At 46.8% G+C, this 72,089-nt stretch overlaps 1 long non-coding RNA gene across 1 annotated transcript; it reads right to left on the reverse strand.

The window, feature by feature from the left end:
- Window positions 1-33,425: 33,425 nt before the first annotated feature.
- Window positions 33,426-37,842, reverse strand: LOC136610595 (uncharacterized). The gene is made up of 4 exons (XR_010790118.1): window positions 37,792-37,842; window positions 35,071-35,118; window positions 34,959-34,983; window positions 33,426-33,751 (listed from the first exon to the last, which is right to left on the reverse strand). It is a non-coding gene; the product is annotated as an uncharacterized lncRNA (long non-coding RNA).
- Between the last annotated feature and the right edge of the window lie 34,247 nt (window positions 37,843-72,089).

Consider the following 72,089-nt stretch of genomic DNA (forward strand, 5'->3'; position numbering starts at 1 on the left):
TAGCCGATCGCACGACCGTCCTCCGTGACGCCTCTGCCCCCTACAACTACTGGGTGTCGAAGCTGGACACGTGGCCTGAACTCGCGCTCTATGCCCTGGAGGTGCTTGCTTGTCCTGCGGCTAGCGTCTTGTCAGAGAGGGTGTTTAGTGCGGCTGGGGGAATCATCACAGATAAGCGTACCCGCCTGTCAACCGACAGTGCCGACAGGCTTACACTCATCAAGATGAACAAAGCCTGGATTTCCCCAGACTTCTCTTCTCCACCAGCGGACAGCAGCGATACCTAAGCAATACATAGGCTGCACCCGCGGATGGAAGCATCGTTCTCTATCCCCATCAAAAACGGGGACCTTTTTGCTTCATCAATCTGTGTATAATATTCCTCGTCCTCCTCCTGCTCCTCCTCCTGAAACCTCGCATAATCACGCCGAACAGGCAATTTTTCTTAGGCCCACAAGGCTCAGTCATATAATTTTTGTAAAGAATTTTTATACGTTTCAATGCTCATTAAAGTGTTGAAACTTTCACCTCAACCAATTTTTATTTTAACTGGGCTGCCTCCAGGCCTAGTTACCAATTAAGCCACATTAACCAAAGCGATTAATGGATTTCACCTGCCCTCTTGGTTGGTCATGGGCAAATTTTCTGAGGTACATTAGTACTGTTGGTACACCAATTTTTGGGGGCCCTCGCCTACAGTGTAATCAAATTAATTTTTAGCCCACCTGCATTACAGCTGACGTTACATCAGCTGTGTTGGGCACTGCAATGGGATATATTTATGTACCGCCGGTGGGTTCCAGGGAGCCACCCATGCCGTGGGTCCACAGGGAGTTGTAACTGCATGTGTCCACTTCTAAAGAACCCCAGTCTGACTGGGGCATGCAGTGTGGGCCGAAGCCCACCTGCATTAAGCACGACATTACCTCAGCTGTGATGGGCAATGCAATGGGATATATTTATGTACCGCCGGTGGCTTCCTGGCACCCACCCATGCTGTCGGTCCACAGGGACTTCACAATAGGGAGTTGTACCTGCCTGTGTCTATGAATTAAAAACCCCGGTCAGGTTGGGGCATGCAGTGTGGGCCGAAGTCCACCTGCATTTAATCGGACGTTACCTCAGCTGTGATGGGCACTGCAATGGGATACGTTTATGTACAGCCGGTGGGTTCCAGGGAGCCACCCATGCTGTGGGTGCACACGGAATTCCCATTGAGGAGTTGTACCTGCCTGTGACTATTTATAAAAAACCGCGGTCTGACTGGGGCATGCAGACACCTTGACAGAATGAATAGTATGTGGCACATAGGTTCCCCATTGCTATGCCCACGTGTGCAGCTCCAGATGGAGGTGGCACAGGATTGGATTTCTCATTGCTTCTGTACAGCATTGTGGACTATCGCCCCGCCCCTTTTAAAGAGGGTCGCTGCCTAGCCGTGCCAACCCTCTGCAGTGTGTGCCTGCTTTTCCTCTGGCAGACGCACTTATAAATAGACATGAGGGTGGCGTGGCATGAGGACAGCTGAAGGCTGGGCAGGGACAGTTTGGTGTGCGCTGTGGACACTGGGTCGTGGGGGGGGGGGGGGCAGCATGTAACCCAGAGAAGTGGCAGCGGAGTGTCATGCAGGCAGTGATTGTGCTTTGTTGGAGGTAGTGTGGTGCTTAGCTATGGTATGCATTGCTAATGAGGGCTTTTCAGAAGTCAAAGTTGTTGGGAGGGGGGGGGGGCCCACTATTGCCGCTATTGTGTCTTAATAGTGGGACCAGGGAACTTGAGATGCAGCCCAACATGTAGCCCCTCGCCTGCCCTATCCGTTTCTGTGTCGTTCCCATCACTTTCTTGAATTGCCCAGATTTTCACAAATGAAAACCTTAGCGAGCATCGGCGATATACAAAAATGCTCGGGTCGCCCATTGACTTCAATGGGGTTCGTTACTCGGAACGAACCCTCGAGCATCGCGAAAAGTTCGTCCCGAGTAACGAGCACCCAAACATTTTGGTGCTCGCTCATCTCTAGTAATTAAGGTTAGAGTGAGTGTATAAGGTGATAGAGCTGAAAACGCTCCCCTTACAGTCAGTCCTGTGTAGAGCAGCCATTGGCAGGTCACTATGAGAGAAGGGACATCCTGCCTTCCCCCTTGGGAATGTTCCAGGCACCTCAAGCATCCTATATATAAGAAAATGTAGCTGTGTCACTGTGGAGAGCAAACCAGTGAATAGCAGAGTAGTAGCAGTATGCGGTGTAGCCATGTGCCTTAAAGAGACAGCCACAAAGGACATGACAGTGCTGGCTGGGTATGACATGCAGTGTGAGTGTACTGTTCACATGCTGGAGAGCAATGCAGGTGAGACAAGGACAGTCCCTGATGGCCAAGGGTAAAGAAGAGTGCCAAAAAGGCCCAATGACTAGGGTTGAATATGTCAAGCCACGTGAAAGAAGAGGGAGTCTCCCTTCCCTCATGGGACTTGGTCCCCAAAGAAAATACTGATATTGCCATAGATCTGGGGTAAGGACAGAGCAAGGACACATGAGACCAGTCCAAAAAAACATTAGTGTGAACAGTAGGGAATATGATGGATGAGTATTGACTAGAGGAGTATCTCTCTGAAAGGACTGTAGTTAATTGGGAAGTGTGACAATGTATTCTGATAGTTTAACGGTCATATGATGTGTAAAACGATGTGACAGGGGACAAGGCTTTTTTCAGTAGCTGTGTTTTCTACAGCTAAAAGTGTAAATGAGAGAGAAGTATACTGGAGATTACGTTTTTCCCCTCCAATGCATTGAGTCTAGAGATGAGCGAGCGCACTCGTCCGAGCTTGATGCTCGTTCGAGCATTAGGGTGTTCGAGATGCTCGTTACTCAAGACGAGCACCACATGGCACTCGACTCAATTACATTTCCTTCCCTGAGAAATTTGCGCCCTTTTCTGGCAATAGAAACACAGGGAAGGCATTACAACTTCCTCCTGTGACGTTCCAGCCCTATCCCACCCCCCTGCAGTGAGTGGCTGGCGAGATCAAGTGATCCCCTAGTATTTAAATCTGCCCCGCCCATGGCTCGCCACAAACACACGCTGAGAGAGATCAGGGACAGTGCTGTTGCTGCTGTTGCAGATATAGGGACAGTGTTAGCGTCTTCAAGAACCACAACGGTCCTTTTTAGGGCCACAGCTCACCTAGTGCATTACTGTTGTGGCTGCTGTGAGCAGTTTTGCACAAATTTTTTTTTTAATGTATATCGGGCGTGCAGGCTGTAGCGTTCTCAGGCTACAGTCTGTACTTGAGTATAGGGGCAGTATTGGTCAGGCAGGGACAGTGGTAGTGTAGAATCCTTTCTACAAGTACCCCAACGGTTCTTCTCAGGGCAACCTGTGACCGTGTGCATTTAACTCCGTGGTTGCTGGGAGTTGTAGTACCTGTAGTGGCTGCTGTGAGCACTTTTACACAATTTTTTTTAATGTATATCGGGCGTGCAGGCTGTAGTGTTCTCAGGCTGCAGTCTGTACTTGAGTATAGGGGCAGTATTGGTCAGGCAGGGACAGTGGTAGTGTAGAATCCTGTCTACAAGTACCCCAACGGTTCTTCTTAGGGCAACCTGTGACCGTGTGCATTTAACTCCGTGGTTGCTGGGAGTTGTAGTACCTCTGTATTGCACAGCCTAGCCTGCGTGCAGCCTTTATTTAAACATTTTTCTGTCCGCACTTTGCGTCGCCTCAGTTCACTCTGCCTCTAAGTGTACGCCAAGAAACTACACATTTTCTACAACGCTCTGTTATACGTGTGCTGTCTCAGAAGTTCACGGTCTGCCCGACGCCCATAGATTGAAAGTGCAATACACACTGCCTAGCCTCAGCCTGCATTGCATAGTAAAATAAGGAGATTTAAAAAAATTTTCTTTTTACAGCTACCGGTGACCCAGTGCATTTGCCTGCGTGGCCTGTGGGACTTCACGCCCATCCAAACTGCATAGTTCACAGCTAGGCCTGCGTGCAGCCTTCATTTAAACATTTTTCTGTCCGCACTTTGCGTCGCCTCAGTTCACTCTGCCTCTAAGTGTACGCCAAGAAAACACACATTTTCGACAACGCTCTGTGTTATACGTGTGCTGTCTCAGAAGTTCACGGTCTGCCCGACGCCCATAGATTGAAAGTGCAATATACACTGCCTAGCCTCAGCCTGCATTGCAGAGTAAAATAAGGAGATTTTTTTTAAAATTCCTTTTTTCGGCTACCGGTGACCCAGTGCATTTGCCTGCGTGGCCTGTGGGACTTCACGTCCATCCAAACTGCATAGTTCACAGCCTAGCCTGCGTGCAGCCTTCATTATAATTTATCTCTGGCTTCATTTAGCGTTATATTACCGCTGGCAGCCACCAACTGCGTGGCAATAATTCACAAACATTTTTACACAGCTCTGTCTCTGCTTGATTCTGAATCCAGCATGCTGAGGGGTAGGGGTAGGGGCAGAGGACGTGGACGCGGTCGCGGACGCGGAGTCCCAAGTGAGCGTGTGGGCATAGGACGAGTTTGTGGTCCAGGTGAATCGCAGCCGGCTGCTGCGGGAGTAGGAGAGAGGACAGTTTCTGGGGTTCCCAGCTTCATATCGCAATTTTTGGGTCCACGTCGTAGACCTTTATTAAAAAATGAGCAGTGTGAGCAGGTCCTGTCGTGGATGGCAGAAAGTGCGTCCAGCAATCTATCGACCACCCAGTCTTCTACGCCGTCCACTGCTGCAACTCTGAATCCTCTGGCTGCTGCTCCTCCTTCCTCCCAGCCTCCTCACTCCATGAAAATGACACATTCTGAGGAGCAGGCAGACTCCCAGGAACTGTTCTCCGGCCCCTGCCTAAATTGGGCAGCAATGGTTCCTCTCCCACCGGAGTTTGTCGTGACCGATGCCCAACCTTTGGAAAGTTCCCGGGGTCCGGGGGATGAGGCTGGGGACTTCCGGCAACTGTCTCAAGAGCTTTCAGTGGGTGAGGAGGACGATGACGATGAGACACAGTTGTCTATCAGTGAGGTAGTAGTAAGGGCAGTAAGTCCGAGGGAGGAGCGCACAGAGGATTCGGAGGAAGAGCCGCTGGACGATGAGGTGACTGACCCCACCTGGTGTGATAAGCCAACTGAGGACAGGTCTTCAGAGGGGGAGCCAATTGCAGCCACAGGACAGGTTGGAAGAGGCAGTGGGGTGGCCAGGGGTAGAGGCAGGGCAAGAGCGAATAATCCACCAGCTGTTTCCCAAAGCACCACCTCGCGCCAAGCCACCGTGCAGAGGCCAAGGTGCTCTAAGGTGTGGCAGTTTTTCACTGAGACAGCGGACAACCGACGAACAGTGGTGTGCAACCTTTGTCGCGCCAAGATCAGCCGGGGAGCTAAGAGAATCGTTGGAGCGAAAGCGCAAATACGCCGCCATGCACCCGCACGCTTAAGCTTTAAATGTCCACATAGCTAAATTGATCAGCCTGGAGATGCTCCCCTACAGGCTGGTGGAATCTCAGGCGTTCAAAAACATGATGGCGGCGGCAGCCCCGCGCTACTCTGTCCCAAGTCGCCACTATTTTTCATGGTGTGCCGTCCCAGCCCTGCACGACCACGTCTCACGCAACATCGTACGTGCCCTCACCGACTCGGTTACTGCCAAGGGCCACTTAACAACGGACACGTGGACAAACACAGGTGGGCAGGACCACTATATCTCCCCGACGGCACATGAATTTAGTGGAGGCTGGGACCGAGTCAGAGCCTGGGACCGCTCATTTACTACCCACCCCCAGAATTGCGGGCCCCAGATCGGTTCTGGTATCTGCGGCGGTGTATGCCACCTCCACTAAACCACCCTTCTCCTCCTCTTCCAACGCAACCTCTACCTCGCAATCAAGACTTCTCACCAGCAGCACGTCGCCAGCAGTCGGTGTCGCGCGGTGCAGCAGCACAGCGGTGGGCAAGCGTCAGCAGGCCGTGCTGAAGCTACTCAACTTAGGAGAGAAGAGGCACACGGCCCACAAACTGCTGCAGGGTCTGACAGAGCAGACCGACCACTGGCTTTCGCCGCTGAGCCTCCAACCGGGCATGGTCGTGTGTAACAACGGCCGTAACCTGGTAGCGGCTCTGCAGCTCGGCAGCCTCACGCACGTGCCATGCCTGGCCCATGTCTTTAATTTGGTGGTTCAGCGGTTTCTGAAAGGCTACCCAAACTTGTCAGACCGCAAGTCCAACACGGACGCTGCCACCCTGCGCACCTTGCAACATCGGTTTAATCTGCCAGTGCACCAACTGCTTTGCGACGTGCCCACACGGTGGAACTCTACGCTTCACATGTTGTCCCGGCTGTATGAGCAGCGTAGAGCTATAGTGGAATACCAACTCCAACATGGGCGGCGAAGTAGACTCAGCCTCCTCAATTCTTTACAGAGGAGTGGGCCTGGATGGCAGATATCTGCCAGGTCCTTGGAAACTTTGAGGAGTCCACCCTGATGGTGAGAGGCGATGCTGCAATCATTAGCGTCACCATTCCCCTGCTATGCCTCTTGAGAAGTTCCCTGCAAAGCATGAAGGTTGATGCTTTGCGGGTGGAAACGGAGGCGGGGGAAGACAGTATGTCGCTGGATAGTCAGAGCACCCTCATGTCTATATCTCAGCGCGTGGAGGAGGAGGAGGAGGAGGGGGAGGAGCCTGAGGAGGAAGAGACAGCTGGGCCCACTGCAGAGGGTACCCATGCTGCTTGCCTCTCATCCATTCAGCGTGTATGGCCTGAGGAAGAGGAGGAGGAGGAGGAGGAGGATATTCAAAGTGATCTTCCTAGTGAGGACAGCCATATGTTGCGTACAGGTACCCTGGCACACATGGCTGATTTTATGTTAGCATTTCTCGTGTCCCTCGTGTTAGTCGCATTCTGGCCACTATGGATTACTGGGTGTACACACTGCTTGACCCACGCTATAAGGAGAACCTTTCCACTCTCATTTCCGAAGAGGAAAGGGGTTTGTGAGTGATGCAATACCACAGGGCCCTGGTGGACCAACTGATGGTAAACTTCCCATCTGACAGCGCTAGTGGCAGAAGGCGCAGTTCCGAGGGCCAAGTAGCAGTGGAGGTGCGGAGATCAGGCAGCATGTTCAGCGCAGGCAGGGGAACACTCTCCAAGGCCTTTGCCAGCTTTATGGCTCCCCAGCAAGACTGTCTCTCACCTCCCCAGTCCAGGCTGAGTCGGAGGGAGCACTGTAAGAAGATGGTGAGGGAGTACGCAGCCGATCGTACCACCGTCCTACGTGATGCCTCTGCTCCGTACAACTACTGGGTGTCAAAACTGGACATGTGGCCTGAACTCGCGCTGTATGCCCTGGAGGTATTGGCGTGCCCTGCGGCTAGCGTCTTGTCAGAGAGGGTGTTTAGTGCAGCTGGGGGAATCATCACGGACAAGCGTACCCACCTGTCAACTCACAGCGCCGACAGGCTTACACTCATAAAGATGAACAAAGCCTGGATTTCCCCAGATTTCTCTTCTCCACTAGCGGACAGCAGGGCTACCTAAAGACCTTTGTCAATCTGTGTATGATATTCTGATATTCGTCCTCCTCCTCCGGCTCCTCGTCCTGAAACCTCTCGTAATCTCCGCGAATGGGCAATTTTTCTGTGGGCCAAAAGGCTCATATAACTTTTCTAAATAATATTTATCTGTTTCAATTCTCATTAAAGCATTGAAACTTCCACCTGAACCAATTGTTTTTTAGACTGGGCTGCTTCCAGGCCTAGTTAAAAAGTAAGCCACAGTACGCTAGGCGATTAATGGGTTTCACCTGCCCTCTGGGTTGGGCATGGGCAATTTTTTTGGGGTACATTTCTACTATCAGTACAACAATTTTTCGGGCCCTCGCCTACAATGTAATCCAAGTAATTTTTATGGGCTTCGCCTGCACTCATGGTACACCACTGTGTCTGGGGTTGGCCTACACTTTTGCTACAGAAATGTAACTCTGTTCTGCCTACCTATACTTCTGCCACAGTAATGCTACATGGGTCTGACTATACTTCAGCAACAGAAATGTTACTTTGGTCTGCCGATACTTGTGCTCCTGAAATGTTACCTTGGTTGGTGTATACTGTTACTACTGTAATTTTACTAATACTGGGCTCTGCCCATAATGCTTCAACGGAAATGTTACTGGGTCATGTCTAAACTGCTATAACAGAAATGTAACTAATAGTGGGCTCTGCCCATACTGCTTCTACGTTAATGTTACTGGGGCCTGTCTATACTGCTACTACTGAAATCTTACCAATACTATGCTCTCCCTACACTGATGCCAGGGAAATGTTTATCTGCTGCTTTGCTCATACTGCTTCAACGTAACTGTTACTGGGGTCTGACAATACTGCTACTACTGAAATGTTACAAATACTATGCTCTCCCTACACTGCTGCCAGGGAAATGTGAATCTGCTGCTTTGCCCATACTGCTTCAACGTTACTGTTACTGGGGTCTGTCTGCACTGCTGGAACTGAAATGTGATACTACTGAAATGTTACTGGGGTCTGTCAATACTGCTGGAACTATGCTGCTATGTATTAAAAACCCCGGTCAGGTTGGGGCATGCAGTGTGGGCCGAAGCCCACCTGTATTTAATCTGACGTTACCTCAGCTGTGATGGGCAATGCAATGGGATACGTTTATGTACCGCCGGTGGCTTCCTGGGACCCACCTATGCTGTCGGTCCACACGGAGTTGTAACTGCATGTGTCCACTTATAAAGAACCCCAGTCTGACTGGGGCTTGCAGTGTGGGCCGAATCCCACCTGCATTTAATCTGTCATTAGCTCTGCTGTCCAGGGCACTGCAATGGGATCTATTTATGTACCGCCGGTGGGTTCCAGGGAGCCACCCATGCTGTGGGTCCACAGGGACTTCACATAGGGGATTTGTACCTGCCTGTGTCTATGTATTAAAAACCCCGGTCAGGCTGGGGCATACAGTGTGGGCCGAAACCCACCTGCATTTAATCTGATGTTACCTCTGCTGTGCTGGGCAATGCAATGGGATATATTTATGTACCGCCGGTGGCTTCCTGGGACCCACCCATGCTGTCAGTCCTCACGGACTTCACATTAGGGAGATGTACCTGCCTGTGTATACTCATAAAAAACTCTAGTCTGACTGGGGCATGCAGTGTGGGCCGAATCCAACCTGCATTTAATCTGTCATTAGCTCTGCTGTCCAGGGCACTGCAATGGGATCTATTTATGTACCGCCGGTGGGTTCCAGGGAGCCACCCATGCTGTGGGTCCACAGGGACTTCACATAGGGGATTTGTACCTGCCTGTGCCTATGTATTAAAAACCCCGGTCAGGTTGGGGCATGCAGTGTGGGCCGAAGCCCACCTGCATTTAATCTGATGTTACCTCAGCTGTGCTGGGCAATGCAATGGGATTTATTTATGTACCGCCGATGGCTTCCTGGGACCCACCCATGCTGTCAGTCCACACAGAGTTGTACCTGCCTGTGTCTACTTATAAAGAACCCCAGTCTGACTGGGGCATGCAGTGTGGGCTGAAGCCTACCTGTATTTAATCTGACGTTAGCTCTGCTGTCCAGGGCACTGCAATGGGATATATTTATGTACCGCCAGTGGGTTCCAGGGAGCCACCCATGCTGTGGGTCCACAGGGACTTCACAATAGGGAGTTGTACCTGCCTGTGTCTATGAATTAAAAACCCCAGTCAGGTTGGGGCATGCAGTGTGGGCCGAAGCCCACCTGCATTTAATCTGACGTTAGCTCTGCTGTCCAGGGCACTGCAATGGGATACATTTATGTACAGCCGGTGGGTTCCAGGTAGCCACCCATGCTGTGGGTTCACACGGAATTCCCATTGCGGAGTTGTACCTGCCTGTGACTATTTATAAAAAACCCCGGTCTGACTGGGGCATGCAGTGTGGGCCGAAGCCCACCTGTATTTTATCTGATGTTAGCTCTACTATCCGGGGCACTGCATTGGGACAAACTACAGGAGCAATACAGCGCTAATGAGACGTGCACAGCTACGCTAGCATAGGAGTCCGCTGTAGGCCCGCGATTGCTGAGGGTTTGTGCAGAGGCCTATGTCCTGGGTGCAGTGAAAGTCCGCTTCCTGCTTAGGATTGCTGAAGCTGTGGGTCGAGGCCTATGTCGTGGGCACGGTGCAAATCTGCCATGTTTGGCCAGTCAGATCAATTTTTTGTTCATGTCTTGGGTTTCCTAGGACCCACCTATGCTGTTGGTGCAAACTTAGTTCCCATTGCGGTGTTTAACCTGTCTGGCACAAAGGCACTGACTGACTTGGGTAGGGGGCAGAGCGCTGACGTCTTTCCCCTTGCAGTGTGGATTGAGCTATGCGACACCTTGACAGAATGAATACTGTGTGGCACATGGATTCCCCATTGCTATGCCCACGTTTGCAGCTCCTGACAGAGGTGGCACAGGATTGGATTTCTTATTGCTTCTGTACAGCATTGTGGGCTATCGCCCCGCCCCTTTTAAAGAGGGTCGCTGCCTGGCCCTGCCAACCCTCTGCAGTGTGTGCCTCTGGTTCCTCCTCATGGCAGACGCACTTATAAATAGACATGAGGGTGGTGTGGCTATGCAGCCAGTGTGTGGCATGAGGGCAGCTGAAGGCTGCGCAAGGACACTTTGGTGTGCGCTGTGGACACTGGGTCGTGCGGGGGGGTTGGGCAGCATGTAACCCAGGAGAAGAGGCAGCGGTGTGTCCCGCAGGCAGTGTTTGTGCTTAGTTGGAGGTAGTGTGGTGCTTAGCTAAGGTGTGGCTTACTAACGAGGGTTTGTCCAAAGTAAAAATTGTTAGGGGGGGGCACTCTTGCCGCTATTGTGGCTTAATAGTGGGACCTGGGAACCTGAAATGCAGCCCAACATGTTGCCCCTCGCCTGCCCTATCCGTTTCTGTGTAGTTTCCATCGCTTTTTTTTGGTTTTCCAGATTTTCACTAATGAAAACCTTAGCGGAGCATGGGTGATATACAAAAATGCTCGAGTCGCCCATTGACTTCAATGGGGTTCGTTACTCAAAATGAACCCTCGAGCATCGCGGAAAGTTCAACTCAAGCAACGAGCACCTGAGCATTTTGGTGCTCGCTCATCTCTAATTGAGTCCATTGTGACGCAGGACTCCTAAATTGGTGATGTCCTCTGGCACCTTTGGTGCATGAGGCCGTGGACCTTCAAAGAAATAGTACAACAGTGACTACAGCGTACAACAATGACTATAGAGTACTACGATGACTATAGAGTACAACAATGATTATAGAGTACAACAATGATTATAGAGTACAACAATGACTATAGAGTACAACAATGACTATAGAGTACTACGATGACTATAGAGTACAACAGTGACTATAGAGTACAACAGTGACTATAGAGTACAACAGTGACTATAGAGTACAACAATGATTATAGAGTACAACAATGACTATAGAGTACAACAATGATTATAGAGTACAACAATGACTATAGAGTACAACAGTGACTATAGAGTACAACAATGACTATAGAGTACAACAGTGACTATAGAGTACAACAATGACTATAGAGTACAACAGTGACTATAGAGTACAACAGTGACTATAGAGTACAACAATGACTATAGAGTACAACAGTGACTATAGAGTACAACAATGACTGTAGAGTACTACGATGACTATAGAGTACAACAATGACTATAGAGTACAACAATGACTATAGAATACAACAATGACTATAGAGTACAACAATGATTATAGAGAACAACAGTGACTATAGAGTACAACAATGATTATAGAGTACAACAATGACTATAGAGTACAACAATGACTATAGAGTACAACAATGACTATAGAGTACTACAATGACTATAGAGGACAACAATGACTATAGAGTACAACAGTGACTATAGAGTACAACAATGATTATAGAGTACAACAGTGACTATAGAGTACAACAGTGACTATAGAGTACAACAATGACTACAGAGTACAACAATGACTATAGAGTACAACAATGACTATAGAGTACAACAGTGACTATAGAGTACAACAGTGACTATAGAGTACAACAATGACTATAGAGTACAACAGTGACTATAGAGTACAACAGTGACTATAGAGTACAACAATGACTACAGAGTACAACAATGACTATAGAGTACAACAATGACTATAGAGTACAACAGTGACTATAGAGTACAACAGTGACTATAGAGTACAACAATGACTATAGAGTACAACAGTGACTATAGAGTACAACAGTGACTATAGAGTACAACAATGACTATAGAGTACAACAGTGACTATAGAGTACAACAATGACTATAGAGTACAACAATGACTATAGAGTACAACAATGACTATAGAGTACAACAGTGACTATAGAGGACAACAATGACTATAGAGTACTACAATGACTATAGAGTACTACGATGAAGATGTTTAGTTATGAGAATGTTCAAAGTGTCTTGTCTCACTGAGATTTACCCTATTATGGACACGTGAATACAAATGTTACAAATCTGAATTCCGGTTAATAATTACATAATATTTGAAGTACACATTACCTCCTATGGAGTGAATAGTTAACCCTTACCATTATGTTCAGTAAAGTTATATATATCTGAAGAGTGCTGCCTGCACCTTCATCTGTTATTACCGCGCCATACACAACACCGCCACCTACTTTAAGTGCATGTCAATATACCCGGAAAGACACCTTTTGGTGAAACCCCGGGTCGGGCTGGGTTGTGGCATGATGTCAGCTGCAGCATTTTGCTTTTATTCCTTTTTTTTGTTTGTGCTTGTGAGTATTACCATTAAAGAAGTTTTTAACTGGTTTCAAGTGACATTACACTACTTGAAGTTTTTTTCATGCAGTGATAACACTGCTTAAGAGACTGCGTCATGGGAAATAAACAAATGTTTCTCGGAGGTGGCTATCTGGAAAAGTGGTCAAGAAGACCATTTCATGTATTGTGTGGGATGCATCTCCAATGTGGTTTCTACAGGTGGAATAAGGAGGTGATCCTTGAAGTTGTAGTACCTTCTCTGTTCTATGTTGAGCAGTGAGGTGTAACTTACATATGGAGGTAAAACTAAGTTGACCGACAGGATGTGCCATGTTTGCACTGCTGGGATCGCAGCTAGCGGTAGATACTTGGATGACAGAAAAATATAAGGAAATGAAGGCTCGATTCACCTGTAAGCAATGTGTAAACTATGTGTATGGGCACAAAACATTTGCCAAAATGAATCCATATTCATCCCAAGCAACAGTAGTTTTTTTTTTTTGTTCATTTCTGAAAAATTGATGATTTGAGTGTTGTATTGAAATGAAAGAGAAGGAGCGTGTACAGATGTTACATAGTTTAACTTGACACTTAATGCATTAAGAAAATGTTCTGTGCCACTGTTTATTTGCCATTTCAATAGCTTTTCAGTGGTTTATTGTTTTACGATAACTTGTCGCCGCAAATAATCACAGGTCTGTTAAACTTTGCTATATCTGTATGTCACCTATATACTCCCAGGGTAAAAAAAATATAGCATGTGATATACAATTTATTGCAGAATGCCTTTTATCTAAAAGCACATTAGACTGCGTTATTCCATGCAGCAGAAAAGTAGCATTAATGTGTACCAACCTGATGGAAGCTAAAGGGACACTCTTTTGGTTTCCATCAGGTAAATGGGGCATATGGATATGTTTTACATATGTGCTGGGAGCCTTCTCAACACATATATCAAAAAGCCTACAATCATAGACTCCCTGTTATTATAGTATAATGCTAAAAGTGGAAAATGGGAAAAAGGCTCAAAGCACCCACATGACCATAACTGAAATTCTGACCATTCAACTTCAGCAGGGTAATATTGAAATCACACACCAGGCATCCTCTATGTCTGAAAGAAAGCAGGTTTCATCACCAACATAGAAGGGGGTTCTTTACTGTAAGAGCAGTGAGACTGTGGAGCTCTCTGCCAGAGGACGTGGTGATGGCAAAATCGATAGAAGAGTTTAAGAGGGGACTAGTTTATAGAGCACTATGATATTACAGGATATAGACATTAGGTGGCCAGTGGGGTTGTTTATCTTAAACGATGATCCAGGGATTACTCTGGCTGCATTATGGAGCCAGGAAGGATTTTTTCCCCCCAAATGAGCTAAATTGGCTCGTTGTTTTTTGTTTTTTTTGCCTTCCTCTGGATTAACAAGGGTGGGGGTTGAAACAGGCTGAACTAGATGGCCATTGTCTTCATTCAGCCTAACATACTATGTTACTACGTTAGTTTTACTGCACTTCTGCTGGCATCTGCTTTAATTTCATGTCCCCAATCAAATGAGAATAGAGGGAGGGGATCATGCTACAATCTCTCTGCCTCAGACAATGTCTAATTCATGCAGTGAGAAGGAAAGCGAGCATATAAATGACCCTCTTTTACTCCCCTTCCTCTTGCCTATATGTGTAACAGGGTTATCAGGTAATCAAAAATTGGTGACCTAGCCTTAGGATAGGTCTTCACTATCACGTCAGTAGAAGTCCGACTCTCAGTAGCTGAATAAGACAAAGCTGTAATACCATGTGCAGCTACAATGAATGTGAACTACAGCTACAAACAATGTGAACAATGAAGATGACATGGTGCTCACTGGAGGACTATGGCTGCTTCAAACAGCTGATCGGCAGAGGTGCTCAGAATTGAACCCTGATAATCTGATATTGATTCCTATGCTAGTTTAAAATTACCAGATAACACCATTGAAGATGTTATATGTAGACATGAGCGAGCATACTCAGTAAGGGCATTTACTCGAGCAAGCATCGCTTTTTTCGAGTAACTGCTGTCTCGTCTGTGAAAATTCGGGGGGCCCGTGGGGGTGAGCGGGGGGTTGCGGAGGGGATCGGGGGGAGAGAGAGGGATATCTCGCTCACTCCCCCCCCCCCCCCGCTCCCCTCCGCCGTCCCGCGCCACTCCCTGCGCCCCCTCCCCCCCCCCGAATTTTCATAGACGAGCCAGCGGTTACTCAAAAAAAAGCGATGCTTGCTCAAATAAATGCCCTTACCGAGTATGGTCACTCATCTCTAGTTATATGCCTTTTAAATAAAAAAATAACAAATAAAGAAGTAGTTTCGAGTAAAAGAACTGCCTCTCTTAAAAAAACAATTATTTAAATGGTCTCATTTGCCTTTTTAACTAATTCACTGAAAGTGGTTCTAAAAACGTGTTGGGATTTCTTGAGCGTTAAACACGTAGCAAACCATATTTATAATGCTGGATGGACGAACAGAAAAACACAGAGACTGAATAAGTAATAAAAAAATGCTTTGTTGCAATTAATGTTGCAAAAAGTCCCCAATCATTATTCAGGTTTAAGTCGCAGTTACGTTTTTCCCTTGTTGATTTAAGTCTTATCATAAAAGAATACAATGATAATGAAAAATGAATATGCACTTCAGACAGACAGACTTGGGAGGAAATAAATTAGAAGTTCACAGAATACTGAAATTTTTGCTTCACTAATATTCATTTTTTAATAGGGGGATAAAGAACGCCGGCAATGTCTGTTACTAGTCATAGAATTAACAATACATTTACAAAAAACCTCAGAGAATGCGGGTACTTACCACTGAGCAGCAGCACAAAGACAAAAACGATTTCCATGATTCCTTTTGTGACTGAAGATAACCACTGATTAGGCTACCAATATCTCACATTTATGTGTTTAGCTGATTATAGCACTAATGGGCTCTTATATTTATACAGCCTTTTACTATGCATTACTGTTGTTGAGATAGAAATGCCACACTAGTAGATTATTTCCATCACGCAAAACAAATAACCAAGTATAAGTTCATTATTTACCATTCTGCTTATCCACATTAATAGTCATGGGCCATTTACCACCAATTATAGTCAGGCTATACTTTACTCGGATAGATGAATACCATTTGACGAGGACTTATTATGTTTATCAGGTACTTGCTTCTTACCTTCAGGCCCTTAAACATTGAATGAAGTGGCAGAATGCATGTGGAACTGTTACTTTATTCAAGTTCTTTCTCATAGCGGTAGTGGGGCAAAAGGGAAGGGAGACTTAAGACCTAATGACTGGTGGGGATCCCAGCATTGGGGCCCCCAATAATTATACAATTATCTCCTGTCTTGTGGATACTATAGGTGATTAGTAGAGATGAGCATACCAGACCTATAGAGCCCAAATTCAAGTTGAATTTTGCTAAAAAATTCAGTTCAGCGAGAACTCAAACCTCAGACTGTACATTTCTGCCAAATCGGAGGTTTGTTTAGAAAAACCCTATAAAATAAGTACTGAAAACTTTCGAGAAGCCCTAAGATGATGGTGGTAGCTTTTCAATGGATGTAGCTCAGTGGTTAGCACTGTTGACCTGAAGTGCTTGAGTCCTAGACTCAAATCTGACCAATGACACCATCTGCATGAAGTTTGTATGTTCCCTTTGTGTTTCTCCCCCTCCAGGGAACAAAGGTGTATGATGGCTCAATGGCTAGCACTGTTGCCTTGCAATGCTGGAATTTCAGGTTGAAACCTGACCAAAGACCACATCCTCATGAAGCTTTCCAGTTTCATGCAGATGTTGCAAGCAAGTGCTAACCACTTAGCTATGTCAGTTGAAGAGGCACTACCACATTTTAGGGGTTTTACTGAACTACTGATTTGAACGGAACTTCTTGATAAAACTTGCTGAAACAGCTGAACCAAACTTTTGAAAAGTTCACTCATCTCTAGTGATAAGCAAAATTTGTGACAAAACTCATTCAAAGGAGCTAGCTTCTTTTTGCATGATGCTTCAAATTCAGCTAAGCAAAGAGAATCCTTTCGTGAAGAATGTCATCCCTAGTTAAGAAATTAATGTTTAAAAACTCAATTTTTCATGGCTATATCAGCTTCTTCATCAGGTATAACGCTTATCATTACAATGCCGTGCTGAAGCTGGTTGTCAGTGGGCAATGGAGGGAGCTGTTCCTAATATAATTTTACGTGTTCCAAAATGATTTATTTTCATTACCATTCATTCTCATTGTTTGCCCGAATTATATGTCATTTTCATTTGTTACTTGACATAGATGAATAGAACAGCAGTAACTAGAGATGAGCGAGCACCAAAATGCTCGGGTGCTCGTTACTCGAGTCGAACTTTCCGCGATGCTCGAGGGTTAGTTTCGAGTAACGAACCCCATTGAAGTCAATGGGCGACTCAAGCATTTTTGTATATCGCCGATGCTCGCTAAGGTTTTCATTTGTGAAAATCTGGGAAATTCAAGAAAGTGATGGGAACGACACAGAAACGGATAGGGCAGGTGAGGGGCTACATGTTGGGCTGCATCTCAAGTTCCCAGGCCCCACTATTAAGCCACAATAGCGGCAAGAGTGCCCCCCCTCCCAACAATTTTTACTTCTGAAAAACACTCATTAGCAAGGCATACTTTAGCTAAGCACCACACTACCTCCAACAAAGCACAATCACTGCCTGCATGACACTCCGCTGCCACTTCTCCTGGGTTACATGCTGCCTAACCCCCCTGCACGACCCAGTGTCCACAGCGCACACCAAAGTGTCCCTGCGCAGCCTTCAGCTGCCCTCATGCTACACGCTGGCCTCATACCCACACCACCCTCATGTCTATTTATAAGTGCGTCTGCCATGAGGAGGAACCAGAGGCACACACTGCAGAGGGTTGGCAGGGCCAGGCAGCGACCCTCTTTAAAAGGGGCGGGGCGATAGCCCACAATGCTGTACAGAAGCAATAAGAACTCCAATCCTGTGCCACCTCCATCAGGAGCTGCACACGTGGGCATAGCAATGGGGAATCCATGTGCCACACACTATTTATTCTGTCAAGGTGTCGCATAGCTCAATCGACACTGCAAGGGGTAAGCCGTCAGTGCTCTGCCCCCTACCCAAGTCAGTCAGTGTCTTTGTGCCAGACAGGTCAAACAACACGATGGGAGCTAAGTTTGCACCAACAGCATAGGTGGGTCCTAGGAAACCCAAGACATGAACCAAAAATTGATCTGACTGGCCAAACATGGCAGACTTGCACCGTGCCCACGACATAGGCCTCGGCCCACAGCTTCAGCAATCCTAGGCAGGAAGCGGACTTTCACTGCACCCAGGACATAGGCCACTGCACAAATCCTCAGCAATCGCGGGCCTACAGCGGACTCCTATGCTAGCGTAGCTGTGTACGTCTCATTAGCACTGTATTGCTCCTGTAGTTTGTCCCAATGCAGTGCCCCGGATAGTAGAGCTAACGTCAGATTAAATACAGGTGGGCTTCGGACCACACTGCATGCCCCAGTCAGACCGGGTTTTTTTATAAATAGTCACAGGCAGGTACAACTCTGCAATGGGAATTCCATGTGCACCCACAGCATGGGTGGCTCCCTGAGGTAACGTCAGATTAAATGCAGATGGGCTTCGGCCCACACTGCATGCCCCAGTCAGACTGGGGTTCTTTATAAGTAGACACATGCAGTTACAACTCCGTGTGGACCGACAGCATAGGTGGGTCCCAGGAAGCCACCGGCGGTACATAAATAAATCCCATTGCCTTGCCCAGCACAGCTGAGGCAACCTCAGATTAAATGCAGGTGGGCTTCGGCCCACACTGCATGCCCCAGTCAGACCGGGGTTTTTTATAAATAGTCACAGGCAGGTACAACTCTGCAATGGGAATTCCGTGTGCACCCACAGCATGGGTGGCTCCCTGGAACCCACCGACGGTACATAAATATATCCCATTGCAGTGCCCAGCATAGCTGAGGTAACGTCAGATTAAATGCAGGTGGGATTCGGCCCACACTGCATGCCCCAGTCAGACTGGGGTTTTTTATAAGTTGACACAGGCAGGTACAACTCCCTAATGTGAAGTCCGTGTGGACCCAAAGCATGGGTGGCTCCCTGGAACCCACCGGCGGTCCATAAACAAATCCCATTGCAGTGACCTGCTCAGCAGACCTAACGTCACATACAATACAGGTGGGCTTCGGCCCACAGTGCATGCCCCAGTCAGACTGGGATTCTTTATAAGTAGACACATGCAGTTACAACTCCGTGTGGACCGACAGCATAGGTGGGTCCCAGGAAGCCACCGGCGGTACATAAATAAATCCCATTACATTGCCCAGCACAGCTGAGGTAACGTCAGATTAAATGCAGGTGGGCTTCGGCCCACACTGCATGCCCCAGTCTGACCGGGGTTTTTAATACATAGACACTGGCAGGTACAAATCCCTAATGTGAAGTCCCTGTGGACCCACAGCACGGGTGGCTCCCTGGAACCCATTGGCGGTACATAAATGTATCTCATTGCAGAGCCCTGCTCAGCAGAGCTAACGTCACATACAATACAGGTGTGCTTCGGCCCACAGTGCATGCCCCAGTCAGACTGGTAATATGTACGTTAACAGTAACCGCGTTGGTGGGAAATGGCGTTTCCACACCACAGTGACATACCATTAGCAGCGGTATAGTCAGAGCCCAGAATTAGTAACATCTCAGCGGTAGCATTAGGGCCAGGCCCCAGTAACATATCACTAGCATCAGTATAGGGGGAGCACAGTCTTAGTTCCATTTCAGTAGCAGTAGCAGTCAAGACAGGCCACAGTAACATTCCCGTTGCAGCAGTTTAGGGAGATAACAGTCTCTTTCACATTTCAGTAGTTGCAGTATAGACAAGGCCCCAGTTACATTTATGTAGCAAAAGTGTAGGCCAACCCCACACACCTTGCTGTAGCATGAGTGCAGGCAAAGCCCATAAAAATTACTAGGATTACACTGTAGGCGAGGGCCCAAAAAAATTGCTGTACCAAGAGTACTAATGTATCTCAGAAAAATTGCCCATGCCCAACCAAGAGGGCAGGTGAAACCCATTAATCACTTTGGTTACTGTGGCTTAATTTGTAACTCGGCCTGGAGGCAGTCCAGTTAAAATAAAAATTGGTTCAGGTGCAAGTTTCAACGCTTTAATGAGAATTGAAACATGTAAACATTGTTTACAAAAGTAATATGACTGAGCCTTGTGGGCCTAAGAAAAATTGCCCGTTCGGCGTGATTACGTGAGGTTTTAGGAGGAGGAGAAGGAGGAGGAGGATGAATATAATACACTGATTGATGAAGCTAAAAGGTCCCTGATTTTTATGGTGATAGAGAACGGTGCTTCCATCCGCGGGTGCAGCCTACGTATTGTTTAGGTATCGCTGCTGTCCGCTGGTGGAGAAGAGAAGTCTGGGGAAATCCAGGCTTTGTTCATCTTTATGAGTGTAAGCCTGTCGGCACTGTCAGTTGACAGGCGGGTACGCTTATCCGTGATGATTCCCCCAGCTGCACTAAACACCCTCTCTGACAAGACGCTAGCCGCAGGACAAGCAAGCACCTCCAGGGCATACAGCGCGAGTTCAGGCCACGTGTCCAGCTTCGACACCTAGCAGTTGTAGGGAGCAGAGGCGTCACGGGAGACGGTCGTGCGATTGGCTACGTACTCCCTCACCATCCTTTTACAGTGCTCCCGCCGACTCAGCCTTGACTGGGAAGTGGTGACACAGTCTTGCTGGGGAGCCATAAAGCTGTCAAAAGCCTTGGAGAGTGTTCCCCTGCCTGCACTGTACATGCTGCCTGATCTCCGCGTCTCTCCTGCTACCTGGCCCTCGGAACTGCGCCTTCTGCCACTAGCGCTGTCGGATGGGAATTTTACCATCAGTTTGTCCACCAGGGTCCTGTGGTATAGCATCACTCTTGAACCCCTTTCCTCTTCGGGTATGAGAGTGGAAAGGTTCTCCTTATACCGTGGGTCGAGCAGTGTGTACACCCAGTAATCCGTAGTGGCCAGAATGCGTGTAACGCGAGGGTCACGAGAAAGGCATCCAAACATGAAGTCAGCCATGTGTGCCAGGGTACCTGTACGCAACACATGGCTGTCCTCACTAGGAAGATCACTTTCAGGATCCTCCTCCTCCTCCTCCTCCTCCTCCTCAGGCCATACACGCTGAAAGGATGACAGGCAAGCAGCATGGGTACCCTCAGCAGTGGGCCAAGCTGTCTCTTCCCCCTCCTCCTCATGCTCCTCCCCCTCCTCCTCCTCCCCCTCCTCAACGCACTGAGATATAGACATGAGGGTGCTCTGACTATCCAGTGACATACTGTCTTCCCCCGCCTCCGTTTCCGAGCGCAAAGCATCTGCCTTTATGCTTTGCAGGGAACTTCTCAAGAGGCATAGCAGAGGAATGGTGACGCTAATAATTGCAGCATCACCGCTCACCATCTGGGTAGACTCCTCAAAGTTTCCAAGGACCTGGCAGATGTCTGCCAACTAGGCCCACTCTTCTGTAAAGAATTGAGGAGGCCGACTCCCACTGCGCCGCCCATGTTGGAGTTGGTATTCCACTATAGCTCTACGCTGCTCATAGAGCCTGGCCAACATGTGGAGCGTAGAGGTCCACCGTGTGGGCACGTCGCACAGCAGTCGGTGCACTGACAAATTAAACCGATGTTGCAGGATCCGCAGGGTGGCAGTGTCCGTCTTGGACTTGCGGAAATGTGCGCTGAGCAGCCGCAGCTTTCCGAGCAGGTCTGACAAGCATGGGTAGCTTTTCAGAAAGCGCTGAACCCCCAAATTAAAGATGTGGGCCAGGCATGGCACGTGCGTGAGGCTGCTGAGCTGCAGAGCCGCCACCAGGTTACGGCCTTTGTCACACACGACCATGCCCGGTTGGAGGCTCAGCGGCGAAAGCCAGCGGTCGGTCTGCTCTGTCAGACCCTGCAGCAGTTCGTGGGCTGTGGGCCTCTTCTCTCCTAAGCTGAGTAGTTTCAGCACGGCCTGCTGACGCTTGCCCACCGCTGTGATGCCACACTGCGCGACACCGACTGCTGGCGACGTGCTGCTGCTGACACATCTTGATTGCGAGACAAAGGTTGTGTAGGAGGAGGAGGAGGAGGGTGGTTTAGTGGAGGAAGCATACACCACCGCAGATACCAGCACCGAGCTGGGGCCCACAATTTCTATGGGTGGGTAGGACGTGAGCGGTCCCAGGCTCTGACTCGGTCCCAGCCTCCACTAAATTCACCCAATGTGCCGTCAGGGAGATATAGTGGCCCTGCCCGCCTGTGCTTGTCCACGTGTCCATTGTTAAGTAGACCTTGGCAGTAACCGCGTTGGTGAGGGCGCGTACAATGTTGCGGGAGACGTGGTCGTGTAGGGCTGGGACGGCACATCGGGAAAAGTAGTGGCGACTGTGAACCGAGTAGCGCGGGGCCGCCGCCACGATCATGTTTTTGAAAGCCTCCGTTTCCACAAGCCTATACGGCAGCATCTCCAGGCTGATCAATTTGGCTATGTGCACGTTTAACGCTTGAGCGTGCGGGTGCGTGGTGGCGTACTTGCGCTTGCGCTCAAACAGTTGCACTAGCGACGGCTGGACGCTGCGCTGAGAGACATTGCTGGATGGGGCCGAGGACAGCGGAGGTGAGTGTGTGGGTGCAGGCCGGGAGACGGTAGTGCCTGTGTCCTGAGAGGGGGGTTGGATCTTAGTGGCAGGTTGGGGCACAGGGGGAGAGTCAGTGGTGCAAACCGGAGGCGGTGAATGGCCTTCGTCCCACCTTGTGGGGTGCTTGGCCATCATATGCCTCCGCATGCTGGTGGTGGTGAGGCTGATGGTGGTGGCTCCCCGGCTGATCTTGGCGCGACAAACCTTGGCCACCACAGTTCTTCGGTCGTCTGCACTCTCAGTGAAAAACTGCCACACCTTTGAGCACCTCGGCCTCTGCAGGGTGGCATGGCACGAGGGGGTGCTTTGGGAAACAGTTGGTGGATTATTCGGTCTGGCCCTGCCTCGACCCCTGGCCACCGCACTGCCTCTTCCAACCTGCCCTGCTGCTGCACTTGCCTCCCCCTCTGAAGACCTGTCCTCAGTAGGCTTAGCAAACCAGGTGGGGTCAGTCACCTCATCGTCCAGCTCCTCTTCCTCCGAATCCTCTGTGCGCTCCTCCCTCGGACTTACTGAAATTACTACTACCTCACTGATAGACAACTGTGTCTCATCGTCATCGTCCTCCTCACCCACTGAAAGCTCTTGAGACAGTTGCCGGAAGTCCCCAGCCTCATCCCCCGGACCCCGGGAACTTTCCAAAGGTTGGGCATCAGTCACGCCAAACTCCTCCGGTGGGAGAGGAACCATTGCTGTCCATTCTGGGCAGGAGCCCGAGAACAGTTCCTGGGAGTCTGCTTGCTCCTCAGAATGTGTCATTTTAATGGAGTGAGGAGGCTGGGAGGAAAGGAGGAGCAGCAGCCAGAGGATTCAGAGTTGCAGCAGTGGACGCCGTAGAAGACTGGGTGGTCGATAGATTGCTGGATGCACTTTCTGCCATCCACGACAGGACCTGCTCACACTGCTCAGTTTCTAATAAAGGTCTACCGCGTGGACCCTTTAAGTGTGAGATGAATCTGGGGACACCAGAAACTTGCCTCTCTCCTAATCCCGCAGCAGTCGGCTGCGATACACCTGGACCAGAAGCTCGGCCTGTGCCCACACCCTGACTTGGGCCTCCACGTCCTCTAGGCCTACCCCTACCCCTCAGCATGGTGTATTACGAGCAGAGCAGAAACAGAACGCTGTAATTAAATGTGCCGCTTATTGGCCTGTGGTTAGAGGCTGACTTCACTTACGGAGCGCACAGCAGAGCCAGGAAACAATTATGCGCAAGCCTGTAGTGAGACCTAGGTGCGTATGACTGAGCTACTGTAATTCACAGCGCAGAAGCAGTCAAGTGGCCAAAGGCCAGTGGTAGGCCTTAAGTATTTTGCTTCAATTTTTTTAAAATGGTGAGGTGAAAAAGTAGACAGACACCGTATGCAGCGTATATATGTATACTGTTTCCCTGTGGCGGGATGACGGCGATCATGTAACGGACACAGCAGAGCTAGGAAACAATTATGCGCAAGCCTGTAGTGAGACCTAGGTGCGTATGACTGAGCTACTGGAATTCACAGTGCAGAACCAGTCAAGTGGCCAAAGGGCAGTGGTAGGCCTTAAAGGAGATGTCCCGAGGCAGCAAGTGGGGTTATACACTTCTGTATGGCCATAATAATGCACTTTGTAATATACATTGTGCATTAATTATGAGCCATACAGAAGTTATAAAAAGTTTTATACTTACCTGCTCCGTTGCTGGCGTCCTCGTCTCCATGGTGCCGACTAATTTTCGGCCTCCGATGGCCAAATTAGCCGCGCTTGCGCAGTCCGGGTCTTCTGTAGTCTTCTATGGAGCCGCTCGTGCCAGAGAGCGGCTCCGTGTAGCTCCGCCCCGTCACGTGCCGATTCCAGCCAATCAGGAGGCTGGAATCGGCAGTGGACCGCACAGAAGAGCTGCGGTCCACGAAGACGGAGGATACCGGCGGCCATCTTCAGCAGGTGAGTATGAAGACGCCGGACCGCCGGGATTCAGGTAAGCGCTGTGCGGGTGGGTTTTTTAACCCCTGCATCGGGGTTGTCTCGCGCCGAACGGGGGGGGGGTTTAAAAAAAAAAAAACCCGTTTCGGCGCGGGACATCTCCTTTAAGTATTTTGCTACAATTTTTTAAAATAGTGAGGTGAAAAAGCAGACAGACACCGTATGCAGCGTATATATGTATACTGTTTCCCTCTGGCGGGATGACGGCGATCATGTAACGGACACAGCAGAGGCAGGAAACAATTATGCACAAGCCTGTAGTGAGACCTAGGTGTGTATGACTGAGCTACTGGAATTAACAGCGCAGAACCAGTCAAGTGGCCAAAGGCCAGTGGTAGGCCTTAAGTATTTTGCTTCAATTTTTTAAAATGGTGAGGTGAAAAACCAGACAGACACCGTATGCAGCGTATATTATATATACTGTTTCCCTGTGGCGGGATGACGGCGGTGATTTAACGGACACAGCAGAGCCAGGAAACAATTATGCGCAAGCCTGTAGTGAGACCTAGGTGCGTATGACTGAGCTACTGTAATTCACAGCGCAGAACCAGTCAAGTGGCCAAAGGCCAGTGGTAGGCTTTATGTATTTTGCTACAATTTTTTTAAAATGGTGAGGTGAAAAAGCAGACAGACACCATATGCAGTGTATATATGTATACTGTTTCCCTGTGGCGGGATGATGGCGATCATGTAACAGACACAGCAGAGCCAGGAAACAATTATGCGCAAGCCAGTAGTGAGACCTAGGTGCGTATGACTGAGCTACTGTAATTCACAGCACAGAACCAGTCAAGTGGCCAAAGGGCAGTGGTAGGCCTTAAGTATTTTGCTATAATTTTTTAAAATGGTGAGGTGAAAAAGCAGACAGACACCGTATGCAGCGTATATATGTATACTGTTTCCCTCTGGCGGGATGACGGCGATCATGTAACGGACACAGCAGAGCCTGGAAACAATTATGCGCAAGCCTGCTGTAACGCTTAGCTGGGTATTAATTAGCGACTACTACCCCCAGCAGACACGCAGGAAACTGAAGACGGTCACAGGCTGCCCAAATATAGTATTTTTCCCCAATTTTTTTGAAAAAGCCCACTGCCCATATAGACAGTATATCTCTTTCCCTGTACCACTGTCCCTGCCTCACCAGTACTGCCCCTATACTCTGTAAAATGACTGCAGACTGAGGACGCTATGGTCTACACGCCCGATATACAAAAAAAAAAAAAAAGTTGTGCAACACTGCTAAAAGCAGCCTCAACAGTACTGCACACGGTCAGATGTGGCCCTAAGAAAGACCGTTGGGGTTCTTGAAGACGAATATAACACCTAACACTCTCCCTATAGCAGCTACAGCAAGACAGCACTTTCCCTGATCTCTGTCAGCATGCATCTGTGGTGAGCCACGGGCGGGGCAGATTTTAATACTCAGGTGTCACCTGATCTCCCCAGCCACTCACTGCAGGGGGTGGTATAGCGCTGGAATGTCACAGGAGGAAGTTGTAATGCCTTCCCTGTCTTTCTATTGGCCAGAAAAGCGCGCAAATTTCTCAGGGAAGAAAATGAAAGTGACTCGAACATCGCGTGGTGCTCGTCTCGAGTAATGAGTATCTCGAGTACCCTAATAGTCGAACGAGTATTAAGCTCGGACGAGTACGCTCGCTCATCTCTAGCAGTAACTCATTGGAAAATAAAAACTGAAAAGAATAATAAAGAATATTATAATTTTGTAACACTATAGCCCAGATTTATTGTTAGCTGACATCTCATTTTGGTGTAGATAGTGTTGGATAAAAATTTGTGTCTATAATTGCACAATATTTCATCCTAAATTTGGGGTATTTTCTTACTGCTCCATAAAAGGAAACTTCTAGCATGTGCATTTTTCACAGCTGAAGTTAGGCAGGGAGGGAGAAGCAGATTCTGGATGAGTATTTTTGAAGGTCCTGTCCATATATGATAACCCACCTTTGTACATATACATATGTATCACATTACACACTGCACTCATGTTATGAATATACTGAAAACCAAATACTTACAAACACTTCATCTATACTTCCAACATATATGTGTGTGTGTGTGTATATATATATATATATATATATATATATATATACTACCGTTCAAAAGTTTGGGGTCACATTGAAATGTCCTTATTTTTGAAGGAAAAGCACTGTACTTTTCAATGAAGATAACTTTAAACTAGTCCTAACTTTAAACAAATGCACTCTATACATTGCTAATGTGGTAAATGACTATTCTAGCTGCAAATGCCTGTTTTTTTGTGCAAAATCTACAAAGGTGAATAGAGGCCCATTTCCAGCAACTATCACTCCAGTGTTCTAATGGTACAATGTGTTTGCCCATTGGCTCAGAAGGCTAATTGATGATTAGAAAACCCTTGTGCAATCATGTTCACACATCTGAAAACAGTCTAGCTCGTTACAGAAGCTACAAAACTGACCTTCCTGTGAGCAGATTGAGTTTCTGGAGCATCACATTTGTGGGGTCAATTAAACGCTCAAAATGGCCAGAAAAAGAGAACTTTCATCTGAAACTCGACAGTCTATTCTTGTTCTTAGAAATGAAGGCTATTCCATGCAAGAAATTGCTAAGAAATTGAAGATTTCCTACAACGGTGTGTACTACTCCCTTCAGAGGACAGCACAAACAGGCTCTAACCAGAGTAGAAAAAGAAGTGGGAGGCCGCGTTGCACAACTAAGAAAGAAGATAAGCACATTAGAGTCTCTAGTTTGAGAAACAGACGCCTCACAGGTACCCAACTGGCATCTTCATTAAATAGTACCCGCAAAACACCAGTGTCAACATCTACAGTGAAGAGGCGGCTGCGGGATTTTGGGCTTCAGGGCAGAGTGGCAAAGAAAAAGCCATATCTGAGACTGGCCAATAAAAGAAAAAGATTAAGATGGGCAAAAGAACACAGACATTGGACAGAGGAAGACTGGAAAAAAGTGTTGTGGACGGATGAATCCAAGTTTGAGGTGTTTGGATCACAAAGAAGAACGTTTGTGAGACGCAGAACAAATGAAAAGATGCTGGAAGAATGCCTGACGCCATCTGTTAAGCATGGTGGAGGTAATGTGATGGTCTGGGGTTGCTTTGGTGCTGGTAAGGTGGGAGATTTGTACAGGGTAAAAGGGATTCTGAATAAGGAAGGCTATCACTCCATTTTGCAACGCCATGCCATACCCACTGGACAGCGCTTGATTGGAACCAATTTCATCCTACAACAGGACAATGACCCTAAACACACCTCCAAATTGTGCAAGAACTATTTACAGCAGAAGCAGGCAGCTGGTATTCTATCGGTAATGGAGTGGCCAGCGCAGTCACCAGATCTGAACCCCATTGAGCTGTTGTGGGAGCAGCTTGACCGTATGGTACGCCAGAAGTGCCCATCCAACCAATCCAACTTGTGGGAGATGCTTCTAGAAGCGTGGGGTGCAATTTCACAAGCTTACCTCAACAAATTAACAGCTAGAATGTCAAAGGTGTGCAATGCTGTAATTGCTGCAAAAGGAGGATTCTTTGACGAAAGCAAAGTTTGATGTAAAAACAATGTTATTTCAAATACAAATCCTTATTTCTAACCTTGTCAATGTCTTGACTCTATTTTCTATTCATTTCACAACGCATGGTGGTGAATAAGTGTGACTTTTCATGGAAAACACAAAATTGTTTGGGTGACCCCAAACTTTTGAACGGTAGTGTATATATATAGTAACAGGGTGAGAGGTGTGGTCTGGAGTGGAAGGTATATGTCACAGAGGTTATTAGCCTCTCTGATGTAGTCCGGTCCTCTTTTACTCCAGGCCAGATCTTACAACCAGTCCAGCATGCCATTTAAGGAGACAGGTGGAAGGTAGAGGGGGGGGAGGTGTGCCTGGGAGACTCAGGCTGCAGTTAATCTGTGAATTCCTGTGTAAGCAGAGAGGCGCTGTGGACGAGGCGCTGCGTGGTTCCAGCAGGACTCCTGGGGTACGCCTGCCCTTGGGCTAGAGTCTGAAGATATTGAAGGCATAAGGACCAGCTGCGCTCTGGACATCCACAGGTCTGTGCAACCCTATGGACTTTTACTGTCTCCTCAGCTGAGGATTTACCTGCTTCACCTACGGACTGTGGAGGGTTAAACTTGAAAAGAGACCTTTGTTGTTGCAAACATTTATTATTTCTCTGGAGACCCAGTCGTCTATGTTTCTGTTAAAGACTGTATAAATAAACCAAACAAGAAGAAAAGTGTCCGTTTGGCGTGCTCTTTAACCCCCGCTGTGCTACAATATATAAAATTATACATAGTGCACCTATACTACCAGCATCTATACATACACATCACATCTATACTACCAGTATATATCAGGCCTCCTAACTGTGGGACAGTTGTGGTTTTGGGATGCTTCCCACAGTCCCGAGTGGCAACCGTGCAGTAACCGGGGTACAATGGATGAAGCCTACCTGATTGTATTGCTAATGGGTTCTTATGTTTACAGCATACCCCAGTTTGCCATTATTCCACTTACATTATACTTGTTGAAATAGTAAAACCACACTGGTAGATTATGTCTAATCGCACAAAATAAATAACCAATATGTAAGTTCATTATTTACAATTCAGCTTATCCTGACATATAATCTCTCAATCTTTTCATAGTGCACCATTTATGAATTATATTTGCCTATAATTTTCAAACAACCTAAAATACAACTCATACATTGATATTATGCCAATGTGTAATGCTTCAACAACATATATATATATGTATTCAACAACATATATATACAGATATACCTTCTACCTATGCCACAAATCTATAGAACTAAGTAGAAAGTCACTAAAAGAAGCAGCTTTTGCCATCATATAAAGAACAGAGCCTATAATGTTCCAACCATTAAATACATTAAAGGGGATGCCCAGTTGCTGAACAGCATTGCCCCACTAGCTCCAACAGTGTTAAAAAAACAAAAAGAGCATTCTTTACCCCCTCCCCATTGCTGCGGCCTGCTATGGTGTCAGTGTTTGTAGTTGCTGAGGATGTCATCGGAAATTACCTGTCCGCTGCATCATCATTGTTCTGAACTCCTGGTATCATGGCGCCCAGAATGTGAGCTGTTACTAAAGTAGAACAGATAATGATGCTATAGCCTCTGACTGGCTGCAGCCCAAAGGTGACCTCTGATGACATCATCAGAAAAAACAAACACCATGACCACCACAGGTTGGATTTGGAGAACACAGTGACTCTTGTAATTATATCCCTTAGATTCCTTGATTTACACCAGTTTATAGGTGATAAATGGGTAAATAATTTGCTGAACCTCTATCATTGAGGGAAGTTTTCCAGTGTTTTGAGATTATTTCTCAAACATAGCCCAAGTTTGAATCAAAGGCTGTAATGTAAATACGACCCTGATCTACCAATCTCTCAAAGTTTTACTTACCCTCAAGGACCCCTAATGGAGGTTTCGACCCTTGCATGGCACTTCCGACTAAACCCTCTCTGGAGAGATCAGTTATAGTTTTTTCCCATTTATTGTCACTGGAGTACATACGGTAAGCCTTGTTCACTTCTTCACCTGAGGACACTGAAATGATGTAGCATTTAGTAAGGTATTAGCAGACATAGATTTTCTATAGACATCCATAGAGCTATGACCCTCTATGTCCTTCTCAGTCAACTATCCAAAACCTCAGCCCGGGAATGTCCATGTTTGATATTTAAATTATTGCAATTCAGTTTATATGAAAATCTGCTCCCCAGTAAACGTAAAGCCCTGCCAATTATAGGGATTTTATCATGAAGATAAACATTTTTCCAGCAGCTGGACTGGTTTTCAGATAAAAAAAAATTAAATAACACTCACTTTTCCTCAGATCCCGAAAGTGGAGCTGAGCAGCTCAAACTACCCCAGCACCAGTTAGAGGCCTCAGCATCATGTCACCAAATTCCTGGCATCATCGCATCCAGGATATGAGCGCTAATGCCAGGAGTGCCAATAGTGACCGCTGCAGTCTCTGATTGACCACAGTGGTCACATGCTTCTGCCTGGCCATCTACCTGGAAGCTGGCACCCTGGCAGTGTGAGACGCTCAGCTCCACATCAGTGGTCTGAGGAAAGGTGAGTGAAGGAATGCTGCAGTCCAATAGGTGGCGCTGCAGAGGTATTGTTCCATCTTCCTTATTTGCATGTATTTCCAAGAGGAGCATGCATGGCCTTATAAGTCTCCTCACTCACCTCCTAGGTGTCTCCACACACCTTCTTAGTGCTCTCCTTAGGGAGAGATAATACGCCTCCTGACCAGCATCACAGGCCTCTCTCTAGACAAGCCAGAAACCTACTGCACACTGAAGAGGGGCAAACACCCCCTAAACAGCTGTCTGTGTATGGTTTTCTTGCTTGTTTTTCAATTCTCAATCATTGTTTTAAAGACTTGTTTAAAGAGTTGTACATTGATTTGCAGGAATGTTGCCATCCAAGAGGTGGCGCTGCAGAGGTATTGTTCCATCTTCCTTATTTGTATGATAAATATTAAAGCATAACTTTAAATAAACTACTTCAAAATAGAAGATCCACATTTAAAAGTGACAAAATGACAATGGTCAAATATCTCCAAATATTTGCAGCCATCACTACAGACATGCACTGTCATGTTCTAGAATGTTTCTAGAGAAAGATGGGCCACAGATATGACAATACAATGGGAAAAAATCTTACTGCAAAGATGAAAGTATGTGCCTCCGGCAGTAAGAGAGTTCCATTTTATTGTCATGTTTGAAGCCATTCTTGCTCTACAAACATTGTAGATCACATGGTTGATTTGCCTGTGTTTGTCAGTAGTCTTGACTGCAACTATTTGGTGATTTTTGACCATTGCGATTTTCTGACTTCGTATGTGGATCTACTTTAATGTAGTTTATTTAAAGTTATGTTTAATATTTATCATTATACAGTCGTACCTCTACTTTCGTCGCGTTCATCTTTCGCCGGTGTCCAGTTTTGCCGATTCTTTACCGCGGAATCTTTCCTCTTCTTTCGTCGCTTGCTTCTGGTTTAACTGCTGTCGACCCAGGTGACCTTGCTGCTGACGTCACAGTCATTTATGGATTGCTCCAATCACAGCCATTCATGGATGAATGGCTGTGATTGGAGCATCCAGCGCTGGCTGTGATTGGCTGAGCATGCTGGCACTCAGCTGACTCAGCCAATCAAAACAATCTCTTGCTGGAGGTGAGGGATTTAAACCCCCTGTCACTAGCAAGATGCTCTGCTGGCTTGACAGTGCACAGCAGCCTGCATGGAGCTCCGGAGAGCGCCACCCGGGACACCAAATGCACCTGCTAGGTGAATATATTGATTTTTTTTTCTCTCAGGCGGTGTAGCTAGGGCGTTTAGTTCTGCCAAAGTACCAAGTTGTGCCGCGTTTTCAGCAACGCTGAAACCACTTCCCATTCATTTCAATGGGCGACGCAGGGCCAAAACCGTTTGTGTGAACATCCCCATTGAAATGAATGGGAGCGTTGTACAGTGTTTAGCGCTGCACTGAAAAATCAGCACTAAACACTGTACAAATATGTGGTTTGGTGTGTTTTTTGGAATATCTAGAGCACATTAATTGGATTTACATTGATTCCTATGGAAATAATTACCTCTAGTTTCATTGATTTCAAGTTTAGCCGATTGCTTTTGGACAGATTACCAATGAAACTAGAGGTTTCACTGTATTACATTTTGATCCTATATATTGGTGGAGTCTTATATAGAAGCTGCACAGCTATTGTAAATGTACCTGGAAGTGCAGTGTCCAGTGAAAGCTTCTTTTCTTTTAAAGCGTACCTAACTTTCCAATGGCTTTTCATAATAAGCTGTAGTTTTTGTGTACATGATCAATTACACTATATATGTTCATTATATGAATTGCATGCTTTAGAGAATCAGAGTGAGGCCTCGGTCACACGGGCGTGTTTTGCTGAGATTTGCGGATCGCATGACGGATGCGCATCCGCAAATCGCGTGACCGGGACCGTAAAATCGCCCGAAAAATCTGCTCCTAGCCGCGTTTCATTAGAAATGGGCCGGAGCAGTGCAGCGCTGTCCAGCGCATTGAATTCAATGGAGCCGGCAATACAGCCGGCTCCATTGAAAGCAATGGGCTGCGGGCGATCTCAGGATGAATTTTCGGGAAGGGCTTAAAAATATAAGCCCTTCCCTGAAAATCATCCAAAACTGTGTAAAAAGTAAAAAAATATATATACTCACCTTGTCCCGGCAGACGGAGTTCAGCCGCAGCCGGCCGGCAGTTCTCCTGAACTGCTGTGAGTAGCAAATCCCCGCCTGCTGAATGAGCTGCCTCTAATTGGTCACAGCCCCCACCAATCAGAGGCAGCTCTCACTCACCCATTCATGAATTCATGAATTTGGCACCATTACTGTGAGTCTTTGCTTCTGTCTTCCTGTGCCTCTCTCTCCTTGAGCAGCATGAATCATACTCCTGCACTTCCTGTTGCCGGTCTTGCAATCTCTGTTACTAGAGAGCGGCATCACTTGAGGACAGGCAATGGACAGCAAATTGGAGGGAAGGTAAACCTCTGGTGGCCAGAACTTTAGAGGGATATTTCAGCATAAAAACACTATTTTAGGTAAACAGAATGAATTGCACTTTTGATAGTTATCACACTGGCTATTGAATAAGCACGAGTTGTTTGAAAATATTTAGTGACCGTTTAACTAATAAAAGTTTTCAAACAACTCGTGCTTATTCAATAGCCAGTGTGATAACTATCAAAAGTGCAACTCCTCTATCGGGAAATTCCTCCATACATGCTTGTGACAACCCCTTTACAGAATGAAATTGAAATATTGATTCTACATTTTGGTACAGTAAAAGAGACAAGAACATTTTTGATTTGCTCTCTTAACTTTTTATTAGTCTACTCAAAGAATTCAAGAAATTCAAGTTGAAAGGAGCTGTTTCTACTGCTACACGTAATATATTGTGCCATGTTCTAGTTATGTGATCACACAAGTGCTCCTTGTAGATGTCACAATAGTGTATGATACTTAGAAAGGCACCTTGCAGAAGCTAGAATAAATCTTTCAGGCAAGCTTGTATTGAAGATGCGAAGAAGAGTAGATACTGTGGCTACTATCCATCTGGTATTAAAGAAGACATTTGCAGGCATGCCATTTTTAAGTCCATGAGACCACCTTCACGTTGTGGATTTGTTTAGGGTACTATAACAGACAAAAATACAAGACATTATCAGTATGTTATTATGTACATTGCTAGCCAGCTGTCTATTATTCCCCTTCAGTGCTGATCTCTGGTGAGTGCGGTAGAGGAAGTAGGGATTACTACTTTATGGATGGCACAATTGGGGCATGGTTAACTTGAAAGGGCATAATGGAGGCACTATTGCCTTGTGGAGAGCACAAAGGTAGCACTAGTATTCCGTATAGCACAAATGTGGACACTCTTACTATGGTGGACACTGAGAGGGGCATTGAAGATAGTGGCAGGATGGAAAGTGCAGGAACAATTCATGGGAGGAGTTGACAGAACATATGTATTGTAGTTGGCTTGTGCCTTTGCTCCTTTATTACTCTAAGAACATTCCTAACTGCTAGTGCTGCATCAGTGGGTCATTTGAGAGACTTATGACCTTTTTACATGCAGGCACAGAAGCTATGACCATGTGATCATCAGCTGGAAATTGCCTTTGATTGATAGCTGTACTTCTGCACCAACAGCCAACTACAGATGCAGCAAAGTTTGACTTGAAACTTAAAGGGGTTGTCTCGCGAAATCAAGTGGGGAAGCCGGGGGCTAGCGCGGGGAGCCGGGGGCTAGCGCCGGTTACCTGCTGCCTGGCGGTGGGTGACTGGTCGGCCGCGTTTAATCCCGTGGTCCGGTCGGCAGCTGCGGGGCATCTGGTTGTCAGGGAGACACAGCTGGTAGCGTCTCGGGAGCGCGCACGTCGGGCTACAGCAAGCGATGGGAAAAGAGCCGGCGGCCATCTTGGGAAAACTTTTTATAAGTTGCTGAAACGCTGGAACTGTAAGTACAAACCAGCTAGAAAAGTCATTTACAGGGGGGCTTAGTAATGTTTGCTTAATTAGGGGGACTGGGCAAAAAAGAAATTTTACTGCTTCCTCGAGACAACCCCTTTAACATGTTAAGAAAAGTTCTGTGCCACAGCTTATTTACAATTTCAGCATCTTTAAAATAGCTATTGGTGTGCTGACATAGTAGCTTTTCAGTGGCTTGAGATACAACAATTTGTTGCAGAAGGTTATCCCAGTCGAGTTAAACTTCGCTACATTTACAGTAACATAGTTACAGGTATTAATTTTAAATCAAATTCAGTCACTCATTCTTTGAGCGTATTGGGCTCATTTAATGGTTACATAGCAGCCTTCCAAGTATCCAGGAATTACTTACTGACTCCTTGAAGTACAATGTCCACCTAAAACATGCAAAAACTGTGTTACAAATCTAAGCTACAACTATCCATATCATACACAGTTTTGCATCAAATGGTGAAAACACTTACCAGAGTGCACATGACTTCCATTACGAGGCGTAAAACTAGTGTTTCTGGCTAAGGAAACAAATGATGAAAATTAAAAACCAAATCAGAGAATTTCTCAAAACTGTAGCGGTGCTATTAAAGGAATTAATAGACTGTAAATGAAGAACAAGTCAAAACAAACACAAATATTTTCATTGCCAATCTTTTCAACCCATTGGCAATATCCAACGTACGTGTACATTGGATGTGTGCAGGGTTTGAATGGAGCAGGCCCAGGATCCGAGTCCACTCCATGCACAGGCAGGTGTCAGCATGCAGAAACTGAACAACTCTCGTTCAGCCGCTGCATGCATTTACACGGGAAGCTTATTATTCAAATTCCTTCCGGAGTGCAAGAGTTTGAACAAAAATAGTCCGGTATAAATGAGCCATTAGTGTGCAGCTCCATCTGGTGACACCTAGTTGTCAACTTGATTTCAAGGAGGAATAACAGAGGGGCGACAATGCAGATTTCTAAGAAAAGAGGATCCGGAATTCTTTTTCATAATGAATGTAGATATTTACTAAAACAGATATGTCAGAAGAGGTGACAAATGATTTTTAAGTGGGTTGTTAGAAAACTAGTCCAAATGTATTTTTGTGTTTGAGAATTTAAATTTATTGGGGACAAGGACTGACATTTGTGATATCAGTCCCTGTATGCTCCGTGGAATATATTATCCTAGTGTTGCACTTCTTGATTGACCAGGTGATAAAATCATCACAATGTTTGCCATATCAAATTGGGTAACTCCAAACCGATCCTTTGGATGAAAGTCGTGGTAAAATTGAATTTTCCATAAGGCCTGGCATGCAGCCAATCAGCAGCCAGGGCACATTGATGATGTTACCAAATGTGTTCTCCATCTAGTATATCAGTTGCAGTTTCATTGGATGCCTGTATCACATGACCTAGCCATATATAACATAGGCATATTGTAACCCTGTGGCCATTTCATAGTTGAGCACAGGACAGGCTGCATTATGTTTATATGCCTATATAACAAGTGGTCTGTTGTTAGACAGACTTTCTACATAGGATATATTACTGCTGGGTGGGAAAGCTTATATACTAGCAGAGAACTTAAACAGGGTTCTCTTAGAGGGAGCAAAGAAAAATCTGTGTCGTGTTTATATGCCTATGCGAAACATGGTCTGTGCATTGGGAGATGGTATATTTCTGCTGCTGTCATCGTACATAGCAGCAAAGCAGACAGACAAAATACTCTTTGGTGTGGGGAATATTGCAGCTCTTTGTTTGTGGCCTCAGACGTCATTCAAAGTCGCCATTCCGGCGCTACGGAATATTTGAAGACATTACGCAGCTAGCAGTCTGTTTAGGGGAATTCAATTACACTGCGCCGAGTATGGGCAGTTAACAAATTTGCAAGCAATACAGTGCAGCTTTGTTTTCTCACATATTATGCAGTCCAGTGATTGCAGTTTATTAAGTTGGCAGTGTTTTTTTTTTTGTTAATATAAAACAAAAAGATCCCTTACATTCTGGTTGTCACTCTCTACATTCTAAAGTAGCCACTTTTACAGAAGTGTCAAACGATTTCCTGATGGCTAAATTGAATGGCGACTACTCTCTACTGATCCTCCTGGATCTCTCTGTGGCGTTCAATACCGTAGATCACTAAATGCTCCGCTCTGCTATCTGCCTTAAAGATACAGTGCTTTCATGGTTTTCCTCTTGCCTTTCTGACTGCTCGTTCAGTATATTATTCGCTGGCTCTACATCCTCCCTTCTCTAATCCATCCTGAATGCAGCAGCCAGGCTCATCTTTCTGTCAAGCCGCTATTCTGATACCTCCACCCTGTGTCAGTCACTGCACAATACAGTAAAATACAGAATACAATTTGAAGTCCTCAGTCTTATCTATAATGCTCTCCATAATGCTGTGCCATCCTATATCTCCTCCTTCATCCCTGTCTACTGCCCTACCCATGCCCTTTACTTGGCTGATGACCTTAGTCTAAATTCTTCTCTAATCCGGACATCGCACTCCCGCCTCAAAATGTTTTCTGAGCCGCACCAGTTCTTTGGAATATGCTACCACAAACAATAAGGCTAATTCTGAACGCCCAGAGCTTTAAGCATGCCCTAAAAACATATCGTTTTGGGGAGGCTTACCATATTTCCTAGCCTGAACTCTCCATCAACCCTGTTTCTACACTCTCACTCAGAAACCCCTTCTTCCTACTGTGTCCCCCACACACTCCATCACATCTCTTATCTGGTGATCCACTCACACAGATTTATATATGTAGAGTATCCTATATGTAGACTTCCTTATAGTCTGTAAGCTCTTACAAGGGGGCCCTCACCCCTATTGTTTTCAGTGACACCCGTGTGCTACTATTGACCCCTACACCACGCTAGACTATTTTGACTAATTTTTGGGAAGAGCACAGGGTTCCCCAGATGTGTGGCTGTATTCAGGTGCAATGTGGGGAGCTTTGGCTGCATTGGGGAACTTCTGAAGTACTTGATGAATTTTTACTCTCATTGACTTTAATGGGAGTCAGAATCGGCCGTCCCAATTCAAGATGATTTTCGTGAAATTGGCCTGATACTGAAACAAACCGATTATTTCACTAATTGCTCATCACTATATTGATTCTATTTAATCAGGAAAAATAAAGGCAAATACAGTAAATGAAGAAGAGAAGAAGTGGAAGAGAAAACGTGGCACATACCTTACTAGAGGTCAAGTTTCCAGGATCAATTGTAGTTAGAGCATTAGCAATCTATAGAAAGAATACAAATAGTGAGAGAGCTTCAGGAATAACCATACATCTCTATATGTACTTGATTAACAATCTCCTAGGATAATATAGCATATGATATATCAGCTTTGAGCATTATACTTTACATAGATTAGAAGGAGAGAAACCAAAAAAATGGCTGGTAGGATGGTGCAACCCTTTTTGGAAAGATGTGCATATACTAAAATATATAAGAGACGTGGTTCTTTATTTGGTAAGAGCCAGCTAAAATGATCGATAGTTTGGAGGGAATGATTTTGGCTAGGTATGGGTCGTATAAGAGAATTGGCCAACACGACCCAAGTGTTTTTTTTAAGTATAGATCTAATGGTGGAGTGTGCGGAGTTGTATGTTGTAATGAAATTTAGGTTGAAATTAGGATTATATTGATCATTTAGTGCTGTTCTTAGTGCTTTCTCCTGAGATTCCTGTTTTGCTCTATTACAAGATGATAAAATCAGATTGGTAGGGTAACCTCTGTCTTTAAGTCTGTTTATAACAATGTTACTTTGTTTAATGAATTCCTCATTTTGTACAATTTCGTCTTAGTCTTTAAAATTGAGCGTACAGCAAATTAATTTTCCAGTTTTTGAAATGGGCGCTCTTAAAATTGAGGTAGCTATTTGTTTCTGTAAATTTAAAAAGGGGTTTTATTAAAATTGCATTGGCCTCATTGTACAGTATGAGATCCAAATACTCTATGTGAGTGCCCGAACTCTTGTAAAAAAAGATTAAAAGAATTTTTGTTCAAATACGTGGTAAAATGGTTAAAATCTTCTTCTGTACCTTCGCATATAAAAACTAAATCGTCTTTTTATCTCTTATAAAAGTTGATGTTTTTTAACCATTTGTGTTTGGATGTGATTTCTCGAAATACACAACATATAGATTTGCAAAGCTTGGTGCGAATTTCGTCCCCATAGCGGTACCTTTTACTTACCACCTTTTTGAACAAAAATTCATGCCTCCTGCAACCGGCCCTAAACTTCTTACGGCTCCTTCACATTGGCGATCCCAATTTTGCCACAAGAAAATCACAGCAAAATCGCATCTTTGTTCCCACAATTTTTGAGCGTCAGCGATGCTTTTCCCTTTCCCATTTTTGTTGGTTGGTAAAATTAAAAAAATGTATTAGGAGATAATTTGCAAGGGCGGCCCCATGTTTTGGACAGTCAAGGGCCTCCACAGACTTGGAGTCGGGAAGGAATTTTTTTCTCTTTAAATGGAAAAAATTAGCTTCTACTTCATGGTTTTTTTTGCCTTCCTCTGGATAAACATTTGGAGGTAATAGGTAGAGATGAGCGAGCACCAAAATGCTCGGGTGCTCGTTACTCGGGACGAAATTATCGCGATGCTCGAGGGTTCATTTCGAGTAACAAACCCCATTGAAGTCAATGGGCGACTCGAGCATTTTTGTATATCGCCGATGCTCGCTAAGGTTTCCATTTGTGAAAATCTGGGCAATTCAAGAAAGTGATGGGAACGACACAGCAACGGATAGGGCAGGCGAGGGGCTACATGTTGGGCTGCATCTCAAGTTCCCAGGTCCCACTATTAAGCCACAATAGCGGCAAGAGTGGGCCCCCCCCAACAAATTTTACTTCTGAAAAGCCCTCATTAGCAATGCATACCTTAGCTAAGCACCACACTACCTCCAACAAAGCACAATTACTGCCTGCATGACACTCCGCTGCCACTTCTCCTGGGTTACATGCTGCCCAACCCCCCCCCCCACGCACGACGCAGTGTCCACAGCGCACACCAAAGTGTCCCTGCGCAGCCTTCAGCTGCACTCATGCGACACCACCCTCATGTCTATTTATAAGTGCGTCTGCCATGAGGAGGAACCGCAGGCACACACTGCAGAGGGTTGGCACGGCTAGGCAGCGACCCTCTTTAAAAGGGGCGGGGCGATAGCCCACAATGCTGTACAGAAGAAATGAGAAATATAATCCTGTGCCACCGCCATCAGGAGCTGCACACGTGGGCATAGCAATGGGGAATCTATGTGCCACACACTATTCATTCTGTCAAGGTGTCTGCATGCCCCAGTCAGACCACGTTTTTTTATAAATAGTCACAGGCAGGTACAACTCCCCAATGGGAATTCCGTGTGCACCCACAGCATGGGTGGCTCCCTGGAACCCACCGGCTTTACATTAATGTATCCCATTGCAGTGCCCATCACAGCTGAGGTAACGTCCGATTAAATGCAGATGGGCTTCGGCCCACACTGCATGCCCCAACCTGACCGGGGTTTTTAATTCATAGACACAGGCAGGTACAACTCCCTATTGTGAGGTCCGTGTGGAACCACAGCATGGGTGGGTGCCAGGAAGCCACCGGCGGTACATAAATATATCCCATTGCATTGCCCATCACAGCTGAGGTAATGTCATGTTTAATGCAGGTGGGCTTCGGCCCACACTGCATGCCCCAGTCAGACTAGGGTTCTTTAGAAGTGGACACCCGGCGGTACATAAATATATCCCATTGCAGTGCCCAGCACAGCTGATAGCGTCAGCTTTAATGCAGGTGGGCAAAAAATTAATTGGATTACAATATAGGCGAGGGCCCCAAAAAATTGGTGTACCAACAGTACTAATGTACGTCAGAAAAATAGCCCATGCCCAACCAAGAGGGCAGGTGAAACCCATTAATCGCTTTGGTTAATGTGGCTTAATTTGTAACCAGGCCTGGAGGCAGCCCAGTTAAAATAAAAATTGGTTCAGGTGAAAGTTTCAACGCTTTAATGAGCATTGAAACGTTTAAAAATTGTTTACAAAAATTATATGACTGAGCCTTGTGGGCCTAAGAAAAATTGCCCGTTCGGCGTGATTACATCAGGTTTCAGGAGGAGGAGCAGGAGGAGGAGGATGAATATTATACACAGATTGATGAAGCTAAAAGGTCCACGTTTTTGATGGTGATAGAGAACAATGCTTCCATCCGTGGGTGCAGCCTACGTATTGTTTAGGTATCGCTGCTGTCCGCTGGTGGAGAAGAGAAGTCTGGGGAAATCCAGGCTTTGTTCATCTTGATGAGTGTAAGCCTGTCGACACTGTCGGTTGACAGGCGGGTACACTTATCTGTGATGATTCTCCCAGCCGCACTAAACACCCTCTCTGACAAGACGCTAGCCGCAGGACAAGCAAGCACCTCCAGGGCATACAGCGCGAGTTCAGGCCACGTGTCCAGCTTCGACACCCAGTAGTTGTAGGGGGCAGAGGCGTCATGGAGGACGGTCGTGCGATCGGCTACGTACTCCCTCACCATCCTTTTACAGTGATCCCGCCGACTCAGCCTTGACTGGGGAGCGGTGACACAGTCTTGCTGGGGAGCCAGAAAGCTGTCAAAGGCCTTAGAGAGTGTTCCCATGACTGTGCTGTACATGCTGCCTGATCTCTGCGCCTCCCCTGCTACCTGGCCCTCGGAACTGCGCCTTCGGCCACTAGCGCTGTCGGATGGGAATTTTACCATCAGTTTGTCCGCCAGGGTCCTGTGGAATAGCATCACTCTCAAACCCCTTTCCTCTTCGGGTATGAGAGTGGAAAGGTTCTCCTTATACCGTGGGTCGAGCAGTGTGTACACCCAGTAATCCGTAGTGGCCAGAATGCGTGTAACGCGAGGGTCACGAGAAAGGCATCCTAACATGAAGTCAGCCATGTGTGCCAGGGTACCTGTACGCAACACATGGCTGTCCGCACTACGAAGATCACTTTCAGGATCCTCCTCCTCCTCCTCCTCCTCAGGCCATACACGCTGAAAGGATGACAGGCAAGCAGCATGGGTACCCTCAGCATTGGGCCAAGCTGTCTCTTCCCCCTCCTCCTCATCCTCCTCATGCTCCTCCTCCTCCTCCTGAACGCGCTGAGATATAGACAGGAGGGTGCTCTGACTATCCAGCGACATACTGTCTTCCCCCGCCTCTGTTTCCGAGCGCAATGCGTCTGCCTTTATGCTTTGCAGGGAACTTCTCAAGAGGCATAGCAGAGGAATGGTGACGCTAATGATTGCAGCATTGCCGCTCACCATCTGGGTAGACTCCTTAAAGTTTCCAAGGATCTGGCAGATGTCTGCCAACCAGGCCCACTCTTCTGTAAAGAATTGAGGAGGCTGACTCCCACTGCGCCGCCCATGTTGGAGTTGGTATTCCACTATAGCTCTACGCTGCTCATAGAGCCTGGCCAACATGTGGAGCGTAGAGTTCCACCATGTGGGCACATCGCACAGCAGTCGGTGCACTGGCAGATGAAACCGATGTTGCAGGGTGCGCAGGGTGGCAGCGTCCGTGTGGGACTTGCGGAAATGTGCGCAGAGCCGGCGCACCTTTACGAGCAGGTCTGACAAGCGTGGGTAGCTTTTCAGAAAGCGCTGAACCACCAAATTAAAGACGTGGGCCAGGCATGGCACGTGCGTGAGGCTGCCGAGCTGCAGAGCCGCCACCAGGTTACGGCCGTTGTCACACACGACCATGCCCGGTTGGAGGCTCAGCGGCGCAAGCCAGCGGTCGGTCTGCTCTGTCAGACCCTGCAGCAGTTCGTGGGCCGTGTGCCTCTCCTCTCCTAAGCTGAGTAGTTTCAGCACGGCCTGCTGACACTTGCCCACCGCTGTGCTGCCACGCCGCGCGACACCGACTGCTGGCGACGTGCTGCTGCTGACACATCTTGATTGCGAGACAGAGGTTGTGTAGGAGGAGGAGGGTGGTTTAGTGGAGGTGGCATACACCACCGCAGATACCACCACCGAGCTGGGGCCCGCAATTCTGGGGGTGGGTAGGACGTGAGCGGTCCCAGGCTCTGACTCTTTCCCAGCCTCCACTAAATTCACCCAATGTGCCGTCAGGGAGATATAGTGGCCCTGCCCGCCTGTGCTTGTCCACGTGTCCGTTGTTAAGTGGACCGTGGCAGTAACCGCGTTTGTGAGGGCGCGTACAATGTTGCGGGAGACGTGGTCGTGCAGGGCTGGGACGGCACATTGGGAAAAGTAGTGGCGACTGGGAACTGAGTAGCGCGGGGCCGCCGCCACCATCATACCTTTGAAAGCCTCCGTTTCCACAACCCTATACAGTTAGGGCCAGAAATATTTGGACAGTGACACAAGTTTTGTTATTTTAGCTGTTTAGAAAAACATGTTCAGAAATACAATTATATATATAATATGGGCTGAAAGTGCACACTCCCAACTGCAATATGAGAGTTTCCACATCCAAAGGGTTTAGGAATCATAGCTCTGTAATGCATAGCCTCCTCTTTTTCAAAGGACCAAAAGTAATTGGACAATGGACTCTAAGGGCTGCAATTAACTCAGAAGGCGTCTCCCTCGTTAACCTGTAATCAATTAAGTAGTTAAAAGGTCTGGGGTTGATTCCAGGTATGTGGTTTTGGATTTGGAAGCTGTTGCTGTGACCAGACAACATGCGGTCAAAGGAACTCTCAATTGAGGTGAAGCAGAACATCCTGAGGCTAAAAAAAAAGAAAAAATCCATCAGAGAGATAGCAGACATGCTTGGAGTAGCAAAATCAACAGTCGGGTACATTCTGAGAAAAAAGGAATTCACTGGTGAGCTTGGGAACTCAAAAAGGCCTGGGTGTCCACGGAAGACAACGGTGGTGGATGATCGCCGCATACTTTCTTTGGTGAAGAAGAACCCGTTCACAACATCAACTGAAGTCCAGAACACTCTCAGGGAAGTAGATGTATCTGTCTCTAAGTCAACAGTAAAGAGAAGACTCCATGAAAGTAAATACAAAGGGTTCACATGTAGATGCAAACCATTCATCAATTCCAAAAATAGACAGGCCAGAGTTAAATTTGCCGAAAAACACCTCAAGAAGCCAGCCCAGTTCTGGAAAAGTATTCTATTCACAGATGAGACAAAGATTAACCTGTACCAGAATGATGGGAAGAAAAAAGTTTGGAGAAGAAAGGGAACGGCACATGATCCAAGGCACACCACATCCTCTGTAAAACATGGTGGAGGCAACGTGATGGCATGGGCATGCATGGCTTTCAATGGCACTGGGTCACTTGTGTTTATTGATGACATAACAGCAGACAAGAGTAGCCGGATGAATTCTGAAGTGTACCGGGATATACTTTCAGCCCAGATCCAGCCAAATGCTGCAAAGTTGATCGGACGGCGCTTCACAGTACAGATGGACAATGACCCCAAGAATACAGCCAAAGCTACCCAGGAGTTCATGAGTGCAAAAAAGTGGAACATTCTGCAATGGCCAAGTCAATCACCAGATCTTAACCCAATTGAGCATGCATTTCACTTGCTCAAATCCAGACTTCAGACGGAAAGACCCACAAACAAGCAAGACCTAAAGGCTGCGGCTGTTAAGGCCTGGCAAAGCATTAAGAAGGAGGAAACCCAGCGTTTGGTGATGTCCATGGGTTCCAGACTTAAGGCAGTGATTGCCTCCAAAGGATTCGCAACAAAATATTGAAAATATTTTGTTTGGGTTATGTTTATTTGTCCAATTACTTTTGAGCTCCTAAAATGTGGAGTGTTTGTAAAGAAATGTGTACAATTCCTACATTTTCTATCAGATATTTTTGTTCAACCCTTTAAATTAAACGTTACAATCTGTACTTGAATTCTGTTGTAGAGGCTTCATTTCAAATCCAATGTGGTGGCATGCAGAGCCCAACTCGCGAAAATTGTGTTACTGTCCAAATATTTCTGGCCCTAACTGTATGGCAGCATCTCCAGGCTGATAAATTTGGCTATGTGCACGTTTAACGCTTGAGCGTGCGGGTGCGTGGCGGCGTACTTGCGCTTGCGCTCCAACACTTGCGCTAGCGACGGCTGGACGGTGCGCTGAGAGACATTGGTGGATGGGGCTGAGGACAGCGCAGGTGAGGGTGTGGGTGCAGGCCAGGAGACGGTAGTGCCTGTGTCCTGAGAGGGGGGTTGGATCTCAGTGGTAGGTTGGGGCACAGCGGGAGAGGCAGCGGTGCAAACCGGAGGCGGTGAACGGCCTTCGTCTCACCTTGTGGGGTGCTTGGCCATCATATGTCTGCGCATGCTGGTGGTGGTGAGGCTGGTGGTGGTGGCTCCCCGGCTGATCTTGGCGCGACAAAGGTTGCACACCACTGTTCGTCGGTCGTCTGCACTCTCAGTGAAAAACTGCCAGACCTTTGAGCACCTCAACCTCTGCAGGGTGGCATGGCGCGAGGGGGGCGCTTTGGGAAACAGTTGGTGGATTATTCGGTCTGGCCCTGTCTCTACCCCTGGCCACCGCACTGCCTCTTCCAACCTGCCCTGCTACTGCACTTGCCTCCCCCTCTGAAGACCTGTCCTCAGTAGGCGTAGCAAACCAGGTGGGGTCAGTCACCTCATTGTCCTGCTGCTCTTCCTCCGAATCCTCTGTGCGGTCCTCCCTCGGACTTACTCCAATTACTACTACCTGAGTGATAGACAACTGTGTCTCATCGTCATCGTCCTCCTCACCCACTGAAAGCTCTTGAGACAGTTGCCGGAAGTCCCCAGCCCTCATCCCCCGGACCCTGGGAACTTTCCAAAGGTTGGGCATCGGTCACGACAAACTCCTCCGGTGTGAGAGGAACCATTGCTGCCCATTCTGGGCAGGGGCCCGGGAACAGTTCCTGGGAGTCTGCCTGCTCCTCAGAATGTGTCATTGTAATGGAGTGAGGAGGCTGGGAGGAAGGAGGAGCAGCAGCCAGAGGATTCAGAGTTGCAGCAGTGGACGGCGCAGAACTCTGGGTGGTCGATAGATTGCTGGATGCACTTTCTGCCATCCACGACAGGACCTGCTCACACTGCTCATTTTCTAATGAAGGTCTACCGCGTGGACCCATTAATTGTGAGATGAATCTGGGGACCCCTGAAATTTGCCTCTCTCTTAATCCCGCAGCAGTCGGCTGCGATACACCTGGATCAGGAGCTCGGCCTGTGCCCACACCCTGACTTGGGCCTCCGCGTCCTCGCCCGCGTCCACGTCCTCTAGGCCTACCCTTACCCCTCAGCATGCTGTATTACCAGTAGTGCAGAAACAGAACGCTGTAATTAAATGTGCCGCTTATTGGCCTGTGGTTGGAGGCTGACTTCACTTACGGAACGCACAGCAGAGCCAGCAAACAATTTTGCGCACGCCTGCACTTTGACGTAGGTGCGTATGACTTAGCTAGTGGAATTCACAGCGCAGAAGCAGTCAAGTGGCCAAAGGCCACTAGTAGGCCCTAAGTATTTTGTTTCTATTTTTTAAAATGCAGAGCTGGTACAGCAGACAGATGCTGTAGGCAGCGTATATTATGTATACTGTTTCCCTCTGGCGGGATGACGGCGGTGATGTAACGGAGACAGCAGAGCCAGCAAACAATTTTGCGCACGCCTGCACTGTGACGTAGGTGCGTATGACTCAGCTAGTGGAATTCACAGCGCAGAAGCAGTCAAGCCTGCTGTAACGCTTAGCTGCGTATTAATTAGAATTACTACCCCCAGCAGACACGCGGTACACTGAAGACGGTCATAGGCAGCCCAAATATGCTATTTTTCACCAATTGTTTTGAAAAAGCCCACTGCCTATATAGCCTTTATATCTCTTTCCCTGTACCACTGTCCCTGCCTCACCAGTACTGGCCCTATACTCTGTACAATGACTGCAGACTGAGGACGCAATGCTCTGCACGCCCGATATACAAAAAAAAAAAAATGTGCAACACTGCTCACAGCAGCCTCAACAGTACTGCACACGGTCAGATGTGGCCCTAAGAAGGACCGTTGGGGTTCTTGAAGCCTAATATAACTCCTAACGCTCTCCCTATAGCAGCAGCAGCACTGTCCCTGATCTCTGTCAGAATGCATCTGTGGTGAGCCGCGGGCGGGGCAGATTTTAATACTCGGGTGTCACCTGATCTCCCCAGCCACTCACTGCAGGGGGGTGGTATAGGGCTTGAACGTCGCAGGGGGAAGTTGTAATGCCTTCCCTGTCTTTCTATTGGCCAGAACAGCGCGCAAATGTCTCAGAGATGAAAGTGAAAGTAACTCGAACATCGCGTGGTACTCGTCTCGAGTAACGAGCATCTGGAACACCCTAATACTCGAACGAGCATCAAGCTCGGACGAGTGCGCTCGCTCATCTCTATTGATGACCCATTGGTTTAAACCTCCATGTTAACCCTTTTTTCTACCCTTATTTATTTGTGATTTATTAGCCAATGTAGGCATATATTATTTTCTATGGTAATATTTGGCCCCCTGTGAGTGGACAAGACTGTTACAAGCCTATTTTATATGTGAATATTAAACACAATGAAATCTTTTGAAACTAAAGTCTACTTACTCTTAAGGCCCATTTACTCCAGCAGATGATCGCTCAAACGACAGTTTGAGTGACAGCCTTGAGCGATCATTTTGCATAAACTATTAAGTAGCTACTTAAAGGAGTTGTCCCATCGCCCAAACTCAATTTTTTTTTCTCATTAATGCCCTGTGGAGTAAAAGCATCACACACTACAGCATTACACATAAAAATCCATATTCTGCTAACCTTTTTATTCCTTTTCTTCCCCTTATAAAGCTGGCCTGAAGAATTTATCAAAGATGGCGCCGCTGGGTAGTTCCCATGATGCACTGTCTTTCTCTCTCCTCAGCATGCGCACTCCCGATGATGCCGGTCACATGACTGGAGGACCGGCGTCATAATGGAGACGCACGCTTCACTGCTTTGAATAGAGCAGCTGCACTCCATTCAAAGCAATGAGAGAGCAGGGAGAGCAGTGTGATCTCCTGCTACTGCTCTGACAGCTGTAACAGGAGATTCCTTCATCTCCCCAGCGTGTCCCCTCATCACTGCACACTGTGTCCTAGTGTCCAGTGATGAGGGGACATGCCGCGGAGATGAAGGAATCTCCTGCTACTGCTGTCAGACCAGTAGCAGGAGATCGTGATCTCTAGCATTACTTTCAATGGCAGAGGACTGCGATCCTCTGCCATTGAAAGTAATTGAAAGTGAAAGTAGCACCAAACATGCCCTCACACACACATGCTCCCCCAGTGCCTCCCCCATAGTGCCCCCCACACACATGCCCCCTCCCACAGTGTCTCCCCCACAGTTCCCCCACAGTGTCCCCTCCAAAGTGCCCCCACACACATGCCCCCCACAGTGCCCCTCCCTCCAAAGTGCCCCCCCCACACATGCCGCTTAACAGTGCCTCCCCCCACAGTGCCCGCTCCAAAGTACCCCTCCACCCACATTGCCCCCTCACACGCATGCCCCCCAGTGTCCCCTGCCATACAATGCCCCCCCAAACACATGCACCCTCCAGTGCCCCCTCCAAAGTGCCCCCTCACACACAGTGCCCCCTCCAAAGTGCCCCCCAGTGTCCCCCTACAGTGCCCCTACAAAGTGCCCCTCCCCCCACAGTGCTGCCTCTAAAGTGCCCCTCCCTCCAAGTGCCCCCCCACAGTACCCTGCCCACACACACATGCCCCCCCACAGTGCTGCCTCCAAAGAGCCCCAGCCACACAGTGCCCCCACACACATGCACCCTCTAAAGTGCCCCCCCACACACATGCCCCCCCACAGTGCCCCACACACACACATGCCGCCCCAAAGTGCCCCCTCTACAGTGCCTCCCCCCACAGTGCCCCTCCCAAAGTGCCCCCACACACATGCACACCCCACAGTGACCCCCAGTGTGCCTCCACAGTGCCCCCTCAAGTGTCCCCCCTTACAGTGTTCACACACAATGCCCCCCCTCACACAGTGCTCCCCCACAGTGCCCCCCATGTCCCCCCCACAGTGCTCACACACAGTGTCCCCAGTGTCCCCTCCACAGTGCCGCTCTCACACAAGTCTATGTGACAACACACGACGGCGACAAGTCTATGTGACAGCACCCCCACTGCAAAAAGTCTATGTGACAGCACCCCCACTGCAAAAAGTCTATGTGACTGCACTCCCACTGCAAAAAGTCTATGTGACTGAACCCTGGCGACAAGTCTACGTGACAGCACCCCATGGCCAAAAGTCCACGTGACAGCACCCCACAGCCAAAAGTCTACGTGACAGAACCCCATGGCCAAAAGTCAACGTGACAGCATCCCACGGCCAATACTCTACGTGACAGCACCCTCACGGCCAAAAGTCTACGTGACAGCACCCGATGGGGACAAGTGTATGTGACAGCACCCCGAACCCATTAAAAGCAATGGGACAGCATGGTAAACTTCTGCCACAGCTGTCACAGCTGTGACATCTGTGGCAGATGATTCCTTCATCCCCTAGGGCAGTGATGGCGAACCTTTTAGAGACCGAGTGCCCAAATTGCAACCCAACACCCACTTATTTATTGCAAAGTGCCAACACAGTAACGTAACCAGAAGGGCGGTTTCAGAGGTGCGTAAGCGTAAAAGCGCTCGTTCCTGCGCATCATTTTTGCACCTGAATGATTTTTTTTAGCTTGTTAACATGTCTGTTTTACGGCTCTCCTCTAGACCTCGATGGAGGTCTAGGGTTCACAAAACGGACAAAGATAGAGCAGGTCCTATATTTTTATGTTGTGTGAAAATCACGGGAGCAAAAAGAGGAAGTGAGAATGAACAAGTTGAAAATAATGGGTTCTATTCTCAGAGTTATGCATGCGGGAATACCCCCATAAATAACAGCCCCATATGCATCAAATAATGCATACACTTACACCTTTTGTCTTAAAATTAACACAATAACGGAGCTTTCAATGATGCTAACAACTTTTCATTGAATGGTAAACGTTTGCATTTGGCATGCTTTTGAAGAATTAATGCGATTTTTGCTGTTGTATGGATGCTGATAATTTGTCTACCCTTGGCTCATACTTTGTAAGTTTGAGAGCAACACACGCAGCACTCAGGTCATCTGTTAGTCGGTTTCTGGTATCAGATTTGATATAGTTCAAAGCTGAAAACAGCTGCTCACAAGCATAGGATGATCCAAACAAAGTAAGAATAGCAATCCCAAGTGCCTTCATTGACTTAAAGTATTTGGGAGAGAATTCCACACTTTAAGGATTTCGTTTTCAGAACTAAGTGTGCTGTCATTTGTCATCCCTTCTATCTCCTCAAGTTTTGACGCAGGTCAGAGAATTTATTTTTCCAGATACTGTTTTCTTGAAATTCCAAGAGCTCCATTTCCAGATTACCTAAATCTAAACTTTGTAAGCAGGAAAGATCAAGATCTTCAAATTTTGCTTTATCTGGAGAAGTTAGAAAATACAGGGTTGTCTCCAACTTACGGAACTGTGAAAACTGGTTATTAAAATTCACCTTTGCTGCTCCTACAATGCTAGAAAAATCCTTGTAGATTTCCCGATGGCTTGCAGAATTGTCTGCAAAAGTCGTAGAATTGTCTAAATGCCTTTTTAGACTTGGGAAATATTTGAGCTGCCCACTTCAAGGTCTCTTTCAAAAACCTGCCGTTTTCTCTCATATGTTTTGATATCACAAAACATCCTTTCTGCAGTTTTCCCTGCACATTGCAACTGTTTGTTCAGTGCATTGAAGTGTAGCGTAAAATCTGTGAGAAACATGAGGTTGGTAAGCCAGGCCATATCGGTGAGCTCTGGATATTCCTGCTCTTTTTCATTCATGAATAGCCTAATTTCATCCAAGCAGGCTACAAATCTCTCCAGGACTCGGCCTCTGCTCAGCCACCGCACATTATTATACATCAGCAAACAATTTTACTGTGCCTGAACCTCCTCAAGAAGTGCTTGGAATTGTTAACAATTCAGAGCACGAGCCATGATATAATTCACCATTTTTGTGACATCTTTGATGACATCATCAAATGTTTTGCCACTTTCTCTGGCACAAAGAGCTTCTTGGTGTATGATGCAATGGAACTGAATGACTTCATGCTTTGTTTCCTTAACGAAGAACTGTATGAAGCCAGATGTTGCCCCCACCATAGAAGGTGCCCCATCACTAGTAATGGAGACCACTTTTTCTGGTCTTATGTCTTGTGACAAAAAGGCCTCCATCTCAGCATTGTAGATATCTATCCCTTGTGTTCTTTTAGGCATAGACACTAGTTTCACCAGTTCTTCTCTCATTATGTCACCAACTGCATAACGCAATTATGGCTAGCCTTGCATGATTATTTATATCTGTGCTTTCATCCAAGCACATGGAGTAACAGGCTGCATTCTGTAAGTCAGTGGTGAGTTGCTGACTAACATCACTTGCCATGCGCTGGACTCGATCTTTAACAGTATTTCTGCTAAGTGGCATCTCAGAGATGCGTTGAATAATTTTTAGAGATGAGCAAACGTACTCGGTAAGGCCGATTTTGCAATCGAGAACCGCGATTTTCGAGTACTTCACTACTCGGGTGAAAAGTACTCGGGGGCGCTGTGGGGCGTGGCGTGGCGTGGTGGAGTGGGGGGTAGCAGTGCGGAACAGGTGGGAGCTCTCTCTCTCTCCCTCTCCCCCCCACTCCCCTCTGCAACCCCCCGCTCACCCACAGCGCCCCCGAGTACTTTTCACCCGAGTAGTGAAGTACTCGAAAATCGCAGTGCTCAATTGCGAAATCGGCCATACCGAGTACATTCGCTCATCTCTAATAATTTTATCTTTGTTTGGGAAATCATGAAAGAGGGAATTACTCCTAGACAACATGGCCGTTTTGATCATCTCCCCATCAGAGAGGGGTTTACCATGCTTTGCTATGCACAGCGAAATTTGAAAGCTGGCAGCTGTCAGATGATTTGTTTTAGAAAGGTAATTGCAAAAACTAAGATGCTGGCTATTATATTTCCTCAATTTTCCTTCCAAAAACTCTTTTCTTTCTGTTTCACCTAATTGGGAAACACTTTTATGGTTGGTGTCAAAGTGTCGTCTGACACTTGATGTGCGACACACAACACTTTCATTGCACAGAATACATAAGGCTTTTCCATTGCGTTCAATCACTCCAAATGACTCTGTCCAGGCCTCTTGGAATGATCTTCCACTATCTGGCTTTGATTTTTTTGCTGTACTCATTTTTGGGAGTCTACAAAAACACAAAATAAGAAGAAAAAAAAAATGAAGCACCCAATACTAATCTCCCTCTACACCAAAAATAGCTACCAATATTAGTAGTAACCCATGACGGACTTATTCTCCAGAAACTTGTCCAATTCCCTTGTAAAAGCATGTAGCATAGATGTCATCACCATATCCTGTGGCAAGGTTAATCCATTAACACTACAGGATGTACAGTTACGTGCTGCAGGTTTTGGATGTGTATGGAGGGGGATTGCAGGGCGATCTTGTTCCATACAATGCGGGTGCCAGCTGTTTCTTACAGTTGACACCCACCCGCAACAGCTCTGATAAGCTGCACCATTCATTGCAGCTATTAACCCTTTAAATTGCAACGTTAATTCTGACAGCAGCATTTAAAGGCCCTGACCCATTTTTGGGGGTCCAGCACTGCCCCCTGTGATAAGATCGCAGGTTGCGAAGCGTTTGTCATGACAGCCCAGGGGCCTTCTAAAAAGCTACAGGGCGGCTATTGCAGATTGCCTATCAAGCCAGGTCTGTGGCTTGGTAGATAGACAGCCTGTCAGATCGCAGTATGATGTAATGCTGTGGCATTGCATCATACTCCAGGAGCGATCAAAGCATTGCTAGTTGTAATCCCCAAAGGGAGGGATAAAAAAAAGTTAAAATTAGATCAATATAGTTTTATTAATTGTAAAAAAAGGAAAAGTTTAAATCCCCCCCCTTTTTGCCATATCTATAATAAAAAAAAATCTAAATCCTAAAAAATAAATATAGAGTTGGTATCGCCGCGTCCATAAGAGTCTGATCCATCAAAATAGCACATTATTTACTCCACACAGTGACCGTCGTCCGAAAAAATAAAAAAAAAGAATGCCAGAGATGCACTTTTTCAGTCACCCTGTCTCCCAGAAAAAATGCAATAAAAAGCGATCAAAAAGTCGTATGTATTCCGAAATGATACTAAAATAAACTACAGGACATCTCGCAAGAAATGAGCCCTCGCACAACTACGTTGATGGAAAAATTTAAAAGTTATTGCGCGCAGATGATGGCGGCAGAAAATAATTTTACAAAATTAGATGTCTTTACAAAAAAAATAAAAGTAGTACAGCAAAAAAAAAAACTATACAAGTTTGGTATCATTGTAATCGTACTGACCCACTCGTTCCGCAAAAAAAACAAGGAGTCCCGAAATAAAGGAGTTACGATTTTTTAAAAGAGAAAAGGAAAAAACGAAAATGGGGGAAAAAAAACGGGTCCATGTCATTACGGGGTTAAACGTGACCTTTGAGCCACCTGCACATAGCCGGTCAGATCCCGCAGCGGAATCAACCCTGTGCCTCGCCAGTGATCTCCGCATACCTATCCGGGTTCTTCATAATCTGTATTGCGGATCTGCCAGCCAGCGCTCATGCGCAGTACAGATTATGCTGCATTGACACGGGTCCTGCGGCCATTCTGTACTTATGACTGCGGAATGGCCGCAGGACAAACTGCTTCCATTGACTTCAATGGAAGCTGTCCGTGCGTAGCCCTCACAGAATTGCTGCATGCTGTGATTTCTCTTCCGCGAGCGGAAAATCGCAATCAATTTCTGCTCATGGAAGTGAAACCACGTATTTCCCTAGCATGCTATGGGGCGGTATTTGCTGTGGAGTTCGGAGGTGGACGCCCGCTGTGGACTCTGCAATGCAAATCCACTGTGTGTGTTCTGCCAAAGGGCGCCTGCACATGAGCGGACGGACGCGATTTGGCCGAGCGAAATATCGCGCAGCAAACAAATCGCGGCATGCTCTAATTCTGCGTGGGGCTCGCAGAGCCTCGCACAGGAATGTCACTCACCTGCCGCCGGCTCCGGTCTGCGCATGCGCCGGCTGCCTGGCAAGCCGGCACATCAAACAGCCGGAGTCGGCGGGCGCGGGTGAGTACGCGCTGGTCCCTGCAGGCGCTCGGTTCGGGTTCCACGGCAAGAATTCTCGCCGCTGGATCCGACCCACCCGTTTGCAGGTGGCCAAAATACAACATGCTGCGATTTTCCATCCGCGATCGAAAAGTTGCAATTGATTTTCGCTCGTGGACATGGAAAAGTGATTTTCCACAGCATGTCTATGTGCAGTATTTGCATTGCGGAATCTGGAGGCGGACGCCTGCTCCGGATTCTGCAATGTCAAATCACCCGTGTTTATGTGTGTAGCGGTGAACTGAAGTGTTTAGCAGTTATCTTTGCAGTAACTGCTGTTCGCTTCTTACTTTAACCCAGGCAGCAAGGATCTTCTTTTAAACCTCGTCTTTACTGCTGAAGCTCCGCTCTGCTTCTCTCACCACAGGCAGTCACTGAGCGCAGGCTGTTGTCGGCTCCACATTTGAAATCCCCGCCTTACTTCTGACATGGGAGGTAGAAAGCGCTCCCATTGGGCTGCTGTGCGGAGGGGCGAGGATATGAGGAGCCGACAACAGCCTGCGCGTGCCGGCATCCCCTTCACCTCAGCTGCCGTCTGTGCTTTATTTAAATCTCCCGCTATAGCAGTGAAGCGCTCCCATTGGCCTGATGTGTGGAGGGACGGGGGGCATGAAGAGCTTCTAGAAGACCGCGCGTGCCGGCAATCCCGTTCACTCTGCCGTCAGCGCTACCCTGCCTTACTTTTGACAGGGTAGGAAGCTCTCTCTGCAGTGCCGACGGCCAGGTGTTAGCAGCGAACAGCACGCGTGCCGGCAGAAAGGGCTCCGCGTGCCCTCCCCGGGGAAGGAAACTCTGTCACAGCTGTGGCAGAAGTCCGTGATATTCACCCTATGTTTTCAATGGGGCTAGCACTACTGCCGCTGGCCCAATTGAAAACATTGAGCGATATCGCAGATTTCTTCTCTGCGACGCGCAGCTCTGCTGAAACATCGCAAATGCGTATGAAACCATTAAAAAACAATGGTTTCATATTCATAGCTATTGCATTGCAGAGAAAAAAAAATCGCAAGTGGGTGTCTACCCTAAGTAACCAATCAATATATAGATTCAGACAGGTACATACGCCACTGTAGTAAGAGCTCGAACATTAGAAGTCTGAAACTAAACTGAGTATTGTACCATAAGTAGTCCAAGGACAAAGGACTAGTAAGACAGGACGAACATATAAAAAGACCTGACCCAGCTGTGTGATCCTAAGGGTATCCTACTAGATAATGTATGGACTCCCTTGTTACATGCTAACACCTATCACTGGATACTTAGGTAATAACCCTATTGTACAGGGTCTCCCAATATACGAAAATACCCGTACAGAGGCTAGTAGCCTTTATAGGTAGGCTTACATATCATAAGAATAGAATGACACACAAACAACCTGATGCATATAGGCTTGTGGTACTTGGACTAGACGGGCTCACCCCAGTTGGATGAGTCCCATTCGGTATGTTTTGCACACCACTAATTGTATGTTCAGTACAGTTTAAGTAGTTCATTTGGTTCAATGCATTTCAGTTGGACCTCACAACTCTTCAGGAAACGGGTGGTCAGGTTACAGAGGGTTTAGAAGAAGAATAATAAAGAATTTATAATTTTAGGGTTATTTTCTGTGACTGGGTTATATGATATAAGTTCCCTCTGCCTCTGTGAATTTGTAGCATAAGTAGCACTATTCCATGGCTGTTGAAGTCTGTGACTTGCTGAGCGGTCACATGCACAATGTATGGCACATGACCGCCCGTTGCTTTCACCTGGGTTCCGTGCGGTGGGCACCGTGGCTGCAGCACTGGACAGGGAACCGCTGCGATAAATGAGTATTTAATTTTTCTTCATTTTAATCCCTTTAAATTTTTTTAATGTCCTGGAAAACCTTTTTAATACTATTATAATGAATGCTTCATTGTGTTAACAAGTTAGAGGGGGTGATATAAGAAATGCATCTCGTTGACAATAGAGTTTTCCCTCAAACTAAAGAGTTATTTTACAGATAGTAATTCATGTCACTCAGGGGTTTCTATGGTAAGTTTTCAATCCAGATACAGTAAATACAAAACTCTGCACTCACCTATTGCAACATAGTTCATTTTAAATTTGGAGAAGTTGCACAAGTAAAACACATACCGTGTTTCCCCGAAAATAAGACCATGTCTTATATTAACAGAATTAGTATCCTTTTAAAATGTTTGACATTGCTTTTAAAACAAGCAACACACCTGTTGTCTTGCGCAGTGAACTTTTTGGTAGCTCTATAGCTGTTCCTTAGAGCAGGCCCGTGCTTGAGTGTTCTGCTCACCTTGCAGAATTTTTCCTTGTAAAATTTATGACATTGCTTTTAAAATAAGCAGCGCACCTTGTGTCTTTCTTGGTGCAATTTTTGATCTAGAAGACTTTGTGTTGGCCTTCTTTTATTTTCATTGACACCTTTAAGACACTGTGGGAGCATTACCAAGGCTGCTTCCTTAGGCCTTAGTCAGATGGGCGTTTTTTCGCGCGATTTGCGGATCGCATGACTGATGCGCATCCGCAAATCGCGTGACCGGTGCCCGAAAATCGCCCGAAAATCTGCTCCTAGCCGCGTTTCATTAGAAATGGGCCGGAGCTGTCCAGCGCATTGCATTCAATGGAGCCGGCAATACAGCCGACTCCATTGATAGCAATGCGCTGCGGGCGAGTGTGGGATGAATTGTCGGGAAGGGCTTAAATATAAAAAGCGCTCATGTGTCCGATACCATTGCAAAGCAATGGTTTTAAAAAATCGCCATAGGCATGTGCATGCGCAAATCGCGCACAAAAACGCCCGTCTGACTAAGGCCTTACTGTGTGGAGGACATTAACGGGTGATTCTTACTGTGTGGGGCGCTACAACTGTGGCACATAAAGTGGGCACTATGAAAGTGTCTGGGACCAAAAAGCATCCTATTATTGTGTTAGGCACTAAGGGGGCACTATAACTGAATTACTGCGTGTTACACAAAGGTGGGCACTATTACTGTGTGTGGGGGAAGGAGATTGTGTGGATTTAGGTGTGTTTAGAAGCAAGGCTTAAAGGGGTTGTGCTAGGATTACAAGGAATTCCCTATCCACAGGATAAGGAAAACCTTGCTGATTATGGGGTCTTACCGCAAAGACCCCACAAATCCATGTCTCGCCTCCTTCTCACTGCAGGTTTATAGCACCCCGGACAGTAAGGAGAAGACTGAATGAGGTGCTAGCTGTGCAAGCTTTCAATGGGACTGTGCAGATAGCCAAGCAGCAAGCACTCAGGCATTGCAATCAGTCAGACTGAAATGAATCAACAGAGACAGTAGAAAAAGATCCCGTGTTCAACAAAAAACGTATTTAAATAGGATTCAACCGAAACAACCGTAATTGTATATAAAGATATATATTTAATATATTACAGAAAAATTAAAATATTTTTTTTTTCTACTCTCTCTTTTGTTGCTTTGACCATCTGTCTGTGGTTCTCCTAATATCCAAGGATGCCTATGTGCACAAGGCTCGTTTCTTCTTGCAGACCTGGACTTCAGGTGTGCTGACAGTCTTCCTTGAGGACTGTCCACACCGGGTAAGTTGCCTTAATCATTTATCGAATACCAATTATTTTTACTACTGTCATTTGCACAAGGCGCTATCCCATTGTGTTTATTTTTCATTGAAATGAATGGCGCACTGATGTCACACGCTCGGCCAGCCCTCCATTCATTCATATGTCATTGCAGGGGGATGAGGCGACTATGCAATGACAGGCAGAGGGGACATGGGACTCCCGTTCTGGAGGGAGGTGAGACCCCCACTGATCAGCAGACTATTCCCTATCCTGTGGATAAAGAATAACTTGCAATCTTGATACAACCCCATGCAAGGGGTTTTCTGATTATTACTGGCAGCAGTAGGGTTAAATTAAAAAAATTATAATAAATTATAATACTCACCCTCCCACTGAAACGTTGCTGCAACGTTGCTCCTACGCTGCCAGCTCCTGTCCTCCAGTCTTCTATGTACTTCAGCTACTGCGGTCATGTGGGTTGTATACCCATGTGACCGCTGCAGCCAGTAGAAGGCCTGACAGGGTTGTCATCGGTGATGTCCCATAAACCTGTCAGGGGGTTCTACATTAGAAGCCTATGTGACAGTTTTATGGGACTTCACCAGGCCAGAAGATGTGGTGATGTCACTAGTCAGATGCCGTGGAGCCGGAGCAGTGGTCCTACGCCACGGTGAGCATATTACTTTTATATAGTTTTAGGCACGGGGGTCGAAACCTATAAAAAATTTAAGTTGAACAAGACCTTTAATGTAAAAAATGTGCAGGGATTGTAGCTTCTTCATTCTTACTACTCCTGCATATTCATACAGTGACAGTGGAAGTAAGGTGCCTTTTAGAGATGGGCACAGAAACAGGTTGGATGTATCTGCTGGCAAATGTACATTATACAGTATGTTGGGCAGGGAAGAAAGGAGCTGCATGTAAATGCACAGAGGTGTAACTAGAAGCTCTTGGGCCCCAATACAAATCTCTAACAGGACCCCCTACCTGTCATTGCTGTATAATACTAGTGTCTTCTTATGTGGTAGGGGGGTCTTTGGGCCTCTTAAGTCTCCAGGGCCTGGTAGCGACTACTACTTCTTCATCCCCTACAGCTACGTCCTTATAGATGTATATATGAACACACTGCCTGCTCTCCACACGCCCCCCCCCCCCCCACACACACACACACACACACACCTTCCAACTGGCCATATACATCGTTCAGGACCTGTTCCTATACATCAGTAACTCACTTTGTGTTAGAACCATAACTACGGCTCATTAGTCCGCATCTTGTCTAAATATTGTACCCGGAAAGTCAGAAAAGCTGCGAACACAATGTCATATTTACTTTAACATGTTAATAAGAGGAAGCTTATTTCACTGTCCAAATCAGAATGGTTGGCAAAGCTGATGTTGTTTTAAAACCCAGAAAAGTATTAGCGTTGCCAGTTCCATTGTATTAAACAATGTGATTGTTTCAGGATCTTATTTGCTATTATGTAACTTATTCATAGTGCAGAAGTATACGGAAGAACTTCACAACTACTCTGTCCAAGAGTCCTTTTAATAGGGCAGATAACACTGTGTTATAAGGGGATATTTTCTTGCATCGAAGTCAGTGTTCTTACCAATATTCAGGGTGCCGAATCCAAATATGGCAACCAAAATTGTCTGTCAGGCAAGATAATGAAGTTATAGAGATGAAAGGAAAGAAATATATTCAATATTGTACCATTTTGTTACAGTATATTGACCATCAAAACCCTGGGCCTCATTTATCAAAATCTAATCTTTTGTAACCCTAACTTTTTCTAACAACATAAATGGTTTGATGTCAGCTTTGGGTCACTCTTATGATGTCCAAGAGGGGAGGCATTTCATAGACACCCCCAAAAAACAGTTTGAAAGTAGTTCTGTTTTATTTGGTTATGCCAGTCTTGCAAAGGAATCCTATGCTTCACTCAATTAAATACTCTGAACATAAGTGGAAGATCTGTGGAGACTTGAAGATCATTGTTGTCATATTGGGAATGCAGACAGGATTCATGAAGTATTCCTGTATTAGTGGGATAGCTGGGACAGGCAATCTCACTGCATAACAAAGGAATGGCTAGCCAGAATTCGAAGACTTGGGGGCAAAAATGTTCAATAGAAAAGTCTTGTGTCCTCTGAAGACATCCTGCTTCCTCCATTACGTATTAAATAAGGCCCTATGAAACAGCTCAACGCAATGGATGGGTGTTTTAATCGGCCCGAGATCAGAGAACTGAAACATGACAATAGATTCAATGAATGCTTAACAAAGAAAAATCTGCCTGGTTGGCATTCTAGAATGTGACAAATTTCTAAAGAAAAAATGAGATAAAAAAACCTTCAAACAGATTGTGACCAACATGTTGAAATAATACAAAGATTTGAGTTGCAACATGTCCCTCAAGGTACATTTCATTGGCTCACAAGATACAGCAGTACCTTGTGAGCGGCGGGGCTGCAGGGAGGTAGGCGGTAGCACAGAAAGAAGGCCGGTGGGGACACTCTGCACTGCCCACTCAGCGTAGAAAAGAGAAAGCCCCCCCTCCCCTCAACCCCCCAACCCCCCGGACGGGATAGTGAGATTGGGGTCGCTGGAGGTATTACGCCGCCAGGGCACTAGTGTGACAGCAGCTGACAACATCAGGGGTCGGCAACAGTGAGAAAACGCAGGACACCACTACCGGACATACTAAGCCATCAGGGGAGTAGTGACTGCGGCAGTGGGGACAGGGCGCTGTGAGTGAAATGTGCACTCGGTCGTGCTAACCATGCTGACCCTGGTGCTCTGCTGGTGGCCGGCAGCTGTAACTGTGGTCGCTGCTGTAGCATCTTCCCTGCTGCTATTTCACTTTCTGTTCTCTGCTGTTAACCCCTTAACGACCAGCCCATAGTGTTTTTACATCCTCCCGAAGTGGGCTTTATTCTCTGAGGACGTAAAAACATGTGTCCTGCAGAGAATAAAGCCCCTCGGGCTCTGGACGTGACAGCTCCATGCTGTCGGTGTCCGCAGGTAGCTGACAGCATGGAGCTGTCATCCCGGGCTGTTCGCCCCCCCCCCCCCCCGGCATTGCGATCGGCGCTATGCAATGGATAGCGCCGATCGCAAAAAAGTAAATAAAACTGCAATAAAAGTTAAAGATTCAGCTGCTCTGATGGATTGGATCCACCAGGGCAGCTGAAATTACTCACCGAGGTCCGCGGCACGGCTCCCCGCTCTGCCGATGCTTCGGGCCCCGTAGCCGTCCTTCTGCGCATGCGCGCCAGGCGGCATTACGTCAGCCACATGCGCAAAAGGCCCGGCGGCGCGGGAAATTTAAAATCTCCTGGCTCCCGGCTCCTGTAGGTAGCCGGGAGGCAGGAGATGTCAGCGGACACCGCGGTGAGCAGTCCCCGGTACTGCGATCGTCGTTATCCAATGGATAACGGCGGTCGCAGAAAAGTGAAAAAAAGAAAAGTTTCACCTCCCCTCATGGATCGGATCCATGAGGGGAGGTGAAAATACTCACCTGTCCTCCGGCCGGTGTCGGGACCCCCCGCTGGCTTCTGCGATGTGCCGATGTGGCGCGCATGTGCAGAAGGCTGGCGAGCCCGGCAAATTCAAAATCTCCCTGCACCCGTCTGTCACAGTTAGCCGAGTGCAGGGAGATATGACTGGGGACCGCTGTATGCGGCTTCCAGTCATATGATCACCGTTATGCATCGGATAACGGTGATCATATAAAGTTAAAAAGTAAAAAAAAAAAAAGTTAAAGTTTCATCTCCCCTTACGGATCGTATCCGTAAGGAGGGATGAAATTACGTACTCAAGGTCCCGGATTTGTTCCCTGGTGGGATGTTGATCCTTGGACCTTACACCAGCTTCGGCGCATGCGCCCGTCCGCATGATGGCGGACGCATGCGCAAAAGTGAAAGATTGCCCAACAAATTTAAAATCTCCCTGCTGCTGGCTACCAAAGGTAGCCAAGAGCCTGGAGATGTCACGGGGAGCCGCGGTATTTGGTTACTGGTCACGTGATCGCCGTTATCCAATGCATAATGGCGATCACGTAAAAGTTCTTTTAAAAGTGGAAGTTTCATCTCCCCTCACCGATGCGATCCAGATGCGATTATCCTCCATGGACCCTTCCGGCTGCTGCCCATGCGCCCGCCGGCAAAATGCCGGACACATTCGCAGGAGGCGGGGAGCCCAGGAAATTTTAAATCTCCTTGCTCCCACCGACCAATGGTCGCTGAGTGCTTGGAGCAGTGACCGACGGCCTCGCTGAGAGGTCCACGGTCACGTGATAAAGTAGCGAACTAACATTAGGCCGGTCACACATGACCGGAGAGGAATTACGGGTTCTGCATGCGCTTGATCAGCGGTAATCCACGGATCAATCGCATGCATTGGATTACACAATTCCCCCCAATTAGCGGGTCGGAATTACGTAATCTACTCGCAGAAACAGAGCACGGCATGCTATATTTTACTGCGGATATCCGCGACCTAGAGCCCATTGTGCTCTATGACCGCGGATATACCCGCAGCCCATATGCAAACACATTGTGAACGTGCTACGGGTACCCGGGTCATCTCTAAGCGACGGCGCGGGAAATAAAAACAAACAACGGTGTACTGCGCATGACCGCCTGTGTGAGTAGGCAGTTATGCGCAGTACTTTACGTGGCCGTATGCCGGTTCAAAACCAGGCTCACAGCTGGAATCCGCTGCGGGCCTCTGCAAGCAGATTCCGTCTACGGCTACGTGAGCCCGGCGTTATTCAGACCGCTACCTGTAATACGTAATTTACAAGAAGCCCTGGGAACATTCGCCTTCCTGCAGTTCCAGGAGCAGCTTGTTGAGCGCCTTCTCTGTGAGACCGCCGCACCGCAGCAAAATTACAAAAGCCTCACAGAGCGCCACTTTTTACACCCCAAACCCGCCGCTGAGGTTACGAAATACCCCCCAAAATACATGAGAGGAGGGGGGGGGGGTTCTTGCCCCATGTGCCCATCCCAAACAGCCTCCATAATTACCCCTGTCTTCGGACATAAAACGCAGTTTATATTATTACCTTAATCTAATATTTAGGGAATGCCAAAAAATGGGGATGGCGGGGGAGGGATTATTTTTAGGAAGTCAATTTTTTTTTCTGTATAAGTGGGCAATGGAGCCTGGAATTTATTGAGTTCTGCCCTGAAATCCAGCGGGCATTCCCTCCATTATGGGCCTAGCCATGTGTCCTGTAAGTAGATTAGGGCCACAATGGGTATGTTTCTGAACACGGGACAAATGGGGGTATCCATTTTGGGGTGAACATCTTCATTCCTATGTACACCTTACAAAAAAACAGTTTTTAAATTGACAAAATTGCCAAACAAATGAAAATCATAATTTTTTCCTTTTGCTTTGCTTAGATCCATTCAAATACTTTGGGGTCAAAATATGCAGTACACCCCTAGATGAATTTGTTAAGGGGTCTAGTTTTCAAAATGGGGTTATTTGTGGGGGTTCTCTATCGTTTTGGCCGCTCAATGGCTCTACAAGTGGGCAATGGGGACTGGAATTTATTCTGTTGTACCCTGAAATCCAATGGGTGCTCCTTCCATTATAGGCCTAGCTATGTTTCCTTTAAGTAGATTAGGGCCACAATGGGTATGTTTCTGAACACAGGACAAACGGGGGTATCCATTTTGGGGTGAACGTCTTCATTCCTATGTACACTGTCCAAAAAAAACAGTGTTTAAATTGACACAATTGCCAAAAAAATGAAAATCATAATTTTTTCCTTCTGCTTGGCTTAGATTCATTCAAAAACTGTGAAGTCAAAAAAGTCATCATACCCCTAGATAAATTCGTTAGGGGGTCTACTTTTCAAAATGGGGTCACTTGTGGGGGTTCTCCATCGTTTTGGTCACTCAATGGCTCTACAAGTGGGCAATGGGGACTAAATCTCCATCAAGCAAAATTTCTGTTCCGAAAGCCACCGGTTGCTCCTTTCATTTTGGGCCCCATTGTGCATATAGACGTAATACTAGGGCCACAATGGGTATGTTTCTGAGCACAGGACAAACAGGGGTATCCATTTTGGGGTGCAAGTCTTCATTCATATATGTGCTGTACAAAAAAAACTGCTTTTAAAATGACAGAATTACCAAAAAAATTAAAATCGTAATTTTTTTCCTTCGGCTTGGCTTAGATTCATTCAAAAACCGTGAAGTCAAAAAAGTCATCGTACCCCTAGATAAATTCGTTAAGGGGTCTTGTTTTCAAAAAGGGGTCACTTGTGGGTGTTCTCCATCGTTTTAGTCACTCAATGGCTCTACAAGTGTGCAATAGGGCCTAAATCTCCTTCAAGCAAAATTTCTGTTCCGAAAGCCTCCGGTTGCTCCTTTCATTTTGGGCCCATTGTGCATCCAGACGTAAGATTAGGGCCACAATGGCTATGTTTCTGAGCACGGGACAAACAGGGGTATCCATTCTGGTGTGCAAATCCTAATTTTCATGTGTACTATAGAAAAAAGTCCTGTCTTTAAAATGACATATTTGCAAAAATATGAAATTTTAGTTTTTCTCTTCTAAATTGCATTGACTCCTGAAAAAAAACTGTGGGGTTAAAACACTCATAACACCCCTCAGTGAATACGTTAAAGGGTGTAGTTTTTAAAATGGGGTCACTTGTGGGGGTATCTATCATTTTGACTCCTATGAGCCTTTCCAATCTTGGCTTGGTGTAGGAAAACAAACTGTTCCTCAAAATGCTGAAAAGTAATGTTAAATTTGTACGTCTCCTAAATGGTTAAAAAAAAACGAAAGTTTTTCCAATGTTCGCCAAAAATAAAGTAAACGGATGGAAATATAAATCTTAGCAAAAATTTCTATATTATGTTTGCACATATTTGAGATATTGCAGTTGGAAATGTGAAAAAAATGACAATTTTTTAAAAATGTTTCCAATTTTGGCGCTTTTAATAAATAAACATAAATTCTATCGGTCCTTTTTTTCCACCTAAATGAAGTACAACATGTGGCGAAAAAACAATGTCAGAATCGCTTGGATATGCAAAACCTTTTTGGTGTTTTTCCATGCTAAAGTGACACGTGTCAGATTTGCAAAATTTGGCCTCGTCATTAAGGCGCAAACAGGCTTGGTCACTAAGGGGTTAATGTCGCCTGAATGTCCTCAGCGCCGCAGGAGACTTTGCTCTTTTGCCGCTGCTGTGGAATCTCCCCAGTTGGTTCGCCGCTGTCAAACAGGCTGACCACTCTGCAAACGGCCAATGTGGAAGTGGGGGCGTCACCTAGCTGTCAAGCAGCCTAACCCTGGTGTAAACCCACCACTTCCAGGTGGGTTTACGGTACGCCAGTACCCATACTATGTTACTATCCAGTTTAGCCACTGTGTTAAATATGTTTGCACTGTCTAATTAGACAGTACTAGTGTATCTGCTCCAGTGTTGTCTGGAGTGGTCTCCATCCAATGTAACTTGATCCTCAACCCTATAATTACTGATAACGCTCTCTAAGGGTATGTTCTTAAGTCAGCATTGAATAATAATTTTTGTAAACCTTACACTATCATAAATAAGCCCTATTAAGTAATCTCAATTTAGTCAAGACGTTCCTACTAGAGATGAGCGAGCGTACTCGCTAAGGCCTCCTTCCCACGAGCGTGATGGGGTCCGCCGCATAATATTACGCAGTGAAGCCCGTCACAGCGCCCCCCAGAGCCCCTATACTTACCTGCGGGAGATAGCGTGAAATCGCTTCCCCGCCCACCGCCGCCGCGTCACCGCCCCCGTCACCGCCCACCACCGCCGCGTCACCGGCCGTGTCACATGCACGGCCGGCCGTGTCACGTGACGCGGCCGGCCGCGTCATATGGCGTCATATGACGCGCGGCGGTGGGCGGGAAAGCGTTTTTTCACGCTATCTCCCGCTGGTTACAGCGGGAGATAGCGTGAACGGATGGCTTCCATTGACTGCAATGGAAGCCGTCAGTGCGTACAGCCCGTCCTCACCCGCAGAAAATAGAGCATGCTGCGGGTGAGGACGGGAGAAATCGCGGTGCGTAATTCCGCGGTGGAATTACGCATCGTGAGCATTGTGCTATTAGGTTCAATAGAACCTAATAGCTGCGGGCAACGCAGCGGATTTTCGCCGCGAATTACGCGGCGGAAATCCGTTCGTGGGAAGGAGGCCTAAGGGCAAATACTCGAGCGAGTATTGCCTTTTGCGAGTACCTGCCCGCTCGTCTCAAAAGATTCGGGTGCCAACGGGGGAGAGCGGGAAGGAACGGGGAGAAGATCTCTCTCTCTTCCCCCCACTCACCCCTGCCGGCACCCCAATCTTTTGAGACGAGCGGACAGGTACTCGCAAAAGGCAATACTCGCTGGACTATTTGACCTTAGCGAGTACGTTTGCTCATCTCTAGTTCCTATGCATAGGCTGCACCCAAATCAATGTTGTCTTAGAATCCATGAAGTTAATCATCCAGTTTCTGAGGAACTTTTCATCGTGATTCTTTCACATCTATTGATATCAGTCAATGGTGCTATAATTCAGACTGTTTGATGCAAAATTATTGCATATTGCAAAGGGTGAAATCCACAGGAGTTCCAAATAGGCATCCAAAATCTGCATGCAAGAGATGCAGACATTGCAGCATATTTGTCTATAGCATTTACACCACTTGTGTGCCTACCCTAAGTCAGTTCTTCACTCCATTCTGAGCTCCAGAGTAATGTGGAACACTTTTTTTTGCAGCTGAAAAGCATCTCCATCATCACAGATAGAACTGACCAGATGATGAGCAGTGCCTGATTGCCTACAGATATGTCACTTAGTATTCAGGCACAAGTACTGTATTCCATTGTCATTTCATCAGACTAGATAATGGACTATTTCTAGCTTGTTTCTTAGTGTCTAAATGTCAAGTGGCTGTCATGTCTAATTGTGTCTCTTACCTCTCTAAGGCTACAAGCAAATGGCCTTTTTTTCCGCCTGATTTTTGGACGGAAATAGCACGCATTCATTTGAATATGTGTATGCACACAAACTTTTTTTTTAACTCTTATTACTTGACTTATAGGCCAAGTAAAAAAAAAACACAGTATGTCCTATTCTTGTCTGATTTTCTGTCGAGAATAGCACACGTCTATGTGTGGTGTTCAGCACATTGAACAGCACATGGACAGGATGTCCGAATGCTGTCTGATCCGAGTTGCACCCAGGCACAACTTTTTTAATGCCCAAGTGCATGTACCCTGATCCGGAAAATATGTTTGCAGCTAAGGAATCATAGAATGGTAGACTTGAAAGGGACCTCCAGGGTCATCAGGTTTAACCCCCTACTCAATGCATGGTTCATTAATTCATCCCAGACAAATTTCTGTCTAGTCTTTGTTTGAACACTTCCATTGAAGTAGAACTCACCACCTCCCATGGAAACCTGTTCCACTCATTGATCACCCTCACTGTAGGAAAGTTTTTTTGTGTCTCCTGCCTTTGCGTTTTATCCCATTGCTTTTAGTCTTTCCTTGTGCAAATGAGAATAGGGCTGATCCCTCTGCACTGTGATAGCCCTTCAGATATTTGTAGACAGCTATTAAGTCTCCTCTCAGCCTTCCTAAATGTTCCCAGATCCTTTAAGATTTGCAGACTGCTCCCCATCCTGGTAGCTCTTCTCTGAACTTGCTTCAGTTTGTGAATGTTTTTTTTAAATTGGGGTGCCCAGAACTGGACACAGAATTCCAGATGAGGTTTGACTAAGAAAGAGCAAAGGCAGACAATCACCTCACGTGATCTAGACACTATGTGGAACAACACTAGTCCCGGAACAGAACCTTGTGGTAACCCACATAAGGCATTCTTTCAATCAGATGTACATCCATTTATGACCACTCTTTGAGTACGATCACTCAGCTTACTGTGAATCCACCTAAGGAAATCATTTAAAGTCACAGCGATTTTCCATGGTGAGCCTATTATAGTGATAGGTTCATTGTGGAGAATCGCGGCATGCTGCGATTTTTAGATACGAACGATGTTCTACGCGTGTACATCGGGCTGCGCTTTCCATAGTTATCTTATGAAAAGCGTGTCATGCGAGCGCCGCGTGCGATTTATTGCTGAGAATCTTGCCATGAAACCTCGCCCGTGGACAGCCAGCCTAACAGTTGCCTTGCTGATTCCACATTTGGTCATTTTTTCAATAAGTATAGTATGAAATACTTTTCCAAATGCTTTGCTGAAGTTAAGATATACTATATGTACCGCATTTTCCTGATTAACCCAGTCAGGGATTCTGTCATAGAAGAATATTAGATTAGTCTGGCATGATTTGTTTATTACAAACCCATGCTGGCTCTGGTTAATTACTCCATTCTCATCCAAGTACTTGCATACACTCTGTTTAATAATTTGCCTTTGTACTTAAAAAATCCAGTGCAATTTAACCAAGTTCCTTTACTTCTATTTTTATAAATGAAACTTACAAAAAGAATAAATCCTAAAGTGGGAGATCTGCTGGAAAATCTACATCCTTTATTCAAAATAACTCTAAGCGCATCATCCTGAAATGTAACATATGGAGATATTTCCCTTCTCCAATCTTTAATGTTCTCAGTGATGAGCAAACTTTTGGAAAGTTTGGTCAGACCATAACTTTTGCAAAAAATTTGGTTTTGTCCAAATTTGTTTAGACTGAACCAGTTGTTTAACAAAACCTGTAAAACTGCTGTATAACACGGTCTAATAATAATACAGGGTGGTCTGAAGGTATGGAGACACCTGAATAAATGGAAAATGATAGTTAGGGATGCAATCCTGTGTGTGACATGTTACTAAGGAGAAGGGGGCAATCTGTGAGGGACGGTGTCCAACATAGCAGCCATTTTGGAAAAGCCATCATGGAAACAAGTTGATATCTTCAAATCGGAAAGGGTGCATGTGATGTGTGTATCTGATAAATAGTTAATTAAGCAATCAAAATCCGTGCTTAAATATGATCTACCTTTATTCTTGCCAATGTTATCAATTTTCTCTTTGTTACAGACACAGATATTGCTGTAAGATTAACATGTGAGAAGAGAAGAGTGACTGTGCTGATCTCCTTGTAGCACAGTACCTGAGTCGTTGTAGCTGATTTCTACATTTGGCACCCTAACAGATCACTGATATGCCTTGGCACAGTTGGCAAACTGCTTGCCACATTTCGTGAAATAGGTTCTGTGTAGGACCTGCCAAAAAGTGGACAGAACACAACTGCCACAGATGAAGCAACAACAATGACCTTCCTAGAATCATTCTGCAAGGGCCCACATCATAGCACCCAGCATATGTCACAGGAGAACGGAATGAGTTAAACCAACATTGAGTGGATACTGGCTATGCACAAAGGGCACCCATACAAGATCAAGTTGCTGCAACGTCTCAATGAGAAGGATCCCAACTGCTGTGCTGAATTGTAACAGCAATTTCAATAGAAACCACATTTCACAGAGACGATACTATTCAATGATGAAACAAACTTTTACATGAATGGGGAGATGAACAAACAAAACCTTTTCTGCTGGTTTGACACAAACCCACACTGGACAAATTGCTCCAAGATGGTTGGTGAATAGAGATGAGCGAACGCGTTCGTCCGAGCTTGATATTCGTGCGAATATTAGGGTGTTCGGGATGTTCGTTATTCGTAACGAACACCATGCGGTGTTCTGGTTACTTTCACTTCCTTCCCTGAGACGTTAGCGCGCTTTTCTGGCCAATTGAAAGACAGGGAAGGCATTACAACTTCCCCCTGCAACGTTTAAGCCCTATACCACCCCCCTGCTGTGAGTGGCTGGCGAGATCAGGTGTTCGCCTAATATAAAAGTCGGCCCCTCCCACGGCTCGCCTCAGATGCGGTGTGAGTTAGATGAGGGACAGTGCTGTTTATACCGGAGCTGCTGTAGGGAAAGAATTGGTAGTTAGTGTAGGCTTCAAGACCCCCCAAAGGTCCTTATTAGGGCCACTGATAGCTGTGTGTTGGCTGCTGTTAGCAGTGGCATTTTTTTTTTCTCAAAATCGGCTCTGCAGAGCGTTGCACCTGGCATTAGGGACAGAAGTGCTGCATAGGCAGGGAGAGTGTTAGGAGTGAGTGTAGCCTTCAAGAACCTCAACGGTCCTTTCTAGGGCCATATTTAACCGTGTGCAGTACTGTGCTGGCTGCTGTTAGCTGTGCTGCATTTTTTTTGGGCTTCTCAAAATCGCCTCTGCAGAGCATTCCACCCTCCATTGATACTGCAGGGAAAGAATTGTATAGGCAGGGCCACAACACAGTTATTATTCATAGAATATACGCAGTGCTGCCTTTTGGTGGAAAAACAAGTGGAAACAAATCTATTTGTCCAGCCTCTGTCCGTCCTTACGGGCGGTGGACACGTGTGAGCTGCGTGAAAAACATTGCTAAATCATACGCACCCAGCTACGCTTTACTGCTGGCTTCGCCATTTGCTTTCCTTAATTGGGAAAAAAAATACCTGCTCTGCCAGAGTTATAATAACTCTGCTACCCTCACGTTCTGTGACACATTAGCAGGGACACAGCACAGTTATTAAACTTCTGATGTTCATTGAATATACGCAGTGCTGCCTTTTGGTGGAAAAACAAGTGGAAACAAATCTATTTGTCCAGCCTCTGTCCGTCCTTACGGGCGGTGGACACGTGTGAGCTGCGTGAAAAACATTGCTAAATCATACGCACCCAGCTACGCTTTACTGCTGGCTTCGCCATTTGCTTTCCTTAATTGGGAAAAAAAATACCTGCTCTGCCAGAGTTATAATAACTCTGCTACCCTCACGTTCTGTGACACATTAGCAGGGACACAGCACAGTTATTAAACTTCTCATGTTCATTGAATATACGCAGTGCTGCCTTTTGGTGGAAAAACAAGTGGAAACAAATCTATTTGTCCAGCCTCTGTCCGTCCTTACGGGCGGTGGACACGTGTGAGCTGCGTGAAAAACATTGCTAAATCATACGCACCCAGCTACGCTTTACTGCTGGCTTCGCCATTTGCTTTCCTTAATTGGGAAAAAAAATTACCTGCTCTGCCAGAGTTATAATAACTCTGCTACCCTCACGTTCTGTGACACATTAGCAGGGACACAGCACAGTTATTAAACTTAGATTATTCATTCACTAGAGGCAGTGGGGCCTTTCGTTTTCCAAAAAGGGAAAAAATTATATTTGGCCTGCAGTCTTGCGCCAATTTATTTCCTGCCTGTGAAATCAAATCACTGGTAATACAGCATGCTGAGGGGTAGGGGTAGGCCTAGAGGACGTGGACGCGGCCGAGGACGCGGAGGGCCAAGTCAGGGTGTGGGCACAGGCCGAGCTCCTGATCCCGGTGTGTCGCAGCCGACTGCTGCGCGATTAGGAGAGAGGCACGTTTCTGGCGTCCCCACATTCATCGCCCAATTAATGGGTCCACGCGGGAGACGGTTATTAGAAAATGAACAGTGTGAGCAGGTCCTGTCCTGGATGGCAGAAAGTGCTTCGAGCAACCTATCGTCAACACGCAGTTCTGCGCCGTCCACTGCTGCAAATCCGAATCCTCTGTCTGCTGCTCCTCCTTCCTCCCAGCCTCCTCACTCCACTACAATGACACCTGCTCAGGAGCGGGAACACTCCCAGGAACTGTTCTCGGGCCCCTGCTTAGATTGGGCAGCAGCGGTTCCTCTCCCACCAGAGGAGTTTATCGTCACTGATGCCCAACCATTCGAAAGTTCCCGGGGTCCGAGGGAAGAGGCTGGGGACTTCCGCCAACTGTCTCAACAACTTTCTGTGGGTGAGGAGGACGATGACGATCAGACACAGTTGTCTTGCAGTGAGGTAGTAGTAAGGGCAGTAAGTCCAAGGGAGCAGCGCACAGAGGATTCGGAGGAAGAGCAGCAGGACGATGAGGTGACTGACCCCACCTGGTGTGCAACGCTTACTCAGGAGGACAGGTCTTCAGAGGGGGAGTCAAGGGCATCAGCAGGGCAGGTTGCAAGAGGCAGTGCGGTGGCCAGGGGTAGAGGCAGGGCCAGACCGAATAATCCACCAAGTGTTTCCCAAAGCGCCCCCTCGCGCCATGCCACCCTGCAGAGGCCGAGGTGCTCTAAGGTCTGGCAGTTTTTCACAGAGACGCCTGACGACCGACGAACAGTGGTGTGCAACCTTTGTTGCGCAAAGCTCAGCCGGGGAGCCAACACCAACAGCCTCACCACCACCACCATGCGCAGACATATGATGGCCAAGCACCCCACAAGGTGGGACGAAGGCCGTTCACCGCCTCCGGTTTGCACCCCTGCCTCTCCCCCTGTGCCCCAACCTGCCACTGAGATGCAACCCCCCTCTCAGGACACAGGCACTACCGCCTCATGGCCTGCACCCACACCCTCATCTCCGCTGTCCTCGGCCCCATCCAGCAGTGTAGTTCAGCGCACCGTTCAGCCGTCGCTTGCGCAAGTGTTCGAGCGCAAGCGCAAGTACGCCGCCACGCACCCGCACGCTCAAACGTTAACCGTCCGCATAGCAAAATTCATCAGCCTTGAGATGCTGCCGTATAGGGTTGTGGAAACTGAGTCCTTCAAAAGTATCATGGAGGCGGCGGCCCCGCGCTACTCAGTTCCCAGTCGCCACTACTTTTCCCGATGTGCCGTCCCAGCCCTGCACGACCACGTCTCCCGCAACA

The sequence above is a fragment of the Eleutherodactylus coqui genome, chromosome 2 (genome assembly GCF_035609145.1).
Source record: "Eleutherodactylus coqui strain aEleCoq1 chromosome 2, aEleCoq1.hap1, whole genome shotgun sequence".
Taxonomy (NCBI): Eukaryota; Metazoa; Chordata; class Amphibia; order Anura; family Eleutherodactylidae; genus Eleutherodactylus; species Eleutherodactylus coqui.